The 72,089-nt window shown below is 39.8% G+C and overlaps 3 protein-coding genes across 3 annotated transcripts; 2 read left to right on the top strand and 1 right to left on the bottom strand.

Moving 5' to 3' along the window:
• Nucleotides 1–30,027: 30,027 nt before the first annotated feature.
• LOC145957287 (uncharacterized) lies at nucleotides 30,028–32,069 on the top strand. Its single transcript, XM_083073512.1, has 2 exons — nucleotides 30,028–30,960; nucleotides 31,365–32,069. Exons 1-2 carry the CDS (start codon nucleotides 30,028–30,030, stop codon nucleotides 32,067–32,069), a joined length of 1,638 nt encoding a protein of 545 aa, XP_082929638.1.
• A 17,240-nt stretch (nucleotides 32,070–49,309) lies between these two features.
• LOC109791807 (auxin-responsive protein SAUR36) lies at nucleotides 49,310–50,392 on the bottom strand. Its single transcript, XM_020351155.3, has one exon. It carries the CDS (start codon nucleotides 50,064–50,066, stop codon nucleotides 49,572–49,574), a length of 495 nt encoding a protein of 164 aa, XP_020206744.1. The 5' UTR covers nucleotides 50,067–50,392; the 3' UTR covers nucleotides 49,310–49,571.
• An 18-nt stretch (nucleotides 50,393–50,410) lies between these two features.
• LOC114915342 (uncharacterized) lies at nucleotides 50,411–54,189 on the top strand. The gene is made up of 3 exons (XM_083072468.1): nucleotides 50,411–52,414; nucleotides 52,495–52,762; nucleotides 52,855–54,189. Exons 2-3 carry the CDS (start codon nucleotides 52,655–52,657, stop codon nucleotides 53,056–53,058), a joined length of 312 nt encoding a protein of 103 aa, XP_082928594.1. The 5' UTR covers nucleotides 50,411–52,414; nucleotides 52,495–52,654; the 3' UTR covers nucleotides 53,059–54,189.
• The last annotated feature ends 17,900 nt before the right edge of the window (nucleotides 54,190–72,089 follow it).

Genomic DNA, 72,089 nt, shown 5'->3' with positions numbered 1-72,089 from the left:
CAACACGAGTGTAACTTTTATTAAATATTACATCGCTCAATAACTTTAAATTAAATGTGAATTTTGTAAATCTAATCGTTGAATTATAACTTCATATTACTTAATATGTTTATATCAAATTTTGTTAAAATTGAACAACAACTTGAAGGTAATCAAAGTGTTCACATTTTATTATATTTTGAAATATATATATTACATCAATTTTGTTTTATAAGAATGAAGTATCAAATTATCTTGGATTAATATAAAATTTTGTATATATGATCTAAGAGTAAAAAACTTTCAATTTAACGGTTAGATTTATAAAAGTTACACTTTATATAAAGTTATTGAACGATATGTAATACTTAGTAAAAGTTACACCAGTATCGTTTGAACCCTCCTCTCTCTATCTCTTTCTCTCTCTCTCTCTCTATATATATATATACATAAAGAGTAAAAAAATTATTACAAGTATATTTAATAGGTATTTTGGGATGGTGTCATTAAATAATATAAAATTAGTCAAAATTTACTTATATTTTTCAATTACAGTGTCATTTGATTTAAAGTTTGTTGACTTTTAAGTATTGATTAATTTCCATTGGAGAATTTAAATGGTCATCTTTAATAAGGTCTCCTTTTTCAATCATGATATTTTTCCACCACAGATATTCAAACCAAAGATTTTATTTAAGGAATCCAAGCCTAATTTTACTTAGACCATTATGATTTGCTAGTAGAGCTTATATTTGAAACAAACACAAATGACTTTTTTCTTTATTATATTTAAGACCAAATATAATATATTTTTAGTCAATAAATTATATTTTCCTTGATAGTATGATATTGTTCATAGTCTTGTTAGGGCGATTGTGGTGTAAAAAGAAATATTAAAAAGGGATTGAATAATATTACTCAAAAACTCCTACTTTTTTGCATTGTAGTAATAATTATGATAGATATAAAAGAGCAAATAAAGTAAAGAATGAACTCAAGAATTTATACTGGTTCATCTCAACTACCGAAATTACGTCTAGTTTATGATCCAACCAAATAAAGTTTTACTATCTTGTCAAAGATACAAGTATTCTTTAACAAGTCACTTCTAACTCAACCTTAAGTATTCTTGGAATTGTCTCTACAAGTAATTTACCCAAGTATTCTTTCCACACAAAGCCTCCCCATGCTTCAACACTTAATATTCTTTTACAGTCTAGTCTCTCCAGGTTCAAACAACAAGTATTCTTTTACAACCATACCTCTTTAGGCTTAAACCTAATAACTTAGAGTTATTATGATTTACAAAGTTGTTTCATCTTCTTATCAAGACGTGATATAACAAATTATGTACAAAGGCTTGTAGACCCCTAAAATTGTCCGGGTCGGAAATAAAGCTTGAAGACTCTCGAAGACTGAAGAAGGATCAGCCAGAAGGACTTCCAGAAGGCCCAAGGAGGGTTCTCTATAGGTCTAAGAGGTCTTAGGATAGCTAAAAATAGAAAATAGGAGGAATTGGGACCAATACGGGCTGCTTGGGGACCAGTACGGCCTGTATTGAAGTTTTGAACTTCAATACGACCGTACTGGACTCAATACGGCCGTATTGAAGATTTGTGAACTTCAATACGGCCGTATTGAGTTCAATACGGCCGTATTGAAGAACAAATTCTCAATACGGGCCGTATTGACCCCAGCGCCCGTATTGCTCCTATTTCCTATAAATATGGCGTCATTTGACGTCAATACACACTTTCACACTCAGTTTTGACTCCCTCCTTGAGTATTCTGGGGTTTTTGAGCAGTGTTCTGCCCTAGAAATCTCTCTGGGAGTCGATCCGACGAAGTTCTGGAATTCCGAGCACTTAGCTTGGAGATTCGAACCTAGTCGAAGGGAAATCCTCCGGATTTTCATAGTCAAAATTTTATAGGAGAGAGCGAGCGAGCTTGTAGAGCGAGGGAACGCCAAAAAGCTTCCCAGTTTTACTCAATATATAAAAGCACGCTTCAAGAGGTTTCTTCTTAAATCCTTCCTTTTACTGCTTTCTGTGTGCATATTTAAACTGTCATCATGTAGATAGTTAATTTATAATCGCTTATAATAAATAGGGGTAATTTAGTAATTTTACGCTATTATTTTAGAAATAATCTGTCATAGGGAACCCGAAAGGGGCGCTGTGGGGTGCTAACACCTTCCCCACGCGTAACCGACTCCCTTACCCGACTCTGGTTGTAATGGCCAAAGTTGATTTATAAAATCAATTGCCTTATCCCTTTTTCCAATGTTTTGAGTAAAACATTGGTGGCGACTCCACGAACCCTCCTTTTGCGAAAACCACTAATCCATGGAGGGTCCCGCTTGGGATTAATATGGATTGGTGAGACATTTAATAAATAAATTGGATAAGATCGACAAGGTCTCAGTTTGAGAACAAGTCGTTCTAATAATCCAATACATTTTCAAAACCAAAATAATAAGCGAGCTCGACCGTCTTCGCGACCGCCGAGGCCCGTTTGGGCCGGTGGCGACAGATGGCGAATCCACTAGGGAAGCCTCGAGAGTCAGTCCCATTTAGTGATGGATTATTTTCAAAATAATAGTCTAAAATTACTTCACTACCCCTTATTTGTATGATAACATGATTTATTATATGGCTTTAATAACTGTTGTTTGTTTAATTTCCGCAATTGTTTGAAATACAAACTGTACACAAACCTTTGCACACAACAGTTCCCTCTATACCCGGGGGCATGAGTGGTAATCCATAGGGAGTGGATGTTAGTACGGCCGGTTGATGGGTTTATAGGAGCCTATGAGACCGTTGTCGGAAAGCATCACTCAAGGTGATAACCATGAACTCGAGTCCGACAGTGCGTTGGAGCTTTCCATCGGCTTACGACAAGAGGAATTGGGTCCCTATAATGGGGGCACCTTGGGGGCCTCAGACCGGTGAGAACAGTTAGAACCACCTTGAATATGCACTTTTCTGCAGGATACCCCTACCTCGTGATTCGCTCGTGACTGTTCGTGGATGAGTGAATTGTTTGTGCATTCGTTATGTGACATTGTATGAGCATACATTTGCATTCTTTAAACAAACAACATTCCTATTTTATTAAAATAAGAATAAATAGAAATAAGGATCTTCTAGTACATGGTGTTAACATCTACCTTCATTGCATTCATATAGGTAGTTTCCCTTTTCACCCAAAAAATACAAAAAAAGATACAAAATATTCAAAAGAAAAATATGTATTTACCCAAACCAAGCAATATCATGCATCATCTTAGGAAAATCCTAAAAACATGATAATGCTTAGTTCAATAAACACAATGCATGCATATTCAACATCATCATCTCATGCATATAGATCATTGAGGGATCTAAGAATCATTCATTTCATACATCCCTCCTAGTAATTCAGTAATAAACATAAATAAAAAGAAAGGATTAAATCGATGCGTATGTTCAAAAATGGATCGCACGCCGTTCGTCATCAAGTGTAAGCCAACAACCGCGCCAAGCGAGCGCACATCAACTCCGTTGTTGGTAATCAAGACGAATAAAGGGGAAGGTCCGACACCATTAAGGATCACCGCTCCAAGACCTTTCCCCTACGAATCAAATAAGGCTGTGCCGTGGATATACGACATCCACTCTTCTGCCGACAGCGATATCTCCAACATCGCTGGACTTGGGGGCATGACTAGGAGTGGCAGGATCTACACTCCCGAAGATCTTCATGATAAAGCCCCCAAGAATAAAGAAAAAGAAGAAAAGAAAACCGAGGAAAAAGAATCCGAGGAGGAGACAGACGAGCTGTTAAAGTTTATCCGACAGAGCGAGTACTCCATCGTGGATCAACTTCATAGGACGCCAGCAAAGATTACGCTGTTGTCGTTGATCCTAAGTTCCGAACCGCATCGGCAAGCTCTGTCGAAAGTCTTGAACGAGGCATACGTGTCGCACACTATCTCCCAAGACGAGTTTGAGGGGATTGTTAGTCACATCAAGGCTAATGATCACCTCACCTTCATCGATGAAGAAATCCCCGCCGAGGGATCAAACCACAACAAGCCCTTGCACATCTCTACAAAGTGCAAGGAGTAGCACATCGTTAAAGTCTTGGTAGGTAATGGATCTTCCTTGAAAGTGATGCCAAAAAGAACGCTCAAGCAATTGGCAATCAAGGGAGTCCAAACGCGCCCGAGCAACATGATCGTTCGAGCTTTCGACGGTTCTAAAAGAGAAGTAGTGGGAGAAATCAATCTTCCAATCCAAATTGGACCCACTATCTTCAACGTCGAATTTCAAGTGATGGATATCACTCCCGCATACAGCTGTCTCCTCGGCCGACCTTGGATTCATGATGCGAAAGCTATTCCTTCTACGCTCCACCAGAAAGTCAAGTTCATAGTGGGTGACAAACTGGTGACCGAACAAGCTAAAGATGACATACTCATCAGCAAGCCATCCAACATACTTTATGTGGATGCAGCAGAGGAAGCTTTAGAAACCGCCTTCCAAGCATTGGAAATCGCCAATGTCGAAACGTTTCCCCGAGAAATGAAGAAGGTAGCCTCCATGCTCACCAAGAACGGATACTTGCCAGGACAAGGATTAGGCAAGGACTCCCAAGGAATCCCGGAGCTACCCATTATCAAGGATAAATCCGGGGAAACAAGGGTTAGGATACAACCCTAACAAAGATCAAAGAACGAAGAGGAATCAAGATCCTTCTCGACGTTCTTTAAGCCAGATCTTTAGGAAGGCCGGTTCACAAGCGTCAAGGCCGGTCGTCGTCGTCAAATGTTTTTCTCCTTCCGATAGGGATGTATAGACTCAGTGACTATTAGAGATCACTCCTCGGGGACAGCCCGACCCCCGAGCCTCGATAGGGCACATGTTTCCATTATGATTATAATAAAATCATTCTTCATTAATTCTTTATTGCTTCTTTTCTCGCTTGCAATAAAATTCTAGACCACATTATTTTAACCCTGTTTGAATAAACATGAATGAGGTTAAAATCATCTTAATAATAATAAACCCACATCATTTTTATGTGGAAGTGTGTGTGTCAACTTGGAGCACCTTTTCTTGGCCTCAATAAGTGCCATCATGGATAAAGAAATCCTAAAGAGCAAAAGACCCGCTAGGAATCCCACAAAAGGGTGACCTAGGCAAAAGTTAGGGTTACAAAATAAGACCAAAAGACCCGCTAGGAATCCCACAAAAGGGTGACCTAGGCAAAAGTTAGGGTTACAAAATAAGACCAAAAGACCCGCTAGGAATCCCACAAAAGGGTGACCTAGGCAAAAATTAGGGTTACAAAATAATGAATAAAAACAAAAACCCGCTAAGACACCACAAATGGGTGTTTTAGGCAAAAGTAAGAGCCATCAAAAAAGGAAAAACCAGAATAAATCCATGATGGTACCATCAATTGAATTCAACAAAGGGGCTCAAGAAAAGCTATCCAAGTTGTCAAAGCACAATCATTAATAACAAAGATGTGCTTAACCTCACAAGTGTTTAAACAAACAAACCTAAACACAATAAGCCTACCTTGGCCATCCATGCTTACAAAAACAATTTTTCAAAAATAAAATAATCCCCTCTAAAACACAAACTTTTGAAAATATATCCTTTCCTTCTTTTCTCTCTTGTCCCAACGATTTTTGAATAATCTAGTGGAAACATGGAGATATAGTGGTCAATAGGAGGGTTGACACATCTCTTAAAGAAAGGGAAGAATCATTTGGTCGATGACACCAAAATCAAAATACGCATCATTCCTCGGTAACAGAAATCGGCAGAGCACAGTCCGTCTGGAGGAATGGCAAAATCCAAACAGAAAAACGCATCGGTTAATTCTTTTGAAAAAAGAATCAAATAGAATTAGGTGCATCATACCGCATACATGCATACAGATGATAGGTGTACTGGAAGATCACTTATTCTCTGTTTATTGAAAAAAAAAAAAAACAAAAAACAAAAAAAAAACAAAAAAACAAAAAAACAAAAAAACAAAAAAAAAAAAAAAACAAAAAAACAAAAAATATAAACTTCAGAAAAAAACAATGCGCCTGTACCATGTTCAGTACACCCGTACTAAAATTGGGGTTATGAACAAATTTTCAACTCAACATGGGCGTACTGAAATGGATACGGCCGTATTGGCCATAAAGAAATTTTCAAAGACCTCGTCATGAGGCAATTGCATAAAATAGAAAATAGGAAAAATTGATTGTGTATGACAGCAGTCAACAAAAAGCCGAAAACGGAAAAGAGGCATGGGTACAAAAAATCCAACAAGAAAATTGTACAGAATAACTGAGCCTGGAGAGGCTCGCCGAAAGAATACTCTTTCAGAATAATTGAGCCTGGAGAGGCTTGTCGAAACAATACTCATACAGAATAACTGAGCCTGGAGAGGCTTGCCGAAAGAATACTCTCAGAATAACTGAGCCTGGAGAGGCTTGCCGAAATAATACTCTCAGAATAACTGAGCCTGGAGAGGCTTGCCGAAATAATACTCTCAGAATAACTGAGCCTGGAGAGGCTTGCCGAAAGAATACTCTCTCAAAATAATTGAGCCTGGAGAGGCTCGCCGAAATAATACTCTCTCAGAATAACTGAGACATTTCTATACAGAAAAAGCCAAAACCAACAAAAAAGGCAAAAATACAGAAATCAACAAAAATACAGAAAAAGACGAACTCAACAAAAAAGGCAAAAACACAGAAAAAGCCAAAATCAACAAAAAAGGCCAAAACACAGAAAAAGCCAAAATCGAAAAAAGGGCAAAATACAGAAAATCCAACAAATCATACAGAATAACTGAGCCTGGAGAGGCTTGCCAAAAAAAAATACTCGTACAGAATAATTGAGCCTGGAGAGGCTCGCCAAAATAATACTCTCTCAACATAACTGAGCCTGGAGAGGCTTGCCGAAATAATACTCCCGCAAAATAATTGAGCCTGGAGAGGCTTGCCGAAATAATACTCCCGCAAAATAATTGAGCCTGGAGAGGCTTGCCTAAATAATACTCCCGCAGAATAATTGAGCCTGGAGAGGCTTGCCGAAATAATACTCCTTCAGAATAATTGAGCCTGGAGAGGCTCGCCGAAATAATACTCTTTCATCATAACTAAAGCCTGGAAAGGCTTGCAGAAATAATACTCTCTCAGAATAAATGAGCCTGGAGAGGCTCGCAAAAATAATACTCCCCAGAGAAACCTCAACTCAAGCTCACGGAACGAATCCCCAGCGAGAGCTATCAAAGCAAGATCGTCAAAATCCCCAATGGAAGCGCGATCATCCAAGCAAAATATTCAGTCAAAGGACTTGAAACTTCCTCAGTGGAAGATAGCTCTCTGACTCAAGCGCTGAGTGAGGCTAAGCCTGCAGAGGCTTCCTAAATAATACTCTAGGATACATAAGATCCCCAAATCCCCAGTCGCCTACTCAAGAGGCATTCCTACAAAAAGAAAAAAATCAAAAATATCAATAATTATTCCCCAAGCGGAATCCGGCACTCAGCCGAACACTAAACATCAAGATAATTCGCCTACTCAGAGGCATCCCTGCAAAAGGAGAAAAATCAAAAAACATCAATAACTATTCCCCAAGCGGAATTTGGCACTCAGCCGAACACTGAACTTCAAATCCCCAGTCGCCTACTCAAGAGGCACCCCTTCAAAAAGAGAAAAATCATAAAAAGATCAATAATCATTCCCCAAGCGGAATCCGGCTCTCAGCCTATCATTGAATATCAAGATAATCTGCCTAACAGAAGAGGCCAATCACAACCAATGACAAAATCCCCTGGCGGATAACAGCCTACACAGAGGCAACGAAATCAGAAAACTCAAAAAGAGATACCCGAATAAGGATGAACCGGGATACTCCACCAACGTCAAAGGACGTCAGCCAAACATAAGGCATCGCTCAACTCAAAGAGAAAGAGCATCTGTGTCTACACCCCAAGGAGTCAAAAATTCCCATGGGTACCAACTAAGCAATGCAAGTTGGGACACAAGAACCTATGAATGACTGCACATCCCCTAGACGGATCCCTGCGTTGTCCAGCCCTCAGCGGCACAAAATCAGAAAAACAAACCGTCGAAGCAGCATTGTGGACTGTGGAGACAAACCATACTCAACTACCTCATTTTGAGAGGCAAGGTCTGGAGAGACGATACTCAAACAAGGTCTGGAGAGACGGTACTCGAACAAAGTCTGGAGAGACGATACTCAAACAAGGTCTGGAGAGACAGTACTCAAACAAAGTCTGGAGAGACGATACTCAAACAAAGTCTGGAGAGACGATACTCAAACAAGGTCTGGAGAGACGGTACTCAAACAAGGTCTGGAGAGACAGTACTCAAACAAAGTCTGGAGAGACAGTACTCAAACAAGGTCTGGAGAGACGATACTCAAACAAGGTCTGGAGAGACGGTACTCGAACAAAGTCTGGAGAGACGATACTCAAACAAGGTCTGGAGAGACGGTACTCAAACAAGGTCTGGAGAGACGGTACTCAAACAAGGTCTGGAGAGACGGTACTCGAACAAAGTCTGGAGAGACGGTACTCAAACAAAGTCTGGAGAGACGGTACTCAAGGTCTGGAGAGACAGTACTCAAGGTCTGGAGAGACAGTACTCAAGGTCTGGAGAGACAATACTCAAGGTCTGGAGAGACAATACTCAGCCATCAGCGTCGTCAGAGGCACGTTGGTGTTAAACTTAGCTACCGAGGTTGTCAGAAGCGCCGAGGTATGCAATAACCTGGAGAGGCTACTCAACCAATTTTCCACCGGAAGACGCTACAAGTCAGAAGGTTGGCACATCACCCGGACAATTGGGTCAACTCCTTTACTTGTCAACCGGTAAACTAAAAGGCCGTTTGACCAAGTAAAGGGGGGGGCAGCTGTAGACCCCTAAAATTGTCCGGGTCGGAAATAAAGCTTGAAGACTCTCGAAGACTGAAGAAGGATCAGCCAGAAGGACTTCCAGAAGGCCCAAGGAGGGTTCTCTATAGGTCTAAGAGGTCTTAGGATAGCTAAAAATAGAAAATAGGAGGAATTGGGACCAATACGGGCTGCTTGGGGACCAGTACGGCCTGTATTGAAGTTTTGAACTTCAATACGGCCGTACTGGACTCAATACGGCCGTATTGAAGATTTGTGAACTTCAATACGGCCGTATTGAGTTCAATACGGCCGTATTGAAGAACAAATTCTCAATACGGGCCGTATTGACCCCAGCGCCCGTATTGCTCCTATTTCCTATAAATATGGCGTCATTTGACGTCAATACACACTTTCACACTCAGTTTTGACTCCCTCCTTGAGTATTCTGGGGTTTTTGAGCAGTGTTCTGCCCTAGAAATCTCTCTGGGAGTCGATCCGACGAAGTTCTGGAATTCCGAGCACTTAGCTTGGAGATTCGAACCTAGTCGAAGGGAAATCCTCCGGATTTCCATAGTCAAAATTTTATAGGAGAGAGCGAGCGAGCTTGTAGAGCGAGGGAACGCCAAAAAGCTTCCCAGTTTTACTCAATATATAAAAGCACGCTTCAAGAGGTTTCTTCTTAAATCCTTCCTTTTACTGCTTTCTGTGTGCATATTTAAACTGTCATCATGTAGATAGTTAATTTATAATCGCTTATAATAAATAGGGGTAATTTAGTAATTTTACGCTATTATTTTAGAAATAATCTGTCATAGGGAACCCGAAAGGGGCGCTGTGGGGTGCTAACACCTTCCCCACGCGTAACCGACTCCCTTACCCGACTCTGGTTGTAATGGCCAAAGTTGATTTATAAAATCAATTGCCTTATCCCTTTTTCCAATGTTTTGAGTAAAACATTGGTGGCGACTCCACGAACCCTCCTTTTGCGAAAACCACTAATCCATGGAGGGTCCCGCTTGGGATTAATATGGATTGGTGAGACATTTAATAAATAAATTGGATAAGATCGACAAGGTCTCAGTTTGAGAACAAGTCGTTCTAATAATCCAATACATTTTCAAAACCAAAATAATAAGCGAGCTCGACCGTCTTCGCGACCGCCGAGGCCCGTTTGGGCCGGTGGCGACAAGGCTTTATATAGAAAGGAATAATGTAACTTTTACAGTGATCAATCTCTCGGTCGCTATCTTTCATTTTGAACTTCAAGCTTCCTTTTATATATCTTTGGTGAATATGACCGTTGCAAGTTCTTGAGCTTTTCTCTCATGACTTGCTTCATCTACCTACACGATTTGGTTCTAAGAGAGAAGTGTTCATTGGTGTAATAAATGTTTACTTTAAATGTTTTCATCGAATTGTTACTTCTTATTTGATAAAGGAAGTTACATATCACCTTTAGGCACCAAATAATTAAAACCATGTGTGTGTCAAGATGTTGCACTAGTGAAACAACTTTTGGCTACAACTTTTCGTGTTTGTAGAAATTTGTTTTACCTTTCTTCTAACTCAAAGCATATTTTTCTTTCCTTTTCGTAGAACGTTGGTACCAAGGAAGCATTTATAAATTTTATCTACTAAGAAATTGTTCAAACATAGTCAATTTCTTATTTAGAGATCATAAATAATAAAGAGTTGTCTTAGTGAGATCATCATCTTATACAAGGTCCATCTTACAAGGTGATTTTTGTCTTAGAGAAAGATTTGTCTTAGTCATTTTAAAACTTCATACTATTATTGAAGACTTTTATGTTTCTTAACAATAAAACGGGATCTAGGATTTTTTATTGACCTAACAACAATAAATATTAGTTGTTTCATGTATGACTACAAGCCCTACTATAAGGTGGAAATTCTACATCAGTTCATTTGGACAATCTACATGAATTCTACAACCGATGTAGATTTAGTCGATGTAGAATGTGTGGGACTTTCTACATTGGTTCCAAAATCAATGTAGAAAATGCACATAACTACATCGATTCTTGTACAAATAGGAGTTTGTTGAACACTTCTTAAATCAATTTATGAAAGAACTAATGTAGTATGTATATTTTTTAGTTTTTCTTTTTCTTTCAAATTTTGTTTTTACCCAACTTGTAAGGGAAAAAAATTAATATGGCAAAGTCACACATCCATCAACACTATAAATTAAACAACACATTTATCAACATATTACATGACAATTTCTAACAATACTGAATCTACAATTCTATCAAAATAATAAATATGAATGCCAAAGACAATAATAATAATAATAATAATAAATAAATAAATAAATAAATAATCTACACATTTTTTACTACCTATCACAAACTTGGAATTTATCTGTTATCTACTATACAAAAAACTAGGAAGATATTTAATTTGCATATTCAAAATAACTTCATAAGGAACTTTGATAATTTTCTCTACTAACATCTGTTACATGTGCAAAGCACCTCACATATTGCTTCCCATATATCTTGAAAAGTATGTATAAAACATTACATGTCAGCGTAGCTAAGAAAAGTGAGAAAATAAAGAGTAGAAAGTTAATTGGTTATGTGACACCCTTACTAACCCAACACATATATATATTGTAAAAATGTAAATAAACTAAAGAATAAAATTTTCAACGTTGGTGAAACGGTTCGCATAAAACCTTCATAATTATTCTTCAATATCCAACATAATTGAAAATAAAACTTGGAAAGTAAAACTTAAGAGTTTAAAAATTGTTATCAAAATAATAAATACAATTCCAAATCCATATAAAAATCCATGTCCTAGAAATCTTCTACCCCGATGTCGCAATATCAGACCATAGCCATAATTCAACTGTTGGCATTCTAGATGCCACTCATAGCCGAATCTTCCCCACCTAAAACATCCACAAATTGTATGGTGAGAAAAGAAAACATCTATATGTACAACACACAAGGAAAAACACAACATAATCTCATCATAACTCATTACTTAATCAAATATTCACAAGCATTTCTATATATCATAACTCTATCAATCATACATCATCTTCACGCCACAAATCGCAATCATACCAATCCATCACAAATCTTGCAATTAACATTATGTCAATTGTCACGCCACCCCTGTAGCATTGCTTGTCCAAGGTCGTCTCACTCTAGACATAAGTGATACGTGTTAATTGCCTCACTCATCCCACACTATGCCAAGGTCACACCATCCTTGTAGTATCACTTACCCAAGGCCATGCCATCCCTGGTCATATGTGTCAGGAACCACAATCACATCACATTCACAATCATCACAAATCTTACAATTAACACTATGTCAATGGTTGCGCCACCCCTGTAGCATCTCTTGCCCAAGGTCGTGTCGCTCTAGACATAAATGATACGTGTTAATTGACTCACTCATCCCACACTATGCTAAGGTCACGCCATCCTTGTAGCATCACTTACCCAAGGTCGTGTCATCCCTAGTCATATGTGCTAGGAACCACAATCACATCACATTCACAATCAATACAACATCTCATTTCATGTCAACATACTCACATCATAATTATTTGAACAATTAAGCCATAACATTAGCACATTCCAATGAATCCAATTATCAGCTAGATCATCAATTTTACCAAATAATATAACAATAACATTTATAAATCAATATAAAACTCGATTGAATTACCAATTTAATAGGATCTTAACTCAAATAGTAAAACCCCCAATTTTTCCAAAACCTTACTCACAGACACTTTTCTACAATTTCGTTCTCTTTCCTAGATCATCATTTTTACAAATTATTTACATATTCCTAATCTTAAACACATACAAAATCTCATAATACCAATAATTCTCCAAACAGAAACAATTATAAAATTATTAAAAATTCCACATGAACTCTTCTCTACCCATTCCCTCATGTAACTCTACACATAAATCTCCCCTTTTCACCCGTACCTTGATAAGAAGTAGCTGAAACTAAAGCAGGATCTAGTTGGTCTCCTCCTCTAGGTTCCCCTTGGTCTTTAGAGAATGTAGCAGGAAAAGAAGTCAGAATTGAAAGAAGTCAGAATTGAAAAGTGTGCTTTTTGGGAGTTCTAGAGCGTCTATTTATAGGCATCAGGAGTGGCCGGAACGGCCCGTTTCAAATATGGAACGGCCCGTTTCAAATATGGAACGGCCTGTTCTGGACTCTTTGTCATGTGTAAAATTTCACATCCAGAATGGCTCGTTCTAAAACCAGAACGACTCGTTCTGGGTTTATATTTTAACCTATAACGGCCATGTTTGGAAGGACCCGTTCCCAACTTTGGAACGTGCCGTTTCCAACTAGAATTATAGGCCATTTTGGTGGTTTGGAATGGCCCGTTCCAATTTAGGTACGACCCGTTCTGAGGTACCAAAAATAGGTCTTTTTAATAGTTTGGAATGACCCGTTCCAGTTTGGGAACGACCTATTCTAGGCTACTAAATCACTCATATTGAGCTTTTGGGCCTTCGTACAATCTGTGAAAATTGGGTTGTTACAATTCTCCCCTCCTTTTAGAAATTTTGTCCCTGAAATTCACCTGAAAATAAAAATAGGTAGGCTCCTCGCATCATGCTTGCTAATTCGTAAGTCATAGTCTCTCTAGTTCCCTTTCGAAAACTCTACTAGTAGGAAAATTCATATAACTTCACTACCCCACTGATGTACATCTCTATCAATCTCTCTAAAGAATATCTAATATCAATAAGGGTAAAGTGAGCCACCTTGGTGAGTTTATCCACTATAACCCAAAATGAATCAAATTTCTTAAGCATCTTAAGGCAAAACTGCAACTAAGTTCACAGATACTGAGTCTCACTTCCAAAATGGGATGTCTAAAGGCTGCAAAATTCTTAAAGACTTATAGCATACTAAACACGAGTTCACAAATTACTCTACTCCTCTCTTCACCTTAGGCCACTACGCTTCCGCTGCGCCACTCTGATACATCTTAGTAGCTCCTAAATGAATGCTAAGAGTACTTTTATGTCCCTTCTCTAAGATCATCTTCCATAATTCAGAATTACTAAGCACCCAAGTTTTGTTCTTACACCTCAAAACAACGTCGATTCCTACTCAAAAAAGGTTATTTATACTCCTACCAATGTTCTCCACTTGGTTCACTAAGAAAGGCTCTGACACCTGGGCTTCTCTAATCTCGTCCATTAGTTCACGAATCACTTTCAACTACTTAATTCAATGCATCGTCAAGGTAAGCTCAAACACCAAGCTTAAGTCTCTAATTCTTCAATCAAATCCAACCTTTAAATCATCAAAGATAATAGGTAAATGGTTATCCTACTCTAGGCATCTGTCACAATATTAGTTTTATTTCTAGGACCCTTTCCAAAGATCAAGTGCCTAAGCGCAAGTTCACTAGGTATACATACCAAACCTCTGATTTCACCACTCCATCTACACCCAAGTCAAACTCTTATCCATCACCTTATCCTATAGCCTCATATCTTGTCACCAAAATGAATCAACTAATTATGCTTCTCCAATTTTCTTCAACAATCCACTCGTTACTCAAGTCATACCTAGTTTCACACTACTAAGGGTAACCTTATAAGACAAACTTAAATTTCTAATTTGAGTCAAAAAGATCCATCTCTCTAATCATAAGGGAAGATAAATGTAAAGGTTTTTTACTCAAAGCATCAACCACCATATTGGCTTTACCCAGATAACCACTAAGAATAAAATCCTAATCCTTAAGAAATTTCAACTACCTTTTTTGTCTCATATTCAACTCCTTTGGTCAAAAGATATTTAAGGCTCTTATGATCACTAAATACCTCAAGCTTAGAATCATACAGGTAGTGTCTCCGAATCTTAGTATAAATATTACGACCGCTAACTTAAGGTCATGGGTAGGTAATTCCTCTCATGAATTTTCAATTGCCTAGAAACATAAGCTACTAGCTTTCCTTCTTACATCAACAATCCACCCAAACCCATCTTAGAAGCACAACTATATTCCACAAAATACTTACTAAAATCTAGTAGTATTAACACCAGTCAATCTTTCGTTAAGAGTTTGGAAACTACTCGCGCACTTACTATTTCACACAAAGACAACACTTTTCTTTTGTTTTTTTTATTGTACACGCTCAATGACATTCAATACACATTTTTCTTCGATACCCTACTACTTACCTTGTCTCCATTTTATTTTGATGATTACAAAGGGGGAGAAATATAGAAGAGAAATTAGAGAAATTAATCCAAAACATCTCATATACGATAAAAATTTTAAAGGATAATCAATTAAGGGGGAGTACATATACTCAGGGGGAGTGTCACGTCTCATAAATAGAACAACGACCCAAGGGAATATAACTAAAATAAAACATTTCAATTCCTCAAGTTTTTTTTTTGAAACAAGCTTGATTAATTATATTTGTCATCATCAAAAAAGGGGGAGATTGTTAAGACAGACGAAGAAACTCCCAAAAAGGTTTTTGAGTGAGACAAATATAATACATGTTGTTATCTCAAACAAGTGAGTTAGTGTTTCAGAAAGATATAGGAACAGGTAAAATGACAAAGGGGCATAAGCATCAGACGGCATAAGACAGAAGGCCAACATAAACACTCAACAACACCTTGCAAAATACAGTCTAAGGTAGCACATAAAGACTCAGACGGAAGATGATCAACGACCAAGAAGAAATGGAAAGCCTAACCATATACAAGGTTGACTAAGATGAAAGATAAGTCAAAACACTAATCAGACAAAGGTCAAAGTATTGAACTAAAAGTCGAGTACCAGACCATACAAAGAATGACACACAATCACCTGAGAAATCATGATTCAAAAGAAAATTTGAATATCGTCTACACTCACAGAAGAACACACGAAGTCATTTGAATTATTAGAAGAAAAGAAGAAAGAAGAACATGCTCAAACGTTAAATCATGCATATTTTAGAAAAAGTACATCACTTTTTCAGGCAAGGACAAAAGCTCCACAGCTATAGGGTCAAAAAAGGACAGAAGTTTCCTAGGACTCTACTACATTCAGATACAGCTATGAACTGAGCAAGATAACTTCACACATGGTCAATGAACATGAAGCCACATTTAATGCAAGAATCAGAGCATTAAATGCGAAAATCAAACTAGTCGCGAACAACTATATTTGCTTCAACAAGAAGTTGCAACGGGCATAAATCACAAGACTATATAAACCTCAACTTCAAACCTTAGACATTGGCTGTTTTTGACCAAAAAATTGTGCAGGCATAAAGAAGAGCTATATTCAGCCCATAAAAATCAGAGACCGAGCAAATAGAGTCAAATGTACCTTAGTGTAATTCTCTCTATAAAACTAAGGTAGGAAACCTTACTGAGTGTAGGAATCACTAGTGGAAAAAAGACTTTTAAAATCGGTTATTTTTAACTTTTAAAATCGGTTCCGTAACCGATTTTGAAAGAGCCGATTTTAAAAGTAAGACTTTTAAAATCGGTTAAACAACCGATTTTGAAAGTTAACTTTTCAGATCGGTTGTTTTATAATCGATCTTAAAAGTCAGGCTGTGGAAAAAAAAATTAAACAGGAACGGGTCATTCCAGTCTGTTCAAAAGGCCTAAAAAGTTAACTTTTAGTACGGGTCATTCTCCCTGCAGAACGACCCGTGCTCCTTGTAGCACGGCCCGTTCTCCATGGAGAACAGCCCGTTCTCCTTACAGAACTTCCCTTTCTCCAGGGAGAACGGGCCGTTCTCCAAGGAGTACGGCTCATTCTCCTTGTAGAACGGTCCGTTCTCTTTGCAAAACGGGCCATTCCAGGTTTGAAATTTACCCAAAATACACCTACAACGAAAATAGAGACGAGAAAAGCATGAGAAAACGAAAAGAGACACAAGAAGAACATGAGAAGATGAAAATGAAAATGAAAACGACAACGAAATTTACCTTATTGGAGACTTTAGAAAATGGGAGTGTCAGAGATTAAAAATAGGAATGGAGGGAAAGATTAAAGAGAATGAGAATGGAGGGGAATATAAAAGATTTAGGACGATACTTTTAAAATCAGTTATTTAAGAACTGATTTTGTATACTATATACAAAATCGGTTCTGAAATCTTTTAGAACCGATTTTGTATATAGTATACAAAATCGGTTCTTAAATAACCGATTTTAAAAGTAGCACTTTTAAAATCGGTCATAAAATAACCAATCTTAAAAGTGCCACTTTTAAGATCGATTTCTTTGTAACCGATCTTAAAAGTGGAACTTTTAGGATCGGTTCTTTTATAACCGATCTTAAAAGTGTTCATGTTATTTACAAAATTGCCACCGTGTCACTTTTAAGATCGGTTACCTTGTAACCGATCTTAAAACTCTGATTTTAAATCCAATTTTTGCACTAGTAAATTTTCCAATCCTCTCTGTGAGAGTTATGTATACACTCAACCAAAAATGTCTAGCCAACATTGTAAAGTCTGAAGAGGCTAGGAAAAGAATACTGGTAAAGCCCAGAGGGGCTTGTCAAAGAATACTCACTGCTAGCCATAAGTGGCTGAGAAGAATATACTAGCGTCGGTGAGTGAAGCTGACGGGGTAAGAGTGGTCGATAATACTTGGAGAACCAGAAGTGGTTTAAGAATACTAGCGTTGGTAAGTGAAGCCGACGGGCCAGGAGTGGTCGAGAATACTTGGAGAACTAGAACTGGTTTAAGAATACTAGCGTTGGTGAGTTAAGCTGACGGGCCAGGAGTGGTCGAGAATACTCAAGGCCAGGAGTGGTCGAGAATACTCAAGGTCTGGAGTGGTCAAGAATACTCAAGTCCAGGAGCGGACGATAATACTCAATTTTCTTCATTTCATATCTAGTGGAACCCTTCAAGTTGAAGGAGATTGGACGTAGGTCTGTTGAGCGAACCAGTATAAAATGATTGCATCCTTTTATTTACTTAGACGCAAATCTTCCTTACTAATGAAACATTTGTGAAAGACTTCATCAAGTGTTTATATACCTTTAAAACAACTTTTAGATGAAGACACTAACTTTGCTTGACAAACTTATTACACTGAAAGTTTCATCTGCTACTTATCCTTAAACGAAACTATCTTGAAAAGGAAAATGTAAGAACTTCAATTAATATTTTTACGACACATTTTCCCTAGTGGATGATAAACCCTTCAGACGCATTGATCGTATGTTAAGTAAACTCTGGACAACCGTCTGATATTCAATAGTGTAGTGGACGAAGAGCACTACTCTTGCGAAAAAAGTTTTAAAATACCTTTGTTCACAGACACACATATTCAACCCCCCTCTTCTATGTGTTTTTTCGCTAACCTCATGGGCTACCAAAAATAGGTCTTTTTGAACGGCCCGTTCCAGTTTAGGAACGACCCGTTCTAGGCTACTAAATCACTCGTATTGGACTTTTAGGCCTTCATACCATCTGTGAAAATCGGGCTGTTACAAGTTGTTCTTACCGGAAATATGCTGTAAAGCTGATCCGCCAGGTAAGATAGGTGAGCCTCCTTCACGGGTATGCTGGTGCTCCAAGATGGGGGTGGTACCTGCAAAAGAGACTCCGATGCTAAAGTTAGTGTTTGTGGGAGTATGAATCTCGTATAAGTAATGCACGTACCTTAGTGTGAATTAGGGTTGCTTTGGGCCTTGGGCATGAGATAACGGACCTCGTCTGGGGTGAGATCCTCGGGAATCGGTTATGATTCACTTAAATGCCGAGCTGATGCCATACGTTGCGCGTCCGAGGTCGGTTTGCATTGTGGTACCGAGCTCGAAGCTCGGTTACGCGGTACGGATAGTACACTAGCCCCCGAGCTCTGAAGACCGTAGGTCGAGGAGTTAAGACCGAGCTCACTGGGGGGAGGTGACCTCTCGCGTACGTTTTCTCGTTGTGGTGCCATGTGTCGCGACTGTTCATTTCCCGGGAACGTGCAAGTGGCACGTTTATGGGAGTTGACGGTTATGTAATGATGGTCTTGCAATTAATTATGTTGTCAGGCATGTCCCTTGGCTGACACGTGGCATGACCGTTTTGAATTTTGGAAGGGCCTTTTTCTCTCCCTCGCGCCTCTTCCCCTTTTCACTTTTCTCATTTTTCACTCTTCTAGTTTCCTTGTGCACGTTGTCTCCTCCGCCTGCCTGTTCATCTTCCACTCTTGATTTCTTCCGTTTCTGCCATCGTTTCCGGTAACCCCATCATTGTTAGGATTATTATCTGACAAGGAGTACCAGGTACTTCCTTTCTACTATTTTGTTTTCTCTTGTACCCAAATCTTCTTTGAGCCTTCTCGTTTCTTTGATGGATGGTGGAAACGGTGCCGGTTCTTCTACGCCTGCCAGGGGTAAGGCACGCGGCAAGGCGGTGGCACTTGGAAGGCCGCTGCCGAGAAGAAGGATGTGTCTCCGCCTAAGGACCTGGAGCCGGGTATCCCTGGATACAACTGGGTCAAGCGTGAGATGGCGGGGGTTCAAAGCGTCTTTCGAACCTTTCTTAAGGTGAATGAGATCTCAAGGTCGTGTAGGGTTTGTGACCCTTCTATCTCCCGAATGATCCGGCTTGAGCCCTGTCAGGCCGGTGAGGGCGTGTACATGGGGAGGTCTTCCGACCCTCCTCATTTCTATATGTACCATTGTTTTTTTTAGGGATTTGGGTGTCTGTCTTCCCTTTACTCAATTCAAGTGTGATTTCTTGAACTATGTCAACTCGGCTTCTTGCCAGTTGCACCCCAATAGTTGGGGTTTTTTGAGGGCTTTTCAAGTCTTGTGTACAGTTTTGGGGATAGAGGTGTCTCTTCCCGTTTTCCTTCATTTTTATCAATTGAAGTTAGGCGTTCCGCCTTATGGTATATCATCTTTGAGTGGGAGTAGGGATGGGGGTTTGTTTACTCTCTACTCCCAGTCGTATAAAAATTTCAAACGAGAGTTTTTCTGGGTTGCTCTTGTGAACGTCGACCCCTCGAAAGATGGGGCGTTTTATTTCGGGGGGCTGCCAAGATTTCCTTTCTATTGGTGCCCCCGACCTTCTAGGTTTCACGAAGTGGGCCAATTGAAGCTGACTTCTTTGGAGGCAGTTGCCATTGAGAATCTCGCCGCGCTTCCTCGTCCGCTGGATTGCAAGCTCGTTCTGTCGCTTGCGAACTCGGCGTTCAGGGAGAGGGGTTTGGAGAGTGAGTATTTGGTTTTTTGGTGGTTTGGGGTTTGTGTAAATTTCACTTGCTGATGTGTTTTATCTCGCGAATGCAGGCATCATGGGGAAAAACCTGTGGCGTGAGCTGAAGCATCGCTACAACGTCACCGAGCTCGAGGTCCCCGAGCCTCAAGAGGAGGATGTTCCCTCTCTGAAGGTCAGCCGAAAGAGGAAGAGGAGATCGAAGGAGGTTGGGGGGACCTCTACCCCTCCGGACGCCGAGGAGGTGACCTCCAAGGCTGCTGATGTTGGTGCAGTGGACCTTACCGAGAGTCCACCGCCCAAGGGGGCCCCTCTGGTGGCTTTTGAAGAGGTGGTTCAGGTTGCCGAGGTGGCGGTTCCGGTAGCCAAGCATGTTGTTCCTGCTTTGTGGTAAGTAGTGTTCCCTGACTTTCGTGGCTTTTTGACATAGGGCTGGTTTTCGCAGGTGAGGTCGGAGGTTCCTATTGCGGACCTTCCAGATGCTGAGCAGGGGACGCTGGCTTCTGCCTCTGTTGAGGCTCGTGAAGGGGGTCCGAGTCGTGAGGTTCCCCCGTCCACCGCTGCAGCTTCGGTGCCGCCGTCTGGCTCGTCACAGGGGGCTTCCCGGAGCCGATACCTAACCCATCGCTTCGGGAAGGGCCTTTCAAAGGTGCGGCTGGACCATGTGAGCGCCTCGGCTGACCTGGACTCGCTGTGGAGCGCGGGGGTGACTGCCGAGAAGTTATTTCCTCAGGGCTCGTTGAGCTCTGAGGACTAGGGGTTGATAGACGAGGCTGGCCCCGAGGATAGTTTCGACGCTGCCCAAGTCCTTCTGCAGAGGGCTATGGGCATCCTGGGTCACTCGAATCCTAGGTGGGCTAAGCAGCAAGAGGACCTGGCCAAGCAACAAGAGGACCTGCCCAAGCTGAGGGGCCGGCTTCAACCCTGGAAGGATGCAAATAAGATCCTGAGGGAGGAGAACAAAGCTCTTAGTGCTGCCCTTGGTGAGGCGACAGGAGGCCGAGCTTCGATCTGCGCGGGGCGACCTTGCACGGGTCCAAAAGTCTCTTGAGATCGCCTTGCGATCCAACGAGGCTTATGTTTCCCAGGTGTGGGAGCTGCAGGAGCTCGTCGCCTTCTCTCGGGGTCGCACCCACTCTTTGGAGGATGAGGTGACGTCTTCTCGTGGCCAAGTGCGGGCTTTGGAGGATGTTGTGACCTCTCTTAAAGGAGAGTTGGCGGCAGCGGCTGAGGAGCGCCTTCGTACCGAGGTCATTCTTGGTGGCCGGGAGGACGAGATTGCCACCTTGAGGGCGGAGCTTGTGTAATGTGCAGACACTTAGAGAGTTACAAACGTCCAATGTAGAAACAAATGCACTGAGAGACTTAGAGATTGAGAGAGATTATTAGTTTCCGTAAACAGGGAGCGCGGGAATGAAAAATGGAGTGCGCGTTTGATTTTAGGGGCATATTTACGTCCGGTGAGTGTTGGTGTGACGTAAATTTACGTCGGACTAGGGGGGGCCGACGTAAATTTACGTCGGACAATGAGAGCTCCGACGTTAATGGGATAATTTACGTCGGACCCCCCTTTGTCCGACGTAAATTAGTTCCCATTATTTACCATTCTACCACCGCGTTTTTATAACATCGGTGGTGCCTTTTTCCGACGTCATTTAGGTGACGTAAAAGCCTCTTTTTGCACTAGTGGGTATAGACTATTGTCTGTACTTGTATGATTGATTTTTGAACTCTAGCTTACCCTTCTATTTTCCATGTGGTGGAACTGCAATGATCATACTTGGTATGGGAGCAGGTCAGGGCTAGCTTGAAGTTGAGGTGACCGCTATGAGACGGGGAGTTTGGATCCTCGTGTTAGAGTTACCACCTTGGGTAACAGTTTTGTGCTTGACCGGCACTAGGAGATAACAGTTTTGGATAACTGTATAAATACTTAATATTTAAAAACTTAATTATTCTTATATATTTTTCATGTTTTTGTATTTATAAATTATCCAATTTTATTATTTGTCTTAGTTCACTGTTTTTAGTGCGATTCCACTAAGTGTAGGGACCACGGCGGGTCGTTACAGTATACTTCTCCGTTTAAGATTGAATATGATCTCTAACCCTCTCATGTAACCTTTTAATAAACTCTGCCCTAGATGAGCCTTCTTTATGAATGAAAGAAGCCACATGAGGGAGAGGTAAGAGATCCAAAGGATTTAGAGGATTAAACCCATATACAATTTCAAAGGGAGACATTTTTGTGGTTTTGTGCACTACCCTATTGTTGGGAAACTCTACATGAGGTAGGTATTCATCCCATGACTTTTTATTACCTTTAAGGATTGCTCTTAACATATGATGGAATAACACTAAGGCCAAGAAGACCAAGAGGTGATATATTGAAGGAGGCAAGAGGAATGGGTTAGTGTTGAAAAACTGATGGAAGAGCATGGGCTAAAGGCCCAACCACTAGAGCAATGGCCAGGAGGTTACTTGAAGATTTGACTGCTTCAGAGCTTAGTGGGCCCAATGGGCTTGGTGGGCCTAGGGTGCTTCTCACTTGGACTATGATTGAATGAACACCATGTTTGAATGTATTTTCTTAGCATAGGAATTTACTTTGTTGTTGGTCTTGTATTTTGACCATAGATTAGGGTTTAGGTGTATTGGGCTTAATTTTGGGCTTCTTGGACTTTGGGCTTTTGATACCCAATATTGGGCTCATTCTCCTTCTTGTATTTTTTCCTATTCATTGTATTCACTAGACCATTGTATTTTGGTCATTAGATTAGGGTTTAAGGAGGATTAGTAGTTCATTTGAGTTAGGACAAATTAGGTTAAATTTAGGATGGATTTAAGTTGCATTTAGGTCACACTTTTGGAACCACCTTGGCTTCACAAGTGTGACACCGAAATGCAACCCTAAATACATACTAAATTCAACTTAATTTGCATTTAGCTACACATGACCGGTTATGCACATGTGACACAAGGTTTGAATTCAAATTTGAATTTGAATTCAAACCTTGGCGCCAACATGTGACCTATCATGTGGCGCCAAGTGGCTTCCCAAAATTCGGTGACCTATATGATCCCTCCTAAAACAATTTGTATTCACTTTGATTCATATTGAAATTTGAGAGCCATTGGCCGAGTTTCTACCTCAAAGTCTTCTAGCTTCTCACCTCAAAACCCTAGGAGAGTTCCATTCTTTCCTTCTCTTTGAAGTGAGTAGTCCATTGTTTCTTGAGCTTGGATACTTCCCTCCATAGCTTAGGAACCTCAAGTCCGAGAATCACTCTTCCTCAAGTGTACATCTTAGTGGAATCCAATCTCTTTGAAGAAGATCCTAGCATTGGCGAATTCAAGGAGGAGAGCATCGTCCACTTCTCCTAGTCTTCTCCATCAAAAACCATAGGAGGAGTAAGCCTACTTTTGGGCCTTAGCTCTGAAAGTTTTTATAGCATTTATTTTTATTCCTATTTTTGCCCGTCTTTACTTTCCTATTTTACCCTTGTATTTTGGGGTATCTTAGTCATAGGATTTATTTTCTTTTGTATTTCCCATTTTACCTGTATTATGGGGTGTTTTAGATCATAGGTTTTTAATTTTGGGCTAAGGTATTTAATTAGGGAGCTAGACACATTTTTGGTGGTGTTTGGACCTATTTTTGGACTTAGAAAGGCTTAGGCCCAAGTGGAGGGCAAAGGTTCCATGGTCTTATCATGCACCTAGATGTAGCCTAACTAAACCCAAAGATTCCATCCTTGGCCACCAAGTTGCATCTAGGGTTAATTTGGGTTTCATTTGGTGTGCATTTGGCACCCTAAATGCAACCCTAGATGTCTTCCACTCCTATAAATACCCTAGGCACCACACCTTGTAAATACTTTGGAAATTGAATATAAAGAGAGCATTTTTGCCTTTATATCATCCTTAGTCACCCTTGGCTAAATCCGGCCACCACCCATCCTATCTCCACCTTGAGAGCAAAACCCTAGAAGTGGCCTTCATCTACCTTGAAGTGAGCCAAACCCTAGAGTGCCCTCTCAATCCTTTCATCAAACACTTCGCCCATACTCTCCATTTTCGTCCATTCCACCTTATTCCTTCTCTAAATCACACATCACCCTTGGAGGACTTGATCCTTGGAGTAGGCGTCCTCTCCCTTGCTCATCATCTCAAGTTCATGCAAGCTAGGATGCCATCAAGTGGTATCTAGAGCCTTGGTTCTTCAAGGGTAACAATTTCTTTATCTCTAAAAAAAATATTCGGTCATGTCATGTCTTCCTTACATGTCTCCTAAGTGTGCCTAAATGAATCATCGTCATTGCCCTATTTTGATGATCCATAAATCTCTTCTCATGTGTTGATTCATACCATATGTTCTTTGTGAATCATCTTGGAATTTTAGGCTTTCTTATTTAGGTTCTTGCCTTTTTCTTTAAATATTTGAGTTGCTGGAAATTTTGGGCTGCATGATATACATTAATGTTTTTATTTTTTTAATCCATCCGGTTTTGTCATGAGCTTGTCTCTTTGAACTACCTTGAAAAAAAATTTCCAAGTTTTATGCTTAACCATTGAAATGATAAAAAAAAATATGACATGCATGCCATGTGTTTGATGAATTGGTCGTGACTTATATGTGCTTTAGAGAAGTCAATCATGCATGCTAATTAGTTCTAGCATGTTCTACATTCCTAAAATATCATGTGTGATTACATTCTTTGCACATCTTTGCCTTGAAATTTTGGCCAAATTTGAAGTGTCTCCTAGTGCAATTGTATGCCTATATATTGTTTGATATTTTGAGCATGAGAGTGAATTTTATGTGCACATTTTACTGCTGGACATTTGCACATTAAAAATTTTAAAATTCACTCAAGTTGTTGTCTCATTAAGCCATCACAAAATATTATAAAGAATACTCCTAAAATTATTGCTAAACCATTTATTGGACACAAGTGTAAAACCCAAGCAAAGTAAGGATTATAATTCAAAAAAAAAAAAAAAGTGGCTGGACTTTGAACATCAAAACCGAGACTTGGACAAGCAAAAAAAAGAACAAAAGAAACAAAAACAAGAAAAAAGGAACCTTGATAGACTTGTGGACTTGAGACAAAAATTTTCCTACCTTGGCAATGGAGTTATTCTTGGACCTTTGAACAAATTAGTGTATGGCTGTATGAAACATTAAATCAAACATATTAAGTCCATCATTCCATTTTAAGCCTACTTGCTAAATTCTATTCTAGTGCCATTCTAGGAATTATTCTCTTGTGTGCTTACCTTTCTTTAATGTACCTTAATTTTAGTTTTTTGAGTCTTTCTTCTATTCTTAAGTTTGTCTCATCAATCTCTACTTGAGTTTAGCCTTTTTAATTGTGCCTTTTTAGTTTTTATTCCTTGGCCTCTTGTACTCTTGGTTTGGTTTATTCTTGGCTTAGGTGAGGAAAGCTTCTAAACACCACACATTCTCTTGGTGGATTGAGTGGAGGGGCTGTCCGAATTGGTGTCCAAGGTGCTTTGGAGGATCCAAAAACCACTAAGAGAGAAAACACCAAGGGGAGGACTAACTTGGGTGTTCATTGTGAAGGAAAGCAAGTTGGAGACTTGAAGACTTAATTTTTCTTCTAAAATTTTTTTTTTCTCTTATGCAATTTTTGGCCACTTGTATTTTTGGCCTTTGTTTTCATTGATTTTGGTTTGTAATTGACCTCTTTAAACCAAGTATTTTTTAGGGTAATTTGAGTAGTGCTTGTGGGAGTGGCTTGAATACCACCAAGGTCACTTCAAGCTCCCACCCTAGGGAATCCGACTAACACATGCAAGGCACAATTGGCTGATTAGGGCTGTATTACCTAATTTGGTAAGATTAGGAGAGGCCCACTACTAACAAGGCCCACTTGTAATAGTATAAATAGGTCACTTATATCGAGGTACGTCACTGTTCATTAATTACCCTAGAATATCGTGCTTGTCCTAACTTGAGCGTCGGAGTGCCTTTTGCAGGTACCTCCCCCCTCTGAAGAGTCCGTTGGAAGCATCCGTTCGGCCCTTCTCATTAAGAAGACTACGAGTGTACCCTCAGGCAGGTACATTTTGGCGCCCACGGTGGGGCTCGAACCCACAACCACAAGGTTAAGAGCCTTCAGACCTCACACTTCTGTCGCTACCCTAGGCATTCATGTTCCGGTCGGTCGACCGATGCCGCCAATGCCGGCTGGCGCCCACCGACATCCATTTACGCCAAATATTATGCAATCTACACTTCTTGACCATTGGAAGTCCTTGCCCCTTGACAAGTACGATGGCACCACCGACCCCGATGAACACGTAGACGTGTTCTTAACTCAAGTTACTCTAAGCACAACCGATGATGTCGCCTTGTGCCGAATCTTCCCAACATCGTTAAAAGGGCGAGCGCTGAGCTGGTTTACTCGACTTCCAGCTAACTTGATTGACTCGCTCAGCACGTTAGCTTCCCAGTTCACCATCTAATTCGCTACAAGTCGGCCTCACCAGTTGACCTCTTTGGCGCTGGTCAGCATCCGTCAGGAGAAAAAGGAGTCCCTTCGGGCGTTCATAAGCCGATTCAACAAAGCGGCGCTTGAAATCCGAGACTTGAACCCTGCAGTGGCTCTACATCACCTTACCATCGCCTTGAAACCGGGGCCTTTTGCCAACAGCATTTGTAAGAAACCCCTTACCGACATGGATGATTTGCGTCGGCGAGCCGACAAGTACATGCAGATGGAAGAATTAGCCGAGTTCCGTAACCAGGCCCGAGCGGAGGTGTCGGCAAAGCCTGAAAAGCCGGCTGAAAACAATTTTTGAAGCCGTCCGAAAGAACTGGTACCCCGCGAGGGGCCCCCTCGTGGCCCGAAGTATTCCCAGTATACACCACTCAACACCAGCTGGTCGGCAATACTAGAACAAGCACTCGCTTCGGAAGTACTAGCCGTCCCAAAACGAGCGTCGACCCCTCCCCGGGCCGATACGACCAAATCTTGCAGGTATCACCATAATCGCGGACATTCAACTGACGAATGTTCGGCCCTGAAATACAAAATTGAAGACTTAATCAAGCAGGGGCAACTGCAAGGCTTCATAGACCGTCCGACCTCATCCCGACACGCTGACCGGTCTCGACGGCATGATCAGCTCGAGCAAAGGAGAACAGGAACGCACTCATACAGGGAACGTAGTCGGTCGAGAGATAGGCGAGAGGAAGTGATGGAATAACACTAAGGTCGAGAAGACCAAGAGGTGATATATTAAAGGAGGCAAGAGGAATGGGTTAGTGAGGCCACTTTTGGACCTTACCTCCTATGTTCTTTTTAATCATAGAATTTATTTTACTTGTATTTCCAATTTTACCCTTGTATTTTGGGGTGTTTAGGACTTAGAATTTATTTTCCCTTGTATTTCCCTTTTTACCCTTGTATTATGGGGTGCTCTAGATGATTAGGGTTTTTAATTTTGGGCTAGGGTGTTAACTAGAAGGGTGACGCATTTTTTTGGTGTTCATTGGATCTATTTTTGGTGTTAGAAAGGCTTAGGCCCAAGTGGAGGGCAAAGGTTGCATGGTCTTATCATGCACCTAGATATAGCCAATCTAAACCCAAAGATTCCATCCTTGGCCACCAAGTTGCATCTAGGGTTCATTTGCATTTCATTTGGAATGCATTTGCCTACTCCAAATGCAACCCTAGATGCCTCCCCTCCTATAAATACCCAACACCCCACACCTTGTAAATACTTTGGATATTGAATATAAAGAGAGCCTTTAGTGCCTTTATATCTTTCCTTAGTCACCCTTGGCTATTTTCGGCCAAACCCTACCATCTCCACCTTGAGAGAAACAACCCTAGAAGTGGCCTTCATCATCATGAAGTGAGCCAACCCTAGAGTACCATTCTCAAGCATTTCCTCAAACACCTTCTACCCAACCTTCATTTTCGTCCATTCCATCATCATCCACCCTAAAACCTTGGTCCACCTTTGAAGAACTTGATCCTTGGAGAAGGCGTCCTCCTCCTTGCTCATCATCTCAAGTTCATGCAAGTAAGGATGCCATCAGGAAGAGCCTTTGGCGCAACCTAGGCGGGTCATCAACACCATAGCTGGTGGATTCGCTGGCGGGGGCTCATCCTCATCGGCCCAACGAAGACACCTGCGAGCCGTTCAGCACGTGCATGCAGTAGAAACAGCTCGTTGCCGCCTTCCTACCATCACTTTCACCGAGGCCGACTTCAAAGGCATCAACCCGGACCAAGATGATCCGATGGTAATCAGTGTTGAAATTCACAACTGTATTGTACGTAAAACATTGGTTGATCAAGGAAGTTCAGCCGACATCCTATATTGGAACACGTTCAAGCAGTTGGGTATTCCAGAATCCAAGCTAATTCCTTATGATGAACCTCTGGTTGGGTTCTCAGGCGAACGAGTCAAGACAAAGGGATATATCAATTTGTCAACCCAGCTTGGGTTTGAAGGAGCCGAATATCGTGACATCTCGGTCAAATATGTGGTAGTTCATGCCAGCACATCTTATAATATTCTACTCGGCCGGCCGTCCCTGAATCAGCATGGGGCGGTTGTATCCACCCCTCATTTAGCCATGAAGTTCCCGGCCGAGTCAGGACGAGTCATCACGGTCCATGCTGATCAGAAGACTGCGCGAGAGTGCTACTTTGCCAGCTTGCGATTACCAAGAGTGAAGGACGAAGCGCCTAAGGAGCCGAGAGGCGTCCACTCGGTGTCACAGCAATTGGCCATGGACCTCGACCCCCGGATCGATCAAGAAGAGAGGGTAGAACCTATTGAAGATAAGCAATCGATTCAAGTTGGAGCTTCGGACTCCCAACTTACTTACCTAGGGACCGTCCTCTCTGAACAAGAAAAGAGTGCTATCGGACAAGTAATTCTTGACAACAAAGACTTGTTTGCATGGCATCCCTCCGACATGCCTGGCATTGACCCGAATTTCCTTTGCCACAAGCTTTCAATTAGCAAAGAGGCAAAGCCGATTGCACAACGGCGTCGAAAGGTCGGAGAAGAGAGGAAAGCCGCAATTGAAGTTGAAGTATCAAAACTTCTAGATGCTCGGTTCATCCAAGAAGTGCACTATACGACATGGCTGGCCAATGTTGTCATGGTTCGGAAACCGAATGGAAAGTGGCGTATGTGTACTGATTACACAAACTTGAACAAAGCCTGTCCGAAAGACGCCTACCCATTGTCGAATATTGACCGACTCGTTGATGGAGCGTCGGGTCACAAATTCTTGTCTTTCTTGGATGCATACTCGGGATACAACCAGATCCGTATGCATCCCCAAGACGAAGAAAAAACGGCATTCATTACCGAAACGACCAACTACTGCTATCGGGTCATGCCGTTTGGGTTGAAAAACGTCGGAGCCACGTATCAGCGTTTGATGAATAAAATTTTTCATGAACAGATTGGTCGAAGTATGGAAGTGTATGTTGACGACATGGTCGTCAAATCAAGCGACATTTCCACGCACGTGCGTGACCTGGCTGATGTCTTCCAAGTGCTTCGGCAACATCAGATGAGACTTAATCCCGAAAAATGCGTGTTCGGGGTCTTAGGTGGAAAATTTATGGGGTTCATGTTGTCCAACCGAGGCATTGAAGCAAACCCCGACAAATGCCAAACCATTCTGGATATGAAAAGTCCAGGTACTCTGAAAGAGGTTCAGAAGTTGGCAGGCTGACTCACCTCACTCTCTCGGTTCCTTCCTTGCCTAGCCGAGATAGCTAAACCTATCCTTCTCCTACTGAAGAAGACGGAGCGGTTCAGATGGACCCCGGAGTGTGAAGCATCATTCCAACAATTCAAGGAACGTCTGAGTACACCTCCGATCCTTTCCAAACCAGTTGCCAACCTCGGCATGGTTGTGTATTTAGCTGTCTCCGGCACTTCAATCAGTGCCGTCCTGATTCAAGAGAAGCAAGACGAACAACAACCGGTGTATTTCATCAGTCAGACACTACAGGATGCCGAACGACGCTACCAGTTGATAGAAAAAGTAGCCTTAGGGCTCATCTACACCGCCCGCCGGCTCAGGCAGTATTTCCAAAGTCACAAGATAGTTGTCCGAACTGATTGTCCAATTGCAAAATTCCTAAGAAAACCAGAGATTACTGGCCGGATGATGGCATGGTCGGTCGAGCTTTCAGAGTTCGACGTATCTTTCGAGCCAAGAGGCCCCATCAAGTCACAGCATTTAGCCGACTTTGTCAACGAGCTCACTCCTCCAGGTCGTTTTGAAGACAAACCATGGACCATGCATGTCGATGGATCCTCTAATGCCCAAGGAAGTGGGGCAGGTATAATTCTGGCTAGTCCCTCAGGCATCACCATAGAACAATCCCTCCGCTTCGGCTTCCGAGCATCTAACAACCAAGCGGAATATGAAGCCTTGCTGGCTGGGATGCGGTTAGCAACCGAGATGGGCGTCAAAAAAGTTAAATGCTGGACCAACTCAAAAATCGTGGCCGAACAGGTCAATGATAACTTTCAGGTCAAAGACTGTAATCTGTTGCAATACTACCACCTCTTCCAAAAACTGAAAGACGACTTCACTGAGGTTCAGATACGACACGTTCTACGAAGTAACAATGAACGAGCTGATCAATTAGCTCGGCTCGCCAGCAGCTGGAAACCAGGACAATTGCGCACAACCATTCACCTGGAGATTCCTTCCCCAAGTGTGACAGTGGAGTGCATGACAACTGACACTCAGACATCAACCTGGATGACGGCCATCCAGAGCTTTATTGTCCGAGGGGAATTACCAACTGATCCGATAGAAGCCACAAAGGTATGAACACAAGCGGCTCGGTACTCTATAGTAGCCGACGAGCTCTACAGGCGAGGATTCTGCACCCCGTTGCTCAAATGCGTCGACAACCTACAAGCCGATTATGTTATGCGGGAAGTCCATGAAGGTATTTGTGGTTCTCATTCCGGGGGGCGAACCTTGGCAGCCAAGGTCCTGCGTGCCGGATACTATTGGCCAACTTTGAAAGGAGATTGTGCTGAGTTTGTTAAAAAATGTGTACAATGTCAAAAGCATGGAAACCTCATCCATGCTTCGGCTGCCGAGTTGCACAGTATCAGCTCCCCGTGGCCGTTTGCTCTGTGGGGGATAGACGTGCTCGGTCCGTTCCTTGTAGCAAAAGGCCAGGTTAAATTCCTTATCGCGCGGTAGATTACTTTACAAAGTGGATAGAAGCCGAGCCGCTCACCTGCATCTCCGCAGCCAACATTCAGAAGTTTGTTTGGAAAAATCTGGTTACCCGCTTCGGCATCCCGTATGCCATTGTGTCGGACAATGGTCTTCAATTCACTGATAAGAAGTTCAACATTTTCCTTGAAAACCTTGGCATTCGGCACCGATTCACATCAGTGGAGCATCCTCAGTCAAATGGGCAGGCCGAAGCAGCCAACAAGGTTATACTCATTGAGCTCAAGAAGAGACTCGGTTCGGCAAAAGGAGCATGGGCCGAAGAGCTACCACAAGTCCTTTGGGCATATCGATGCACCCCCCAATCAACCACCAAGGAGACGCCTTTTCGCCTAACATACGGTGCGGATGCGATGATCCCAGTTGAAGTAGGGGAACCGTCCTTCAGGCGACAACACTTCCATGAGGAGTCTAATGATGACTCACTCCAAGCCGAATTGGATGTTCTGGATGAAATACGAACGAACGCGCAGATAGTGGCCGAGGCATGTAAACAACGCATGACCCGACGCTTTAATTCCAATCTAAAGCCGAGGACATTTCATGAGGGTGATCTCGTGTGGAGAGCAACCGGGTCGGCAAGGCACAACTCTTCTGAAGGAAAGCTGGTAGCCAATTGGGATGGCCCATTCCGGATACGACATGCCCTCCACAATGGGGCTTACAAGTTAGAAGAACTGTAGGGCAAGATCATACCAAGAACTTGGAACTCCACTCATCTGAAGACATATTACAGCTAAACTTGTATTTACATTTCAACTACGTGTAAAATGATGCACTCTTTTCCTTGAACCGATCTTTTTTCCTCTTATAAAATTGTGAAAAGGGGTTTTTGGTCGGCAAGGTTTTTAACGAGGCATCAGTCCATTAATGAAAAAGCATTCTCAGTATTCAAGCTTGTCAACATTATTGCGTCCTTATGTTAAAATTTTACAAGTCTTCCCTCCCGAGATGTTTCTCGGCCAAGGATGTGACTTTCACTGATTTTACAAGTCTTCCCTCCCGAGATGTCTCTCGGCCAAGGATGTGACTTTCACTGATTTTACAAGTCTTCCCTCCCGATATGTCTCTCGGCCAAGGATGTGACTTTCAGTAATTATTTTCAAGTCTTCCCTCCTGAGATGTCTCTCGGCCAAGGATGTGGCTTTAATTATTTTTTCAAGTCTTCCCGAGATGTCTCTCGGCCAAGGATGTGGCTTTAATTATTATTCCTTCCCGAGATGTCTCTCGGACAAGGAAGCGACTTGCATCACTTGCGTTTTTATGAAGACCAACAGTTACATCAATGTGTAACGACAAAAGTAAATTCATTAAAAGGCACTACCGGCCAAGCGTACATTTAAAAAGGGCACTATCGACCCATTAATACATGAAAGAAAAGCTCAAGATCTTACTTTCGGTTCCCCCTGAACTGGACCATCCTCAGGCGCAACCTCCTCGTACACCGTTTCCTCCTCATTTGGCCCAGTTGGCCGCGCCGGGGCTTCTTCATGGGCTGGCTGGCCGGCTGGAATACAAGCCAGGTCCACCAACTTCCCTTGGTAGAAATCCTTGGTCATGTCCAAGTGGAAGTCGGGGGGAAAGTCCCCAAAGTAGCTGGCTTGCCGAGCCGCCTGAGCAAAGCCCGGCTGAAGCTGAGTGAGGACTTTGTTGCGTACTTTCTCCTTGTAAGCCCCGAAGGCGACTTTCTCAGCATCCAGCTCCTTCCCTAGAACGGCAACCTTCTCAGTCTCATTCTTCAGCGCAAGTTCGAGACGCTGAACCTTCAAGGCAAGGTCGTCGGCGATTCGCCCCCGGAGGTCCATTTCGGCCTGCAATTTGTTGTTGGCCGTTTGGGCATTAGTCAGCGCCGCCAGCGTCTCTCGAAGAGACTTCTCTTGCTCGGCAAGCTGCTGACGCAATCCATCGGCCTCGCCGTTCGGCTCCATGACGATGCTTTGCGCCATGGCCACGGCGTGTACTTGGAACTCACAAAAGAAGCTCCATTTCTGAGCCGCAGTCATACGGCTCAACATCCCTTGACCTGCCTCGGAAGTCAAGTCTTGACTCAGAAAATCCTGAGCATTAACATTGCCGGCTAAGAAACTTGGCGCAGCCAAGCCTTCTGGCACAGGAGTACCGGCCACTCGGCGCTGCTTGGTCCGACGGCTCTCTTCTTCGGCTCTTGAGTCAGGCCTTCTTTTTTCAGGCTGAGGCCGAGTGGGCTTCTTCGGCCTGACAGTTGGTCCCGCCCCGCCACCTTGGACAGTTGGCTGATTCCCACGCGCGCCGGGCGGGGCCTTGTTCCTAGTGGTCGTAGCCACTTGGTTCCGGATCAACGTATGGATGTCCAGATCGTCATCTCCATGATCCGTCATTATACCTGCACATCATTAGTCAAAATCAATGATAACGCAAGAATTTAAACAAGTAAGAAAGGTACCATACCAATCAGTTCTTCAACTACGTTGGCCGATTCAAACAATCGGACCAGAGGACGGCATGGTAAAGGCCGAGGCAACTTCTCCAAAAAATTCAAGCTAGACCTCTCCTCCGGGGACATGCAAGACTTGGACACGTGTCATACTTCCTTGGCTTCCGAGTCCAGTACAACAGAAAAAGAGAGTTTCCTTCGGCATTAAAGAAATATTTATTTCCTGTCTCTGGCCGAATCATCACCTTCATGGACCCCTTTTTGAATTTCTTATAAGAAGTGGTAAAGGGGTCCAGCAAGCAATCACGGTACCGAATCAACGACAACCATTTGGCCTTTTTAGTAGGCTGAGACGATTAAAAATATAAGAATAGGTGTGGGGTAGGCTGGAGGCCGAGAGCCAGGCACAGCTGTCTAAACCCTTGCATGGCGGCCCAGGTGTTGGGATGAAGTTGACTCGGTGCCACGTTAAGAAGCCGAAGTATACCCATGAAATAATCATCAAAAGGAAGGGATATCTTCAAGTCCTGAAACATATAATCGTATACGTAAAAGAAATCGTATTTGGACGACCCTCAGCTCAAGTACACGAAATCTGGGTTTGGCCCCCCATCACCTCGGCACGGCTGGAAGAAAATGGCAGAGGGTTCCTCATCCTCGGGAAAATTTAAAAATTTCACAGCCGATACAAAGTTCACAAGAGACTTTTTGTCAGTATATCGAGAGTACACGTTACCAACCTCGTCGTGCACCCACGAATACCCAGGGGTCGATATAGGAGCAAAAGTCCTTGACGATCCACCTCCCCGGCTTGGATGATCATCGGATGCTATAGCAGAAGAAGAAGCACTCCCACTCTGCGATCGGGAGGACCTTGAAGCGGACTCGACATGATCTTCCCCGTTCGAAGCCGATGCCGACACGACGTCTCGGTCCGGTGTCGATCTCAACCTAGATTCCCCTTCGTCCCCGGAGGAGTTAATATGAACAACATTTAAATTTGCCATGACGTACCTGATTGTTGAACTTGACCTATCGTTGTCGAAAAATATTTGCGCACCAACTCAGATGACTTCGGCTCGGAGCAAGCAACAAATGCGTATCTTTGGGAACCCTCTCCACGTACCTATTTATAGACGCCCAGGGCCAGTACTTCAAGAGTCACACCTCATCGCGTATCGTTGGATCATTTAGATCCAACGGTTCATGATGCGCAACTTTTCACATGCCCCATCAGTACCTAATGGTTATAACCTTTGGAATTCCAACAACTTTTACAAATTTTCATCTTATATTACATAACTCCTCGCACACGTCATTAAGGCCTAGTAGTTACAACTCTTCACGTTCCCATGATTAATATCCAACGGTTACAACCCCTCACATTCCACACCCAAACTTAACTGCCACAACTGCAAAGTCACTTTTACCCTTTACGTCGTCATACGCCTCAAGGCTGGGGGGCTTGTGTACCGGGAGGACCTTATCGGTCACGTGGACCAACACGTGCCGTTTCGTTAGATACCCATGCAAACTAGACTACCCAGTCTTGACGATTACCATCGGCACGGTCTGTAACCGAAAGCCGAAGGCACTGGCATACTAGTGTCGGCTCGGCGCAAGGCCGACACGAGTGGAATCATAATAAGTATCTAGTGTATCGGTTCAGCCAAATGCCGGCCGAATAGAACAACATCCAATATGTATCGGCCCGGCCAACGGCCGCGGCGATCAACATAGCCTTACCCTATGGCCGAGCTATGTAGTCACTTTTGAATTAATTGAATGAGATTTCTTCACTTGAAACCTCTCCCTCCGAAAGTCACCTTGGTCACCTTCTCTACCCTCCTTGAGTGCTTCTCTTTGTAGAGCTAGGTCACCTTTCTTCCTTGGAACTTAGCTAGAAGCAAGCTTCGGCCACCTTGAGTCTCCTTGGAGCTCCAATCCTTGACGCCTCTTCCAAGGATCCGTGGAGACTTGAAGTTCCTCCTATGTGCATCCAAGTGGAAGCACATCAAATGGGTTAGTTTTGAAAACTATAAAATGAGTGGGACTACTTTTGGGCCTTAGCTCCTAAGTTTTTATTAATATAAGATTTATTCCTATTTTTGCCCTTGTCTTTAATTTCCAATTTTACCCTTGTATTTTGGGTACCTAGACATAGGATTTATTTTTCTTGTATTTCCTATTTTACCCTTGTATTTTGGGGTGTCTTAGTCATATTTTTACTTGTATTTCCCATTTTACCCTTGTATTATGGGGTGTCTTAGATTATAGGATTTTATTTTATAGCTAGAGTATTTTATTAAGGTTGGAAACTAGGCCTAGGCATGTTTTTTTGTGGCATTGGATTTATTTTTGGACTTGGCAAGGCTTAGGCCTAAGTGGAGGGCACCTAGGTTGCATGGTTTTATCATGCACCTAGATGTAGCTTAACCAAACCCAAAGATTTCATACTTGGCCACCAAGTAGCATCTAGGGTTAATTTAGGTTTCATTTGAAGTGCATTTGGATTGCATTACTTGGCCATGCACTCTCAAATGTAACCCTAAATGCATCCTCCCTTCTATAAATACCCTAGGCTAGCCTCCTTGTAAATACTTTGGAAATTAATATAGAGTGAGCCTTTTGTGCCTTTATATTTTCCTTAGTCTCTCTTGGTCATTTTTGGCCAAGAACCCTACCTATCTCCACCTTGAGTAAAAACCCTAGGAGTGACCTTCATCTACCTTAGAGTGAGCCAAACCCTAGAGTACCTCTCAAGAATTCCATCAAACACCTTATATCCAACCTCCATTTTCATCTTTTCCTCCATCAAAGACGTCAATCTTGAAGAACTTGATCCAAGGATTCAAGGCTTCCTTCACATTGGTCATCATCTCTCCACCAATGCTAGTTAGTCCACACATTGTTCCTCATTTTAGAATGCCATAGATGAAGGATAACACACCAAAGAAGATTAAATCAAAGAGGCCAATCAAATAGACAAACTAGAATTAAAGGCATTCAAAAGAAATGGCAAGCACTCAAAAGAATTTTCCTAGGATTGGTTCTAGAATAAATGAACAAAACTAAAATGAACTCAATGGAGATTGGAAACAATAGTTGCTCAAATTTCTAGCTACCAATTCAAATGAACCGAATGCTTCAAAAGAATTTAAACTCCTTTCGGGTTTTTTTTTTTTTTTTTTATAAAACAAATGATTCTTTGAAATTTCTTTTGTATTTTTTTCATCACTTTTGTATATTCTTAGGAGTTTCCTTTTTCTTCTTTTGAAATTCAAATGGAATTCTCGGCCATGTGACTAGCCTAGGCACTTGGCAATTTGAAATTTGAATTGCAAGATGTAATGCAAATTGCCTTAAAATGACATGAAATGTATCATGATTTTATTGTTTCAAATGTTCACTCCATGTGCCACGATCTAGACAAATTATTTTCATATTTAAAATTCAAATTTGAATTCAAATTTCCAACAACTATCAATACAATTTAAACAAAAGGATTTCTAGATTTTAAAGAAAATTTTTGATGACCAAATGACATAATGGAAACCTAACTCTATAAGAGAATTACTAATGATCTAATAGTAATTCATGAACTCAAATGATTCAAAATTAAAAGCACCAAAGCACAATTTAAATTCGGTCAAAAATAGATTGCATAACATACATCACACAATTTTTGGATCAACAAGCATATGCTAGGAATTATTAGACATGTAAGGACTAAACATGACTTTAAAGACAAAACCGGATAGATTCAAAAATCAAAAACTGAAATAGATCATGTGACCGAATCAAATTAAAAATCAAGAAGACCCAACCAATATAAGACGCACAAGCACATGAAACCTAAGGCACATTTGAATTATGATTCATATGAAGCAAAATATGAATCAAATGAATGCTCCGGAAAATGAAACTAGATCTATCAATTAGATGGAACAAAAATTAGATCTAGCCAGCAAAATACTCTAGACATGTAAGCGAATTGATGTAGACAAAGAAGATGAATTCACCGAAAAGGAATAGTGAACTTATCTTAGGAAAACCATGCTCATGATACAACTTGATGGAGTCTTGGATTGCTTGAACTCCATGAGGTTCCGAGATGGAACTACTTGGAGATGGTTGATGTTTCTTCAAGTTACACCTTCAATCCCTTTCTTCTCTTGAGGTTAGACACGCCAATGATGAAGAATCACCTTTTAAGAAGCTCCAATGGTGAAGAAGCACTAAGGAGTGCTCGGTTACTCCTTGAAGAAGTAGAAGATGGAGGCTCCAAGGCACAAAGGTAGAAACCTTTGTGAAGGAACTAGGGAGAACTTGTTCTCCACGGTATTGAGACTTTGAGAAGAGAGAATTCTTTTAGAAATTATGATTTCATTCATCCAAAGTGAGGGAAAATGAAAGGTTTACAAATTTATAGAAGTAGGTAGCTTATGGAGCAAGCTAACCTTAACCATGGTTCAAGTGAATCATGGTTTGGTTGTCTTGACCATCCAAGCTAGTTAAGAGGCTTGTGGAGCAAGCTTCTCACTTAGCTTGCTTGGGAAGAAAGCTAAGGAGAAGCTTCTAGCACAAGCTTCTCAAAGCTTCCAAGTGTGAAAGGAATTCCGACCATGGATGGGAGCTAGGCGGCCTTGGTCATTTTGACTCCATGAATTATTTTCAAAAATGTTTGATTTGGTTTAGTTAGGTTCATCCAATGATGATGAAACCTAGCTAAACAAATCTATGAAAAATTAGGAGCAAAATGAGTCCAATATGCAAAATTTTGCCTAGGCCCAATGTTGGCCCAATTACTAGTCACACCCTCAAGTATTACTAAATGCCACCCACTTTTACTACTGAAAAAATAGAAAATGAGTGTATCAACAAAACAGGTTAAATGGAGTCAAACTCTCTAAGTAACCCACCCTAGAATCAATATACAATGACTAATAAAAGAAACTAGAGTGCCTCACAAGTACAAAAGCAAAAATAAACCTATACAAGAGAATTATGTACAAGATATTTACAACTAGAACTATGCCTTCTCTTCATGATAGAGTGGTCCAAATTGAAGAGTACCTTGGGCTTGGAAAGCCCACTAGTCTTCAAGGTGGTCATAGCTCTAGTGATTGGGCCCTTGGCCCATGGTCCATCATCCCATTCCTCTTGGTTCCTTCAATGTATCACCTCTTGGATTCCTTGGCCTTGGCCATAGTCTATCATCCCCTCCCTCTTGAAAGGGATTTGACCTCAAATCTCGAGGGTCTTCTTGATGATCGGCCACACCTACAAATATATAATATAATTCATTAGAGGTGATATTCTCAACAAATAAATGTGAAAGGTATATCCTAGAAGGAATCCTTTCATGGAACCTAAAGAAATCAATGATACTAAACCTACTAATATAATGAATAGGATCCTCACCTAAACATAGACTAGATATATTACTAAATCCTAAAAATGTGCTAAAACTAAAACTATAGCACACTAAAGACTTAATCCTAAAAACTAGAACATCTTGCCTAAAGTACCCTATGTGGTAACCTAGGCATTTCCTAGAAAATAAGGAAAATACTACTAAGAAGTTTCCTAAAAAATTTTGGATTATATTATTTGTTGGATAGTTATGAAAAGAATTTGTCACAACAAACCTTGAAGGTTCATATGTTATATCCAACAAATAATATATTCCATAAATTTGGTTCATTATTAACACAACTAAGGTAGGAAAAGTCCTACACAAAGGAAGGCTATCTACCTTGGGTAACACCAAGGAAGTAGCATGAGAAGTAGAACTAAGTGAAGTCCACTTCTCCTTCACCAAATCTTGAAGTTGAGATTCTTTTTCTTTAAAAATAATGGATTTGTGAATCTCTTCTTCAAGACTAGTGGCAGTGTGAGGGTAAGAGTTAAGGTCTTTATGAATAAAGAGAATATTTTTCATAGGTTTTCTAGTGATAAAGCAATTATCTTTAGTCATAACTCCCTTAGAGGATATTTCTTTCTCTTTACTCTTCCCTACTTTCTCACTTTTTCTTTTGATTTTCATTTGTGCTTGATCCTCAGCCACTTGTTAAGGTGAGAGAGGATAAAGCACAAATTTATTTTCCTTATGAGTGAAGGTGATTTCACTAGTAAGACCATTATGTATAGTTTTCTTTTCAAATTGCCATGGTCTTCCTAACAAAATATGACAAGCTTCCATTAGTACTATATCACATAAAGCTTGGTCCTCATACTTCCCAATGGAAAGCTTAACCTTCACTTGTTGGTCAACTACTATGTCGCCATCCTTATTAAGCCATTGCAAATGATAAGGTTGAGGATGTGGCATAGTAATTAAACTCAAATTGTTAACCAACTATTGCACCATGATCCACTATCAACAATGAGAGAACAAACATTATTTAAAACATTACATCTTGTATGAAAGATGTTCTCTCTTTGTGATAGAGTACCACTAGGTTGATTATGAAGGATTCTCCTAAGCATTAGGAGCTCTCCTTCCTAAGGATAAACCGGCTCTACTTTGGACTTTTGAAGCTTTGTTTCAACCTCACTCTCACTTGAAGAGGAGGTAATAGTTTCTTCTTGACTACTATAAGTGTCATGCCCCCTTAAGACCATGACTTTCTTTGTAGGGCATTGAGAAGCAATGTGGCCTCTCCCTAGACACTTGAAACATTTTATATCACTAGTCTTTGTGCTAGTGTGTGGAGTGATGAGATCTTTATCCTTATCTATTTTTTTCTCTTTATTTTTAGCCAATTCCTTGGAGGGTTCATAAATAATTTTCTTTTCAAAAGATTTTTCCTCCTCTATGTAATCTTTCTTAAGAGATCTAGAGTGGGAGCTTTCTCTTTTAGAAGAAGGTTTTCTCAATAGTTGTTGTTCTACCCTTACACAAAGTTGGACCAAGTCATTTAGGTCCTTGTAGGGTAGTAGCTCCACTTGGTCTCTAATCTCTAAGTTAAGACCACTTAGGAATCTGGCTACTGTGGTGGCTTCCTCCTCTCTAATACATGCCCTCATCATATATAGCTCCATTTGTTGCCTATATTGTTCAATAGTCATATCTTTTTGTTGGAGCCTTTGGAGCTTATTCATAAGCTCCCTACCATAATAAGAAGGAATGTGTCTCCTCCTCAATGCACTCCTAAGATCATTCAAGTATTGAATAGGAGGATCATTGTGGAGATGCCTCTCTCTTTCCAAAGAGGTCCACTAATACATTGCATGCCCTTGAAAGCTAAGGGTTGCAAGTGACACTTTTCTCTCTTCACTTACCCTATGGCAAGCAAATAGTTGCTCTACCTTCATCTCCCAATCAAGGTAGGCTTCCACATCATCCTTCCCAAAAAATTGAGGGAGATCCACCTTGGATTCCCTAGGTTTAATAGTTCTTCTAGGGGAAGGTTAATAATGGTCACCTACAATGAGGCTTTCATTGGGAGAAGAATATTGTGTGTGGGAGCTCTTACTTCTCCTCTTTTGTTTTCTCATGCTTTCTTTAAGTTTTTCCTCTTCTTGTTTAAGAAGTCTCAATTCTTCTTCAAGCTAAGCAAGTTGGCCTTCCCTTTCAAGTTTTTCCTTTTCTCTTTGAAAGGCCTCTTGCTTTCTCCATAGTTTAAGTGATTTAAGCTCTTTAGTAAGGTAAGAAAGACTTTTTTGAGAGCCATCACTTTCACTAGGATTAGAATCTAGAGACATTTTAAACAACAAGAATTTTCACACAAAAATAGCTTTTAAAGAAAATATTTTTTTTTTAAGTGCTAGACTTGGCACTTAGAGGTCTAAGAGTACAAATTGAACTTTGGAGGGAGGTGAGCTACTATCGAGCCACTTAATAACCAAGCCTCTTCAAGTAGAAATCTCTAAACCCCTTTGTACCTTGTCTTGCAAAAAACTTTTCACAAATATATTTTCAAAAAGAAAATAACACACAAGTGCCTAGAGTGTACAATTAATCAATGCTTGAAAACATAAAGTGCTTGAAAACATAAATGGCATGAAAACATAAATTGCTTGAAAAATTAAATTGCTGAAAACATAAAATTTCTTAAAACATAAATTGCATGAAAACCTAAATTGCAAGCAAACTTAAAGACAAGAAAACATAAACTAGGCTTTTCAAAGCAATTAAACCTAGGTGTGAGAGCTTGGAAAGTACTAAAGACTTCCAAGGACCACTCTCACAAGCACTAAACGTTTTTTTCTCTACTTGAAAACACTAAGGAGAGATGGAGATACACCAAAGGCACTCCAAGACACTCCCAATAAAGGCCTTGTACAAAAATGAGAAGTTTAAAAATTTACAAGAGATGAAATGTAAATTAACACCAAATAAAATGCAAATTTACACCAAATGAAATGTAAATTTACACTCAAATGAAATGTAAATTCACACTAAATGAAATGAAGTGGCTGCACCAAATTTTAGAAAACAAAATTCAGCCACTAAATTAGTGACAAATTTAGAGACGGATTTATCAAGGAAAATTTTGTGACAAAAAAATTTCCGTCTCTAAACTAGTCACTAGTTTTCACAAAAATTTTCTAAAACTTTTGTTGCTCCTTTATGTCCAATTTCAGCCACCAATCCTTGCAGCCCTCACAAGTGTGTCACTACTCTCTTAGGAATAACCTTGATGTTGGTTATTCCTAGGTGTTTGGACTTCCAAAGCCTTCCTCCAATGGAGAAGCAAGCTTCCTAGGCCACCATAAAACCTTCCAATGTTGGCTTCCTTTGTAACTTGGCCTTCCAATCCTTCAAGAAGCACTCAACACACATTAAGTTGCTGGAATATTTATGCTAAAACTGAAAAGGAACAATTAGGAGAAGCTACACCAAATGGTGGAAAGAGATGAGACAAGACTAGAAAGAATTCCAATAAAATTCAAAGAAAGGCTAGCACACAAAGGAAATCCTATCAATGGCACTAGAGTAGATTAAAAAATAAAATCTAAGATTACAACACAAAATAAGACTCAAAAGCAAGCAATGTGTGGCTGGACAGAAAATTAATAAGGCAAACATACACAAAATCCGAGAGCTAGTCTTACTAGTTTAACTCCTTTTGGCTTTTTCTATTGTTATTTTTTTGTTCTTCTTTTTGCAAATTCTCTTTCACTTCTTTTTCTTTTAAAACACAGGAGTACTAATTCCTTTTATACATATATAAGTCTCAGATTTAATGAAGTAAAATTTCTGCCAAAAATTTCACAAAACAAGAGGTATACTAGTGAAATTTTTTTTCTAGTGCTTCACAATTTTGTTCAACTTTTTAGGTCACTTTCAAGCACTCCATTCTTTGGTTTTTCTAAATATTTTTTGAAAACTAATACCTCTATTTTGCCTCTGTTTTAATGGAGTAAAAAGATGAAAAAGTTTCAGCCACAACAAAACAATTCAAGGAAACCTAATAGGAAGAGTGTTTAACAATTTTCTTGACAAACTTTTTTAATGTGACATAAAAGAAACCTAACTCTATGAAATTTGCTAGAACTAATAGCAAATTAAGAACTCAAAGATGTAAATCAAAAGCACATGTGTTCAGGTTCAAGATTATAAAACAAAAAACCGCACCAAATTTAGACACAAAACAACACAAAAATTAAGGTTTAACAAGCTAGTCTAGGATTCAATGACATGAAAAGGACTACACATGACTTTAGACAAAACATATGATTCAAAAATAAAAACACATGCTATTCATTACTATAATCCAATCACGGATTCAGATTCAAGGAATAGGCAAGACTCAAGCAAAAATAAAAAGCACAAGCACAAGAACCTAAAGCACAAAACCAGATTGATTCAAGAGTAATGAAAACTAGATTGATTCAAGAGTAATGGAACAAGCAATAACATGAATCAATCAATTCTCATGTAACATTATGGATCCATCAAAATATGTATTAGGCATAGATCCATACAGCAAACACAAATTTAGATATAGACAAGGAAGGAACAACACGAATTCAAGGAATAAAAATTAGAACACATAACCTCAAGAGCACCAAGGCTCTGATACCAAAAATGATGGAACTACTTGGAGATGGTTGATGTTTATTCAAGTTACACCTTCAATACCTTTCTTCTCTTGAGGTTAGACATGCCAATGATGAAGAATCACCTTTGAAGAAGCTCCAATGGTGAAGAAGCACTAAGGAGTGCTTGGTTACTCCTTGAAGAAGTAGAAGATGGAGGCTCCAAGGCACAAAGGTGGAAACCTTTGTGAAAGAACTAGGGAGAACTTGTTCTCCACGGTTTTGAGACTTTGAGAAGAGAAAATTCTTTTAGAAATTTTGATTTCATTCATCCAAAGTGAGGGAAAATGAAAGGTTTACAAATTTATAGAAGTAGGTAGCTTATGGAGCAAGCTAACCTTAACCATGGTTTGGCTGTCTTGACCATCCAAGCTAGTTAAGAGGCTTGTGGAGCACGCTTCTCACTTAGCTTGCTTGGGAAGCAAGCTAAGGAGAAGCTTGTAGCACAAGCTTCTCAAAGCTTCCAAGTGTGAAAGCAATTCCGGCCATGGATGGGAGCTAGGCGGCCTTGGTCATTTTGACTCCATGAATTATTTTCAAAAATGTTTGATTTGGTTTAGTTAGGTTCATCCAATGATGATCAAACCTAGTTAAATCAAATCTATGAAAAATTAGGAGCTAAATGAGTCCAATATGCAAAATTTTGCCTAGACCCAATTCTGGCCCAATTACTAGTCACACCTTCAAGCATTGCTAAATGCCACCCACTTTTACTACTGAAAAAATAGAAAATGAGTATATCAACAAAGGAGGTTAAATGGAGTTAAACTCTCCAAGTAACCCACCCTAGAATCAATATACAATGACTAATAAATGAAACTAGAGTGCCTCACAAATACAAAGACAAAAATAAATCTATACAAGAGAATTATGTACAAGATATTTATAACTAGAACTATGCCTTTTCTTCATTATAGAGTGGTCCAAATTGAAGAGTACCTTGGGCTTGGAAAGCCCACTGGTCTTCAAGGTGTCCACTAGTCTTCAAGGTGGCCATAGCTCTAGTGATTGGGCCCTTGGCCTATGGTCCATCATCCCATTCCTCTTGGTTCCTTCAATGTATCACTTCTTGGATTCCTTGGCCTTGTCCATAGTCTATCATTCCGGAACACTTCTTCTTGAATTTTCCTTGAGAAGCTTCAAGGATTGAATCTGGTCAAGAAAAAATGAAATGAGGTTCAAGGTGAACCAAGCTTCTTACATAGAAGAAGCTCAAACCTAGGACTACAAATAGGATAGCTCAAGGCGAATTGGAGAAGGGATTCTCCTTGGTGACTTTGGCTAGAGAGAATTTGGTTCTAAAAGATGAATAAATTCTCATTCAATTATCCAAAGTGTTGAGATTACATTGCCAAAGGAAATTTATAGGCCTAGAAAGTGTGTGGAACATGCTAGCCTTAACCTAAGGTTAAAATAAATCATGGTATGGTTTAGGTTAACCTTAGGCGCCAAAATTTGAATTCAAATTAAAATTTTAGGGTCGGCCGTGTGCTAGGTTCATGTGCATCTAGTTTGGTGTGCATTTGAGTGGCATTTGAGTCATGCCATGTGTGCCACTCCCTTGGTCTGTTACATGGGTCAAATGTCATCTAAATGCAAACTAAATTACATGTAAATATGTTAACACATGTGCTTAACTAAACCTAATTCTAAAATGACCAAAAATTACAAGACCCAAAATCATGCTACTTGGCCAAAATACAAGGCCCGCAAACAAGAATTTCAAGCCCAATGGGCGAAATCTATTCTACATGGGCTTTAGTGCACAACCCAACTAAAGAGCACTATGGGATTTTCGCATTATAATATATTTTTTTGTTTTTAATTATAACATTATATAAAGGGATGCAAACGCTTATAACTATCATTTGGTTTCCACTTTTATTATGACATTTTTACCCTTAATAATATTACATATTAAATGATTAATACAAGTAATTATGTCATTTTTTTTAAGTAACTACTCACTCTTATTCCTTTTAACAGCATATTATCTAAGTAACTGCACTCATTGTTCGCACTTTCACATACCTGTCTTTCTTGCTTCCTCTCTTTTTTGTTAAAGTGACTTCATATCCTTGCATAATATATCCTCCATTTTACGGTGCATCCTTTCTCATGGTAGTCGAGATTCGAGAGAAAGGGAATTTTTCCTCCCCCACCAGCCACTTTATTTCATTATTTTCTTCTCGCAACAAACCCCTCACACCTTTCTTTTTCTTCTTCTCTCTGTCATATCCTGTTATCGTCTTTGTATCTTTGTTTTCCCTTCAATCCTCTTAGGCCCATTTCCTTCAAACCTTTCTACTTTTTTTTTTTTCATTTTTCAATCCACTTTAATTGCCCACAATAAACATTTCACCAATTTTATACATTACGACCATCATTGTTTGTTGGGTTTTGACGTAGAATGAGAACGAATAGAGGGGTTAAGAACATGGGAAGGATTCCAAAGATTGGCGTTTCACAATTGCATATAAGGATTGGCACTTTCTCACTTCCGCTCAAATTCCTCAGTCACGTTTTTTTAGGTTGATTCTCTTTTCTCAATTCTATTTTTTCGTGCTTATTAAAAAAATTCTACATTAAATTATGTAAATTTAGTCATTTTTTACAATGATTTTTTTTGTTTATTTTTACAGTAAATTTAAATTTATTCAACTTTTTAAAAATTCAAATTTAAGATATCTCTATTTCCCAAATTCATTTTTTTCCTTTAAAATTATAAAAATTCATTTTTAAACTTATTATCTTAATAGATTTAAAATTTTAAATATATAATCATATTTTATTAAAAATTCAAATTTTTAATATGCCTAATTTTGAATTTTAAATTTTATTTAATTTTTAATAGTTTTAAAATTACAAAAAAAATATTTTAAAACTTATAAATATTTGGTCACTTTCTTTCAAAATTTTATCCAATTTTACCCCTTATTATTATTGATATTGATGGTTACTTTCTTTCAAAATAATAACTGTAAGGTGGTTACTTTCTTTCAAAATAATAATCACACAAATAACCGTCGTTAAGTATGTTATTTTCAAAAAAATTATAAACCAAATCCATTCTCACTCTATTATGAGTCCCAATCCAACGTTTTGTAAGATAGTGTTTTTTTTTCTCACCCAAATTTTCATTCAACGCTATCACCAAATCACACAATTATCGTATCTAACTAGGTTGCACATGATTCTTTTGACAACATCACTCCCTATACTTTCAAGCTAGAAACAAAACATATTCTTTGTCCTAAAAAAAGTCAAAACGTGTTGTTAAAATTGACTTACCCGCTTGAATCCTGGTTCCATGACTCATTGCCAATGATATCAATCATTGTCATCAATATTGTGTTTTGATCGATGAAGGCCATTAGTACCTTTGATCTTATGTTTTCCCATTCATAGTTTCCAGGTTAGTATTCTTTTATAACTTTTATCTATAACTTCTATAACTTAAGATTTTACCCTTATTGATGATTACTTTCTTTTAAAATAATAACTACACAATATATTTATAATTTTATCTATTTTTATCTACCTCCTTTGCACAATTTTTTTTCCATTCTCCCTCTCTACATTTTTCTCATCCCAATCAATTCTCAACTTCCGCTTTATTCCAAACTCATCCTTACTCTATTCTGTTATGAATCACATTTGCAAGCAAGTTGTATTATATTTTAAGTCATTGTCTTTAATGTTGGATATAGTGACACATGGTGTAGAAGAATAATACTCTGACCCCGATAAGGACACCATTAAGAAGCATGATTGTGGTTATGACGATTAGTACACCCTTGATGATCATGACTTACATGAGGATGAAGAAATGACTTAATACTCACAAGTCCATCAAACAAAAAGTATGTTTTTTTTTTTTTTACATCATTTGCAATTAGATATGCTATAAATTAGAATAGAAGGAGTGTAATTTTGTTTTTTTTCTCTCAATGATGATATCGCATCAATGCTATTAGTTACACAAAATGACATGTAAGATGTTACAAGTTATTCAATTTAAAAGTAATAGAAAAAATTACTTTTAAAAGTTTTAAAATTTACAAAAACATAAATAAATTTAACTATATTTGGAGGACATCCATTGCATTGAATTCATTTCAAGTTTAGTCAATAGTAAATTTAAATGTATTTTTCTTTCATTTTATGTGTAATCAATTTTTTAAATGTCCATATTTAAAATATGTTTGTTTCTTATTTTGATTTTTATTTTCTAAGTTATAGATTTAATATTTTTAAAATTTTATTTGAAAAATTATTATTTTAATATATTTAAAATTTTAAATATATTTATAAATATCTAATATAATTTCAGTAGATATTATAAATTAAAAAATGTTACAATTCAACCATGAAACATAAAATTTGATTTATGTTACCCAAATAATATAATCACTATGTTTGATAACTTAAATGTGTATCTTAAATTTATTCTATTTTATCAATAAAACTGGGTTTACTAAATTAAATATGTTTCTCAACTTTAATCATTTTTTTTTCAAGAAATTATGTTAATTTTATTAGTTATGTTTTTAATATCACATATTTATTTTGTAATGTTCAACTCTTTTGTATTAACTAAACTTTGAAAAATGGTGAAAAAATAATTGTTATCAAAAAAATTAGAAAGATAATATAATAATATGGTTGTGAAGATATTTTATATGTGTCAATTTAATAGATATAAAAATATAATTTTAACATTTCTTCATTTAAATCAATTCTAACTCATATTTTTCTCAATATTAAGACACTTGAAAATGCAAGATTGAGTAATACCTGTTATATTGACAACTTTCATGAAAAATAAAATATCTCTATTTTTTAGGTTATGATTATTTCTTTCATAAAATAAAATAAATTACATGAAATTTTAAATATCTCATATTGATACATGACATTGTATTATTTATTTTTGTAGTTTTTTAAAGTCAAAGAAATTATGGATGATTTACTATATAAAAAATTGAAATTTATTCTTGAAAGGTATGACATTATTTAATTTAATTATTTACTAATTCTGATATATGTTTTAGTTATGTTAATGTTAACTAAAAATAATAGCAGAATGACATTTAATTTCTATCATAAATTACAGGAAACCTAAAAATCGTCCTAAAGTGGAATCTTTATTTGGTCTTCCTATTAAGAAAATTTTATGATCGTAAAATATCATATTGTGTAAAATTATTTATATGTTTATTTGCAAACAAATAAATTTATTTCATAGATAAGTTATTTTAAATTTTACGATAATATACATATAGAGGTACGAAGTGCCTCGACCCCTTTAATAAATATAATTATTTTTCTTTTGAATTCATTTTTTTTTCTCAATATATCCCATGTCGATCATAAATCATTTTTATTTGCTTGAAGAAAGTGTAGTATTAAAACTTCGGGCTTCCAACCTAAAATTAATAAAGTTTGACTAATACGTGGTAGAAAAAATATATATCACTATTCATTGAAAAACAAATTCTTTCTGCACTTAATTTACACACCATTATCAAAAGCTAAACAGGAAAGCTAAAGAATATACATCAAGAAACAAAAATTGGTAAAAAGAAAAGCTAAACAGCAAACACCGTTATCGAGAAATATTTCTTTTTTTGGGTAAAATATATATAAACAAAAAATAAAAAACAATTTTCTCATTTGTTGAGTTACAAGATGGGCAATCAGGAGCACCTCAGCATGAGGATTAGCGCCAGGCAATTATTTTGTGACGAGTGGTCCGGCGAGATCCAGAAGCGATTCGGGTCTTGACCCGTTCGAACTCCGTGACCCGACACGGGATGGTGATTCCACCTTCGTGGTGGAACCCAAACTCCTCCTCTCTTTCCTTCAGCAACTCCCCAAACAAAGGGTGGTTGAAGTATATCACCGGCACCATAACACGGTGCAACTCGCCATCCTTCTGCCCCACGTACACCGCCAGGTGTCCCTTCGGCACACTTGGATCCGGTTCTGACCCTAATTGGGCATAACCCGATTCGGCTGTCACTTTCAAGATCGACTTCGCACCTGCCGTCAACTTGCGGCCCCACCTCCGGAGCTTCGCCATGGGTGACTTAGAGGACCAACCCAGGCGACGGTATCCGGGTCGGGTCGAGTTCCGGATCCGGATCTTTCTTAAGACCCATTTGGAGACCCGGATGAGGCGCGTCCTGAGGTTGAATCCGCGAATCTTGGACATGCGCCTTTGGGGGAGTGAAAGAGAAAGGTGTGTATGGGAATGGAAGTGAAGGGGAGGAGGCGCTAGCGTGCGGTGGGGTTCATGAGAAGGGCCATGGGTCTGCCGTGGACATGGCAAGGCGAAACTGGGTGAGGCAAATCTCTGAGAGCGATGAGGGGAGGTTTGACATGGCTTTCACACGTTGTTGACTTTCATTGCGGAACATTAAATTGCGCCATGGGATCCAAACCTGAGTACGAGGACGAGGAAATGAAAGAACCGGTTTCCAGGTTGTTTCTGCTTAGGAAGTGACCAACGCGTTAGGCTTGGTTATTGCGATTTTTTATGTGGCGCAAAATATTCCTAGCTTTCGGAAGTAGCTAGAGAGAGTCCTGATATATAAATAAATATATATAAGAGAGGTTATAATTATACTGGTGTAATTTTTACCAAGTGTTATACTATTCAATAATTTTATATTAAATGTGAATTTTGTAAATTTAACTGTTAGATTGAAAGTTCTTATAACTTTATATGTGTATATTAAATTTTGTTAAAATTGAACAATAATTTGAAGGTGATCAAAGTGTTCATATTTCAGTATATTTTGAAATGAATATGTTCTTACCGAGGATCTGAGGTAGAATTGATCCACTGGGTAAGGTCGGTGAGCCTCCTTCGCTGGTAAGCTTGATGTTCCAAGATGGGGGTGGTACCTGCAAAAGAGACTTCGATGCTAAAGTTAGGATTTGTATGAGTATATGTCTCGTATAAGTAATGCACGTACCTTAGTGTGAATTAGGGTTGCGTTGGGCCTTGGCCCTGAGATCAGTTATGATCTAATTAGACAGAGGATCTCGTCTGGATCGAGATCTCCTGAGATCAGTTATGATCTGGTTGGATTGCGGATCTCGTCTAGGCCGAGATCTCCAAATGCGTGTTTTGAGGTCACTCCACGCCGTGATGCCGAGCTCGAGCTCGGCATGGCGGTACGGGTAGTACACTAGCCCCCCGAGCTCCAAAGACCGTGGGTCGAGGAGTTTAAGACCGAGCTCGTCAGGGAGCAGTGACCTTTCGCGTACGCTTGCCTGTCAAGGTGCCATGTGTCGTATATGTCGCTTCATTCTTGAGAACGTGTGGGGGCGCGTTAACGAGGAGTGACAGTTATGTAATGATGGTCGTGCTTGCCATAGTGGGGCTCATTAAATGAGTTGTCAGTTATGCTTTCTCTTTCCGACACGTGGCATGACCGTTTGAATTTAGGGGGCCCTTTTTTCTCTTTCTCTCGCGCCTCTTCATTCACTTTACTCTTTTTGTTTCTTCTTCTTCCTTAGCTCCTTGCGCACGCTGCTCCCTCGGCTTTCGTTCTTGCTATTCCCGTTCTCGTTTCCGGTAACCCCGTTGTCGTTAGGGTTATTTTCTGAGGGAGAGTACCAGTTACTTCCTTTCTGTAATCTTCTTTCTCCTTCTTGTCAAATCTTCTTTCTTTCTTGATGGCTGGAGAGGGTGGTCCTGGATCCGCCGCGCCTGCCAAGGGCAAGGGTAAGGCGCGGGGCAAGGCAGCGGCTATCGGAACGGCCGCCGCCGAGAAGAAGAAGGTGGAGAGCCCGCCTAAGGACCTCGTTCCAGGCATTCCTGGGTACGATTGGGTTCGGCGTGAGATGGGTGGAGGCCAAAGTGTGTTCCGATCTTTCCTTGAGGTCAATGCGATTTGGAAATTGCATAGAATTTGTGACCCTTCCATCTCCCGAATGATCCGGCTTGAGCCTTGTCGGGCCGGAGAGGGCATGTACACGGGGAAGTCTACTGACCCTCCCCATTTCTATGTCTACCAATGTTTCTTTAGGGACTTAGGTGTCTGCCTTCCTTTCACTCAATTCGAGTGCGATTTTTTGAATTTTATCAACTCGGCTCCTTGCTAGTTGCACCCAAATAGTTGGGGTTTTTTGAGGGCTTTTCAAGTCCTGTGTTCGGCTCTAGGGATAGAGGTGTCCCTTCCCGTCTTTCTTCATTTTTACTAGTTGAAGATAGGCGTTCCGCCTTATGGCATACTGTCCTTGAGTGGGAGTAGGGATGGGGGTTTATTCACTCTCTACTCCCAGTCATACAAAAATTTTAGACAGGAGTTTTTCCGGGTTACCCTTGTGGATGTCGACCCATTGGAGGATGGGGCGTTCTACTTCGGCAGGTTGCCGAGGTTCCCCTTCTACTGGTGCCCAAACTGTTTAGGTTTCATGGGGTGGGCCAATTGAAATTGACGGCTTCGGAGGCGGCCGCTGTTGAAAACCTTGCCGCGCTTCCTCGCCCGCTGGATTGCAAGCTCGTCTTGTCACTTGCGAATTCGGCGTACAAGGAGAGGGGCCTGGAGAGTGAGTATCTCGTCCTCTTTAGATTGTTAGGGTTTGTGAAACCTTCTTTTGCTAATGTGTTTTATTCGTTGTGTTTGCAGGCATAATGGGCAAAAGTAAGTGGCGTGAGCTGAAGCACCGCTACAACGTTGCCGAGCTCGAGGTTCCCGAGCCTCAAGAGGAGGAGATTTCCCCCTGAAGATCAACCGAAAAAGAAAGAGGGGTGAGAAAGAGGTCGGGGGGACCTCTGCCGCTCGTGGCATGGAAGAGGTGACCTCCAAGGCTGTTGATGCCGACGCAGTCGACCTGACTGGGAGTCCTCCGCTCGGGGAGGCTCCTCAAATGGCTGCTATGGAGACGACCGCCGAGGTATGTGTCTTGCCTTGTGGCTTCTCTTTTCCTTTTTATGTTGCGTTCTGGTTGAGCTTTGTTTTAAGTTGCTACTATTTTCTTTTTTGTAGGCGAGCAAGGCTGTCGAGGTCCTGGAGACTCCGAGCTCTGAGGAGCCAGGAGCGGGTGTCTTCGGTGCAGAGCAGGGGACGTCTGCTGCCACTTCTGCTACCACCAAGGTTCGGGGCGAGGGGCCAAGTTCTGAGGTCCCAACATCTACGCCCGCAGCTTCTGCGCCGTCGTCAGGTCCATCACAGGGGGCCTCTCGGAGTTGATACATTGCCCCCCGCTTTGGGAAGGACCGCTCTGATGTGCAATTGGACCATGTGAGTGCCTCGGCTGACATGGATTCGCTATGGAGCGCGGGCGTGACCGCCGAGAAGTTCTTTCCCAAGGGTTCGCTATGCTCGGAGGATTAGGAGATGATCGAAGAGGTTGGGCCCGTGGAAAGCTTTGACGTTGCTCAGGTCCTTCTGCAGAGGGCTATGGCCATTGTGGACAACTGGAAGCATAGGTGGTCCAAGCAGCAGGAGGACCTGGTTAGACTGAGGGGCCGAGTTCAACCCATGTGATAGACTATGGCCAAGGTCAAGGAATCCAAGAGGTGATATACTGAAAGAACCAAGAGGAATGAGATGATATTAAAGACCTTTTTCATATATTTTGTAAATAGTCTCTTGTATAGGTTATTTTTGCCTTTGTATTTGTGAGGCACTTTACTTGCTTATCTTAGTGTTTGTGTATTGATTTTGAGGTAGGTTACTTGGAGAGTTTAACTCCATTTAACCTCCCTAGTTGATACTTTCATTTTGTATTTTTTCAGTAGGGAAAAGGGGGGTGACATTTAACAATGCTTGAGGGTGTGCTTAGAAATTGGGCCTGAGTTGGGCCTAGGCAAAATTTTACATATTGGACTCATTTTGCTCCTAATTTTTCATAGATTTGATTTAGCTAGGTCTCATCATCATATGATGAACCTAACTAAACCAAATCAAATATTTTCAAAATAATTCATGGAGCAATTTTGGTTCAAGGCCGCCTAGCTTACTAGTTCTCACTTGTCCGAAATTTCTAAGTTTCCTTCTTGAGTTTTGAAGCTTGTCTTGCAAGCTTCTAAACTCAAGTAAGGTTAGCTCACCTTACCATGGTTCTTAAGTGAACCATGGTCAAGGTTAGCTTCTCCTACAAGCTAGCTAAACCGTGGGAGTTTAAGTTAACCCTACCATGGTTCCTAGTGAACCATGGTTAAGGTTAGCTTCTCCTACAAGCTACCTTCCCCTATATATTTGATTTTCCTACTCTTGTACTCACTTTTGAAGATTTATGAGAATAGATATCAGATTTCTCTCTCACTCAAGAGTCCCTAGAACCGTGGAGAAATCTCTCTCTAAGGTTTCCCTCAAGGTTCATTCAAACCTTGCCTTGGTTCATCAAGCTTCTACGTCAAGCTTGAAGTAACCGAATCCCTATCAAGACTTCTTCTCCATTGAAGAATACTTTAAAGGAGATTTCAGAGATTTTCAAGTGTCAACCTCAAGAGGCATTCGGTCCAAGCATGGAGCTATTGAAGAAATCACAATCTACTTCAACTAGTTCCATCATTTTTGGTATCAGAGCCTAGTGCTCTTGAGGTTTTTGTTTCCAAACTTTTCTACTTGAATCCGTGTTGTATCTTCCTCCTATTACATGTCTAAATTTTTGTTTGCTGCAAGGATCTAGTTCTAATAATTTTTTTGATGGATCCTATATGTCATATGTGAACTAAATTGATTCATATTATTGCTTGTTCCTTTGAATCCGTGAATCAATTGTTTTGTGCTTTAGGTACTCTTGTTCTTGTGCGTTTTTAATTTTTGCTTGAGTCTCTCCATTCTATAACATGTGTCTGTGATTGGAAAACATTCATATTGCATAGATTTTATTTTTGAATCACTTGTTTTGTCCTAGAAAGTCATGTGTAGTCCTTTGTATGTTAAAACTTCCTAGACTAGCTTGTTTGACCTAATTTTGTTTTGTGTCTTTGTATCTGAAAATTTGTGTGTCTTTTCTTATTAAATCTGTACCTTACTACATGTGCTTTTGTTTTACATAATTGAGTTCCTAATTTGCTATTAGTTCTAGCAAATTTCCTAGAGTTAGGTTTCTATTATGTCTTAATAAAAGTTTTGTCAAGAAAAGTTCATAAACACTTTCCTATTAGGTTTTCTTGAGTCTTGTGTTGTGGCTGAAACCTTGTGCAAATTTTTGAGCCTTAAAACAGAGACAAAACAGAGGTGTGAGTGTCTTAAATGCATGAGAAAAACAAAAGAATGAGTGCTTAAAAGTTTGACCTAAAAACAATACAAAATAGTGAAGCACTAGTTAAAAAAAAATGCATGAAAACACCTCTTGTTTTGTGTAAAATTTTTGCTGCAGTATTTTTACATTAAATCCGAGACTTCTAAGTGTTTAAAAGGCATTGAAACTCCTGAACATCAAAAGAAAAATAAGAGAAAAATATTTTGCAAAAGAAAAAGAAAGAAATAGCAAAAGAAAAAGCCAAAAAGGAGTGAAAATTTGTGATGTATAGCTCTCGGATTTAGTAATATTTTGGCATCTATATTTTGTGACCAGCCACATCAATTGTGTCTTATTTTTGTTGTTAATCTTAGCTTTTGTTTTGTAATCCATTCTAGTGCCTTTCCTAGGTTATTCTTTGTGTGCTAGCTTTCAAAATTTGCCTTAATTTTTGCTTGTCAAATTTGTGGAGTTCTTTCTAGTCTTGTCTCATTTTCTTCTACCATTTGGTGTAGCCATTCTAAATTGTTCCTTTTCAGTTTTAGAACTAATATTCTAGTCTTGAAGGTGGTTGAGTGCTTCTTAAAAGGTGTAGGAGGCCAAGGCAAAGGACATCCACTTGAAAGCTTTGGTGGTTGCTTAGGGAGTTTGTTCTCTCTTGGTGGCTAGGCTCTTGAAAACACCTAGAAGTGACTAATATCAAGGTTGCTTCTAAAGAGAGGAGTGAAACACCTTGTGAGGCTGCAGTTGGTGGCTGAATTGGAGCAAGAAGGAGTAAAGCTAATTGTCAAAAAATTTTGTGAAAAATTAGAACTAAATTTAGTGACGGAATTTTTGGTTTCTAAAACTAGTTTTTCCTTACAAAATCCGTCTCTAAATTTGTTTCTAAATTAGTGGCTAATTTGTTTTCCTTGAAATTAAGTGCAGCCACTAATTTCATTTGAAAGTGAATTTACATTTCATTTGGAGTGTGAATTTGCATTTCATTTGAAGCAAATTTGAATTTCATTTTCCTTGTAATTTTTGTCTTCTAAACTTTTGTACAAGGCCTTTATTAAGGAGTGTCTTGGAGTGCCTTTGGTGTATCTCCATCTCTCCTTAAGAATTTTCATAGTAATTTCCGTGTAGTACTTGTGAGAGTGGTCCTTGAAGGTCTTTGGTGCCTTTCAAGCTCTCACTTAGGTTTAATTGCTTTCAACGCCTAGTTTATGTTTTCAAGTCATTTATGTTTTAAGCCATTTATGTTTTAAGTCATTTAAGTTTTCAAGCAATTTATGTTTTCTTGCTCTTTATGTTTTCAAGCATAATATAAATTGTACACATAGGCACTTGATTGTTATTTTTCTTTAAGAAAAGTTCTTTGTGAAAATTGTTTTGTGCAGGACAAAAGTACAAGGGGGTTTAGAGATTTTTACTTGAAGAGGCTTGGTTATTAAGTGGCTCTTTAGTAGCTCACCTCCCTCCAAAGTTCAATTTGTACTCTTAGATCTCCAAGTGCCAAGTCTAAGCACTTCAAAAAAATTTATTTTCATAAAAACTATTTTTGTGTGAAAAAAAATCTCTTGAATTAAAATGTCTCAAAATTCCTCCAATAGTGAAAGTGATGGCTCTCCAAAAAGTCTTTCTTACATCACTAAAGAGCTTAAATCACTTAAACTATGGAAAAATAAAGAGTCCATTCAAAGAGAGAAGGAAAGAATTGAAAGAGAAGGACAACTTGCTTATCTTGAGGAAGAATTGAGAATTTTAAGGCAAGAGTAAGAAAAATTGAAAGAAGATATGAAGAAACATAGAAAAAAGAGTAGGAGCTCACATTCCCAATACACATCCCCTAATGAAAGCATGAATCAAGGGGATCACTACCAACATACTCCTAGGAGGACCACAAGGCCAAGGGAAGTCAAAGTTGATCTTCCCCAATTTTTTGGCAAAGATGATGTGGAGTTATACCTAGATTGGGAAATGAAGGTTGAGCAACCTTCATTTTGTATTTTTTCAGTAGGGAAAAGGGGGTAACATTTAACCTCCCTAGTTGATACTTTCATTTTGTATTTTTTCAGTAGGGAAAAGGGGGGTGACATTTAGCAATGCTTGAGGGTGTGATTAGAAATTGGGCCTGAGTTGGGCCTAGGCAAAATTTTACATATTGGACTCATTTTGCTCCTAATTTTTCATAGATTTGATTTAGCAAGGTATCATCATCATATGATGAACCTAACTAAACCAAATCAAATATTTTCAAAATAATTCATGGAGCAATTTTGGTTCAAGGCTGCCTAGCTTACTAGTTCTCACTTGGCCGAAATTTCTAAGTTTCCTTCTTGAGTTTTGAAGCTTGTCTTGCAAGCTTCTAAACTCAAGTAAGGTTAGCTCACCTTACCATGGTTCTTAAGTGAACCATGGTCAAGGTTAGCTTCTCCTACAAGCTAGCTAAACCGTGGGAGTTTAAGTTAACCCTACCATGGTTCCTAGTGAACCATGGTTAAGGTTAGCTTCTCCTACAAGCTACCTTCCCCTATATATTTGATTTTCCTACTCTTGTACTCACTTTTGAAGATTTATGAGAATAGAAATCAGATTTCTCTCTCACTCAAGAGTCCTTAGAACCGTGGAGAACTCTCTCTCTAAGGTTTCCTTCAAGGTTCATTCAAACCTTGCCTTGGTTCATCAAGCTTCTACTTCAAGCTTGAAGTAACCGAATCCCTATCAAGACTTCTTCTCCATTGAAGAACACTTCAAAGGAGATTTCAGAGATTTTCAAGTGTCAACCTCAAGAGGCATTCGGTCCAAGCATGGAGCTATTGAAGAAATCACAATCTACTTCAACTAGTTCCATCACCTTGAGGGACGAAAACAAGGTCTTGAAGGAGGAGAACAAGGTTCTTAGTGCCGCCCTCGGTGAAGCGAAGTTGTAGGGTGCTAAGCTTCGAGCTGCGAGGGGAGACTTGGCGAGGGTCCAAAAGTCGCTGGAGATCGCCCTGCGCTCCAACGAGAATTACGCCTCCCAGGTGAACGAGCTGCAGGGGCTCGCTGCCTCGTCTCGAGGTCAGGTGCGTTTCTTGGAAGACGAGGTGACGTCTTCCCGTGGTCGAGTTCTCTCTTTGGAGGATGAGGTGACTTCCCTGAAGAGCAAGCTGGTGGCGGCAGTTGAGAAGCGCCTCTGCGATGAGGTCATCGTTGGTGGCAAAGAAGAGGAGGTCGCCGCAATGAGAGTGGAGTTGGCGAAGCAGGAGGCGGAGAGGGCGGTGCTGGAGAAGAAGCTGGAGGAAACCGAACGGTCTATCGTGGTTGAGCATAAGCAGGGTTTCCTCAAGGAAGCTCACTAGGCGAGGCTTCTTGCCCCGGGGTTCGACTTCTCTACCATGCACATGGAGAAAGTAGTTCGCTTTGGGAAGCTGGTAAAGGAGGATGACCTCAAGGACATCTCTAGTGAGAATGTGATGGAACTAGTTGAAGGAGATTGATGTTCCTTCAATGATTCCATGCTTGGACCGTGATGCTTCTTGAGGTTAACTCCTTGAGAACTCTGGATTCACCTTTGAAGAAGCTTCAAAGGAGGTGAAGTTCATGAAGAGGTTCGGTCACTTCCTAAAACTTGTGAAGGAAGCTTGAGGAACCATGCAAAGTTTGAAGAACTTTGCTAGAAAACCTAGAGAGAAATGTTCTCACGGTTTTAGAGACTCTTGATTGAGAGAGAAAATTCAGATTTCATTTCTCAAATTTGTCAAAAGTGATTACAAATGAGGTAATTACAAATATATAGGGTAGAGGTAGCTTCTAGGAGAAGCTAACCTTAACCATGGTTCACTAGGAACCATGGTAAGGTAGGCTTAACTCCCACGGTTTAGCTAGCTTGTAGGAGAAGCTAACCTTGACCATGGTTCACTTAAGAACCATGGTAAGGTAGGCTTAACCTCCCTTGGTTTAGAATCTTGCAAGGCAAGCTTCAAAAACCAAGAGGTGAAGCTTGAAAAATTCGGCCAAGAAGAACACTTTGAGCTAGGCGGCCTTGGTCTCAAATGGCTCCATGATTTAATTTGAAAATCCTTGATTTGGTTTAGTTAGGTTCATCATATGATGATAAAACCTAGCTAAATCAAATCTATGAAAAATTAGGAGCAAAATGAGTCCAATATGCAAAATTTTACCTAGGCCCAACTCAGGCCCAATTTCTAAGCACACCCTCAAGCATTGCTAATTGTCACCCCCTTTTCCCTACTGAAAAAATACAAAATGACTGTATCAACTAGGGAGGTTAAATGGAGTTAAACTCTCCAAGTAACCTACCTCAAAATCAATATACAAACACTAGGAAAAGCAAATATAGTGCCTCACAAAATACAAAGGCAAAAATAACCTATACAAAAAACTATGTATAAACTGTACAATATAAACAAGTAGAACTAGGCCTTCTCTTCATGATAGAGCATTCCAAGTGAAAATTACCTTAGGCTTGACAAGCCCACTAGTCTTCACAAGGTCCAACTCTTCCTGTATTCTTCTAGCCATAGCTCTGGTAACTGGACCCTTGGTCCATGGTCTATCATCCCCTCCTTCTTGAGAAGGATTCGTCCTCAAATCTGTAGGGTCATCTTCCTCATCATAACCTGCAAAGGGAATAAGATCACTCATATTAAAAGTGTTGCTTACTCCATAATCACTAGGAAGATCTAACCTGTAAGCATTATCATTGATTCTTTGAAGGACTTGGAAAGGACCATCTCCTCTTGGGTTGAGTTTAGACTTCCTTTGAGAAGGAAACCTTTCCTTTCTCAAATGAAGCCAAACCCAATCCCCTTCCTCAAAAATGAGGGTTTTCTTTCCCTTGCTTCTATCTAAAGCAGTTCTCTCATTTTGTTGTTGTATATGAGTTTTAACCTTCTCATGCAATTTCTTAACAAATTCAGCCCTAGATACCCCTTCTTTATGAAAGTAATGAGAAGAATCTGGTAGGGGTATTAGGTCTAAAGGAGTAAGAGGGTTAAAACCATACACTACCTCAAAAGGTGAGATTTTGGTAGTCTTATGGACTACCCTGTTGTAAGAAAATTCAATGTGGGGCAAGTACTCATCCCAAGACTTATAGTTACCCTTAAAGACTGCCCTTAACATTGTAGATAGGGATCTATTAACTACTTCTGTTTGCCCATCAGTTTGTGGGTGACAAGTAGTAGAGAAAAGCAATTTAGTTCCTAGCCTACTCCAAAGAGTTTTCCAGAAATGACTAAGGAACTTAGTATCCCTATCTGAGACAATAGTTTTGGGTAGACCATGAAGTCTAACCACTTCCTTGAAGAAGAGTCTCGCTATGTTGCTTGCATCATCTATTTGTAGCAGGGTATAAAGTGGGCCATTTTACTAAATCTGTCCACTACCACGAAAATCGAATCCATGCCTTTCTAGGTCTTGGGCAAGCCCAAAAATAAAGTCCATACTAATATCAACCCATGGAGAGTTAGCAACAGACAAGGGTGTATAGATGCCATGAGGCATTACTTTAGACTTTGCTTGTAAACAAGCTATACATCTAGAGAAAAACCTCTCAACATCCCTTCTCATATGGGGCCAAAAGAATTTTTCTTTTAAAAAGCTTAGAGTCTTTTCAACTCCAAAGTGCCCCATGAGACCACCCTCATGACTTTCTCTAACAAGGAGTTTTCTTATAGATCCTTGGGGTATACAAATTCTTCCTTCTTTATACAAATACCCCTCAGAAATATAGAAACCTCCTTAAGGCTTTGCTAAACATTGGATATAATTTTCTTTGAATTCGAGATCATTAGTATACAATTCCTTAATGTGATTAAATCCCAAGATTTGAGATCCAAGGGAGACTAACAAAGTGTGTCTCCTAGAAAGGGCATCAGCCACAACATTATTCTTCCCTTTCTTGTATTTAATCACATATGGGAATTGTTCTAAGAACTCTACCCACTTAGCATGCCTTTTATTTAGTTTGCCTTGGCCCCTGAAATATTTAAGTGACTCATGGTCACTATGAATGACAAACTCTTTGGGAATAAGGTAGTGTTCCCAAGTTTGAAGGGCCCTAACCAAAGCATAGAGCTCTTTGTCATAGGTAGGATAGTTAAGAGAGGCACCCTTGAGTTTTTCACTGAAATATGCAATACGGTGCCCACCCTGTAACAAAACCGCTCCTATGCCAACTCCAGAGGCATCACATTCTAACTCAAAAGTTTTTGAAAAATCAGGTAGAGCTAGAAGTGGTGCATGGGTAAGCTTATGCTTTAAGGTTGTGAAGGCATTTTCTTGTTTCTCTCCCCATATAAATTCCACATTTTTCTTGACTAAGTCATTTAATAGGGAGGCAAGTGTGGAGAAATTAGGAACAAACCTCCTATAGAAGCTTGCCAATCCATGGAAGCTCCTAATATCTCCAACACTTTTGGGAGTGGGCCATTCTTGGATGGCCTTGATTTTCTCGGGGTCCACATGAACCCCCTTTTTGCTAATGATAAACCCTAAGAAAACAACACTATCTACACAAAATGTACATTTTTCTAGATTACCAAAAAGTTGGTTTTTCCTAAGAATATTGAAAACTTGCCTTAAGTGTCCTATGTGATCACTTAGGCTCCTACTATATATGAGAATGTCATCAAAATAAACTACCACAAACTTACCTATACAATCCCTAAGGACATGATTCATGAGACGCATGAATGTACTAGGAGCATTGGTGAGCCCAAAGGGCATCACTAACCACTCATATAATCCAAACTTGGTCTTGAAAGCAGTTTTCCATTCATCTCCTTCTTTGATTCTAATTTGATTGTATCCGCTTTTAAGATCAACTTTAGAAAATATGATGGCTCCATGAAGTTCATCTAACATGTCATCAAGCCTAGGAATGGGATGTCTATACTTCACAATGATGTTGTTGATGGCTCTACTATCACAAAACATTCTCCACTTGCCAGCTTTCTTTGGAACCAACAACACTGGAACAGCACAAGGACTTAATCTCTTTCGAACCCAACCCTTCTCCAACAACTCTTGGACCTGAGACTCAATTTCTTTTGTTTCTTGGGGATTGGTCCTATAGGCAGGCCTATTAGGTAGGCTAGCTCCAGGCACCAGATCAATTTGATGTTCTATTCCTCTAGAAGGAGGAAGGCCCACTGGACCCTCGGGAGGAAATAGATCTTCAAATTCTTTTAAAAGTACTTTTACCCCCTTAGGTAAAGTCTCATGTCCACTAGATGTGGCAATGCAAGAAAGAGTTCCTTTACAGAGAAGGATATAAGAGGGTTGTTGAATCAAGAGGGTTTGTTTGGAAATTACATTCTCTTGAGTAACAACCTCTAGGGAGGGAACTCTTTTCTTCCTAGATTCCTCTCTATCCTTAGTTTTCACGGACTTTTTTTTTTCTCTCTCTATTTTCCTCCTTTTTTTAAATCTTTTTTCTCTATCTCTTTTGAGTTTCATTTGTGCTTGATCCTCAGCCACCTATTGAGGAGAAAGAGGATGAAGCACAAATTTCTTTTCCTTATGAGTAAAGGTGATCTCGTTAGTAAGGCCATTGTGCATGGTTTTCTTATTAAATTGCTATGGCCTTCCTAATAAGATATGACAAGCTTCCATTGGTACTACATCACATAGCACCTCATCTTCATAGTTCCCAATAGAAAGCTTGACCTTTACTTGTTGGTCAACTGCTAGGTCACCATCCTCATTAATCCAATGGAGTTGATAAGGTTTAGGATGAGGACTAGTAGTTAAACCCAACTTCTCAACCAGCCTAGTGCTACAACAGTTGCACCAAGAACCACTATCAGCAATGAGAGAACATGCATTGTTTGAAACTTTGCATCTAGTGTGAAAGATGTTCTCCCTTTGTGATAGAGTATCACTAGGTTGGTTGTTGAGGAGTCTCCTAATCATTAAGAGCTCCCCTTCATAAGGAAAAGTAGACTCTACACCTTTTCTTGCTCACTTGCTTCTTCCTCACTATTACTAGAGGAAGTAGTAGCCTCATCTTGACTACTATAAATGTCATGCCCCCTCATGATCATGACCTTCTTTGTGGGGCATTGGGAGGCAATGTGACCCCTCCCTAAACATTTAAAGCACTTAATGTCACTAGTCCTAGAACTAGTGTGTGTAGTGTCCTTTCCCTTTCCCTTATCTTTTTATGTAGCTTGATTCTCGGAGGGTTCAAAAGTTTTCTTCTTTTCAAAAGTCTTTCCCTCCTTCTTGGAATCTTTCTTTAGAAATGAAGAGTGGGAGCTATCTTTTTTGTAAGATTTTCTCATTCTTTGTTGTTCTACCCTTACACAAAGTTGGACCAAGTCATTTAGGTCCCTGTAGGGTAGTAGCTCCACTTGGTCTCTTATTTCTAAATTAAGACCACTTAAGAATCTAGCTACAGTTGTGACTTCCTCTTCCCTAATGCATGCCCTCATCATTAAAAGCTCCATTTGTTGCCTGTACTGTTCTACAGACAAATCCCTTTGTTGGAGCCTTTGGAGCTTATTCATAAGCTCCCTTCCATAATAGGTGGGAATGTGCCTCCTTCTCATTGCACTTTTAAGATCATTCCAATATTGAATTGGAGGATCATTGTGGAGGCGTCTCTCTCTTTCTAGGGCTGTCTACCAATACATGGCATGCCCTTGGAAGCTAAGGGTAGCCAGAGGGACTTTTCTCTCTTCACTCACCCTATGGCAAGCAAAGAGTTGCTCAACCTTCATTTCCCAATCTAGGTATAACTCCACATCATCTTTGCCAAAGAATTGTGGGAGGTCAACTTTGACTTCCCTTGGCCTAGTGGTTCTCCTAGGAGTATGTTGGTAGTGATCCCCTTGATTCATGCTTTCATTAGGGGTTGTGTATTGGGAATGTGAGCTCCTACTCTTTTTCCTATGTTTCTTCATATCTTCTTTCAATTTTTCTTCCTCTTGCCTTAAAATTCTGAATTCTTCCTCAAGATAAGCAAGTTGTCCTTCTCTTTCAATTCTTTCCTTCTCTCTTTGAATGGACTCTTGCTTTTTCCATAGTTTAAGTGATTTGAGCTCTTTAGTGATGTAAGAAAGACTTTTTGGAGAGCCATCACTTTCACTATTGGAGGAATTTTGAGACATTTTAATTCAAGAGATTTTTCCAAACAAAAATAATTTTTATGAAAATAATATTTTTTTTTGAAGTGCTTTAGACTTGGCACTTGGAGGTCTAAGAGTACAAATTGAACTTTGGAGGGAGGTGAGCTACTAAAGAGCCACTTAATAACCAAGCCTCTTCAAGTAAAAAATCTCTAAACCCCCTTGTACTTTTGCCTTGCACAAATCAATTTTCACAAAATTCTTTTCTCAAAGAAAAATAACAAACAAGTGCCTATGTGTACAATTATATGATGCTTGAAATCATAAAGAGCAAGAAAACATAAATTGCTTGAAAACTTAAATGACTGAAAACATAAATTGCTTAAAACATAAAGTGCTTGAAAACTTAAAGACAAGAAAACATAAACTAGGCGTGGTAAGCAATTTAATCCTAGGTGAGAGCTTGAAAGGCACCAAAGACCTTCAAGGACCACTCTCACAAGTGCTACACGAGATTACTTATAAGAACTCTTAAGGAGAGATGGAGATACACCAAAGGCACTCCAAGACACTCCTTAATAAAGGCCTTGTACAAAAATTTAGAAAACAAAATTTACAAGGAAAATGAAATTCAAATTTGCTTTAAATGAAATGTAAATTCACACTCCAAATGAAATGTAAATTTACTTTCAAATGAAATTAGTGGCTGCACTTAGTTTCAAGGAAAACAAATTAGCCACTAATTAGAAACAAATTTTAGTGACGGATTTTGTAAGGAAAAACAAGTTTTAGAAACCAAAATTTTCATCACTGAAATTAGTCACTAAAATTCACAAAAATTTTCACAATTAGCTTTGTTCCTTCTTGCTCCAATTCAGCCACCAAACTGCAACCTCACAAGGTGTTTTCACTCCTCTTTAGAAGAAACTTTGATTTTAGTCACTTCTAGGTGTTTTGAAGAGCCTAGCCACCAAGAAAGAAGAAACTCCCTAAGCAACCACCAAAGCCTTCAAGTGGATGTCCTTTGCCTTGGCCTCCTACACCTTTTAAGAAGCACTCAACCACCTTCAAGACTAGAATATTAGTGTAAAACTGAAAAGGAACAATTTAGAATAGCTACACCAATTGGTAGAAAATAATGAGACAAGACTAGAAAGAATTCCACAAAATTTGACAAGCAACAATTAAGGATAATTTGGAAAGCTAGCACACACAAGGATAACCTATGAATGGCACTAGAATGGATTACAAAATCAAAAGCTAAGATTATAAACAAAAATAAGACAAAAATGATGTGGCTGGACCAACAAATAATGAAAGCAATTATACACCAAAATCGAGAGCTATGTTTGATAGATTTTCACTCCTTTGGCTTTTTCTTATGCTATTTTCTTTCTTTTTCTTTTGCAAAATATTTTTCACTTGTTTTTCTTTTAATGTTCAGGATTTTTAATGCCTTTTGAACAATGATATGTCTCGAATTTAATGTAAAAATACTGCAGCAAAATTTTCACACAAAACAAGAGGTGTTCACAAGCATGTTTTCACTAGTGCTTCACAATTTTGTAGTATTTTTAGGTCAAATTTTTAAGCACTTTTTTCTTTGTTTTTATCATGAAATTAGGACACTCACACCTCTGTTTTGTCTCTGTTTTAATGCTTATAAAATTGTATTAGGTTTCAGCCACCACAAGACTCAAGGAAAAACCTAATAGGAAAGTGTTTAACAATTTTATTTGACAAAACTTTTAACAAGACATAATAGAAACCTAACTCTAGGAAATTTTCTAGAACTAATAGCAAATTAGGAACTCAATGATGCAAAAAAAAAGCACATATAGTAACGTACAGATTTAATAAGAAAAGACACCAAAGTTTTTGGATACAAAAACACAAAACAAAATTAGGTCAAACAAGCTAGTCTAGGAAGTTTTAACATACAAAGGACTACACATGACTTTTTAAGACAAAACAAGAGATTCAAAAACAAAAACTATGCTCAATGAATGCTTTCCAATCATGGACACATGTTATAGAATGGAGAGACTCAATCAAAATACAAAACGCACAAGCAAGGAACCTAAGCGCACCAAAACAAATTAATTCAAGAATTAGGAACAAGCAAAAATATGAATCAATTATTTTCATGTGACAAATAGGATCCATCAAGATATGAACAAAATTAGATCCATACAGAAAACACACATTAAGACATAGAAAAGGAAGATTAGACAACACGGATTCAAGTAGAAAAAGTTTGGAAACAAAACCTCAAGAGCACTAGGCTCTGATACCAAAAATGATGGAACTAGTTGAAGGAGATTGATGTTCCTTCAATGATTCCATGCTTGGACCGCGATGCTTCTTGAGGTTAACTCCTTGAGAACTCTGGATTCACCTTTGAAGAAGCTTCAAAGGAGGTGAAGTTCATGAAGAGGTTCGGTCACTTCCTAAAACTTGTGAAGGAAGCTTGAGGAACCATGCAAAGTTTGAAGAACTTTGCTAGAAAACCTAGAGAGAAATGTTCTCACGGTTTTAGAGACTCTTGATTGAGAGAGAAAATTCAGATTTCATTTCTCAAATTTGTCAAAAGTGATTACAAATGAGGTAATTACAAATATATAGGGTAGAGGTAGCTTCTAGGAGAAGCTAACCTTAACCATGGTTCACTAGGAACCATGGTAAGGTAGGCTTAACTCCCACGATTTAGCTAGCTTGTAGGAGAAGCTAACCTTGACCATGGTTCACTTAAGAACCATGGTAAGGTAGGCTTAACCTCCCTTGGTTTAGAAGCTTGCAAGGCAAGCTTCAAAAACCAAGAGGTGAAGCTTGAAAAATTCGGCCAAGAAGAACACTTTGAGCTAGGCGGCCTTGGTCTCAAATGGCTCCATGATTTAATTTGAAAATCCTTGATTTGGTTTAGTTAGGTTCATCATATGATGATGAAACCTAGCTAAATCAAATCTATGAAAAATTAGGAGCAAAATGAGTCCAATATGCAAAATTTTGCCTAGGCCCAACTCAGGCCCAATTTCTCAGCACACCCTCAAGCATTGCTAATTGTCACCCCCCTTTTCCCTACTGAAAAAATACAAAATGACTGTATCAAATAGAGAGGTTAAATGGAGTTAAACTCTCCAAGTAACCTACCTCAAAATCAATATACAAACACTAGGAAAAGCAAATAAAGTGCCTCACAAATACAAAGGTAAAAATAACCTATACAAAAGACTATGTATAAACTGTACAATATAAACAAGTAGAACTAGGCCTTCTCTTCATGATAGAGCATTCCAAGTGAAAATTACCTTGGGCTTGACAAGCCCACTAGTCTTCACAAGGTCCAACTCTTCCTGTATTCTTCTAGCCATAGCTCTGGTAACTGGACCCTTGGTCCATGGTCTATCAGAATGTCTCTGCGTAGGCTAAATTTGTAATAGCCTAGTTAAATTTTTTTTGCTTTATTTTCTTGTTGAATTCAAGTGTGGAACTTTGAAACATTGCTGTATATATGTGTATTTTTTGTCTATTTGCCATTGCGCTTTTCTTTGCCTTTGCGTTGATTTTTTCTGTTTGTGCATTTTGAGACACACGTTCAATGTTAGTTGTGTACTTTTGTACTTTGTGATACCTGACCTTAATCATGCCGTGGTTCGAATTCGACCTTGGCTTTTCGCTAAGTAACTTTTTGTGAAGGTTCGGACTCGACCTTAATCATGCCGGGGTTCGAATTCGACCTCGGATTTTCGTTAAGTAATTTTTTGTGAAGGTTCGAACTTGACCTCGAGCTAATCATACCGGGGTTTGAATTCGACCTCGGATTTTCGTTAATCAACTCTTGTGAAGGTTCGAACTCGACCTTAGTCATGCCAGGGTTCGAATTCGACCTCAGATTTTCGTTAAGTATTTTTTTGTGAAGGTTCGAACTCGACCTTAATCATGCCGGGGTTCGAATTCGACCTCAGATTTTCGTTAATCAACTCTTGTGAAGGTTCGAACTCGACCTTAATCATGCCGGGGTTCGAATTCGACCTCAGATTTTTGTTAAGCAAATCTTTGTGGAGGTTCGAACTCGACCTCGAGCTAATCATACCGGGGTTCGAATTCGACCTCAGATTTTTGTTAAGCAAGTCTTTGTGAAGGTTTGAACTCGACCTTGAATGAGAGAGAAATAAGTTGGTTCGAACTCGACCTCTATTTAGCATAAAACATAAAATAATGCGGAACTAAGAAAATATGAGTTGAACATAATGAGTCATTTTATTGATTGTGTAAGTGTGCCTCGTTAAAAACCCTCTTAGCCAAAACCCATTTTTCTATTTTTTGGGATAAAAGACTAAGGCGGGAAAAGAGTGCACAGCTCATTCGTACAAATTTATATGAAATAGAACTTGAGATGCGTAACATTCCAAGTTCGCGGTATGGGTTTTCCGCTGAGCTCTTCTAGTCGGTACGCTCCATTTTCCAAGTCTTCTGTAACTCGGAATGGGCCACCCCAAGTGGGTGCAAGCTTCCCATCTGACGTGTCTTTCCGTACTTCACCTAGCAATCGCCATACCAAGTCGCCAACTCGGAAAGAGCGAGGTCGCACCCGGGTTGCGTTCGTTCCGTAGGTCAGCTTATAAGGTGTTTCTTGCGTGGTTGACTGGGGGGTGCAATGATACTGATATGAACCCAGAGGGATGGATTCGTTTTACAGATCTATCTAGGTTTGAAACCTCATAATTAATAAATTAAAATAAAAAAATATGGATTGAAATTAGATGCTAGAAATGGAGGGAAGGAAACGGTAAAGGAATGGAGGAAGAATCACTCTTCCAAGGAAGGCTTCACACAAAGAATTGTGGATGATCCTTTGATATGCCCAAATTCTTGAATCACTCAAGAACAATTGGAGAATCACTCTCACTTAGTTTTTTTATTATTAAAACTCAAATTCTTGTCTATTTTTTATTCATCCCAATGGGCAGCTTATATAGCTTACAACCAACACCTTTCACTTACATTAGTGGGCAATTAATGGACTCCACTAAGCCTATCAATTATGACCACTAATGACAAAACATTAAAAAAAATCACTTTAGTGGGCAATTGTTGAACTCCACTAAGCCTAACAATTATGACCACTAATGACAAAACATTAAAAACACATGCTAAATTCGTGCACCCTTTGGTATGCCTCATGGCTGATTCATCCCAAAGGTTTTGGACCTTATTTAACTAAAAACAACTTGCCTAATAACTAGCCCAATAAGTGGTGCAGCCCAAACAAGAGTTGGCAGCCACTTTAACAAGAGTTTTAGGCCTTTATTTACTAATTACAAGTACTAAAAACACCCACTAAGAAAACCCTAGTCATTGGTCCTCCAAGTCCTTTGAGTGCTCCCATCAGATTCACATCATACCCTCCTTCTTTGAGGAGATTCGTCCCGAATCTTAAAACTTTATTTATTTCCTAATTTATTTAATTCAGTAACTACTGCCGAAACACAAATGCTTCCTCCTGGGTCGAAGACATCTCGCTTGTATCCATCTCTAGCTTCACCTGTTGGTAAGTTATTAATCATCAACGAAACAAATAAAACCTCTTCAAACTCATAACCACAAACATACTCAATGAATAGGAATTGAATCCCATTCAAGTGGCAGCTTTGGAAAATAGTAACTTCAAACAATAAATCAACTTTATCTTCCAGGTCCAAGGTCTCTTGAATTTTATTTTGAGAGGTGGGCAGAATGTATAAAGGTGCATTAGGAATGATGTTGACATGCTTCTTCAAACAAGAAAACTTGTGTTCCTGTTCCTGTATATTTGACACATCAAAAGAAGAAAATGTAACGTTAGAGTTGTCATATTCCTCTCTATGTATCTCATCTTCTTCTCTCATTTTCTCTTCTCTTTCTTTTGCTATCTTTATTTTCAATTTCAGTTGATCCTCATGTACAGCGTCGGATGATAGACATATCAACTTAATCCTTCGTCCACCATGCACAAAAGAAATAGAAGGTCGTTCAGGATTTATAATTTTATTGTACAACCATGGCCTCCCTAATAACATATGGCATGTCTCCATGGGGGCAATATCACAAAGAACTTCATCTTCATATTTTCCAATAGAGAATTTAATCATTGCTTGTCCATTTGTAGTGGGCAGACATAATTTCTCAACCGCCCTGCTGCTCACAACATTTTTGAAATTGAATTCATCTACTGCGACCAAAAACAGAGAGTCGTCAACCAAACATCTTGTATAGTAAATTTCCATTTCCATTCAAACCCAGAGCCGAAGCTCTGATACCAAATGATATGAACCCAAAGGGATGGATTCGTTTTACGGATCTATCTAGGTTTGAAACCTCATAATTAATAAATTAAAATAAAAAAATATGGATTGAAATTAGATGCTAGAAATGGAGGGAAGGAAACGGTAAAGGAATGGAGGAAGAATCACTCTTCCAAGGAAGGCTTCACACAAAGAATTGTGGATGATCCTTTGATATGCCCAAATTCTTGAATCACTCAAGAACAATTGGAGAATCACTCTCACTTAGTTTTTTTATTATTAAAACTCAAATTCTTGTCTATTTTTTATTCATCCCAATGGGCAGCTTATATAGCTTACAACCAACACCTTTCACTTACATTAGTGGGCAATTAATGGACTCCACTAAGCCTATCAATTATGACCACTAATGACAAAACATTAAAAAAAATCACTTTAGTGGGCAATTGTTGAACTCCACTAAGCCTAACAATTATGACCACTAATGACAAAACATTAAAAACACATGCTAAATTCGTGCACCCTTTGGTATGCCTCATGGCTGATTCATCCCAAAGGTTTTGGACCTTATTTAACTAAAAACAACTTGCCTAATAACTAGCCCAATAAGTGGTGCAGCCCAAACAAGAGTTGGCAGCCACTTTAACAAGAGTTTTAGGCCTTTATTTACTAATTACAAGTACTAAAAACACCCACTAAGAAAACCCTAGTCATTGGTCCTCCAAGTCCTTTGAGTGCTCCCATCAGATTCACATCAGATACGCCTACAGGATGCTGGGGAGCTCATCGGCCCACTATCCTTTGGCATTCCCGAGCCGCTTCTTAAGTTCCCGGAGAATGACCTTGTTGGCTGCTTCGGCTTAGCCATTGGTCTGGGGGTGTTCCACCGAGGTTGGGAGATGCTTGATGCCGAGCTCACGGAGGAAGTCCTCGAATCCCTATGTGATGAATTGTTGGCCGTTGTCAATAACGAGGGTGTGAGGGATTCTGAATCTGCAAATAATATTCCTCCAGGTGAACCTTTGCACATTTTCAGTGGTGATTTTGGAGAGTGGGCATGCCTCGATCCACTTGGTGAAGTAGTCGATCGCCACTAGGAGGAACTTGAGCTGACCTTTCGCAGGGGGGAATGACCCGAGGATGTCCATTCCCCATTGGGAGAAAGGCCATGCCGACATCATATCGTGGAGAGCTTCGGGCGGTTGCCGGTGTGTGTTGCCAAACTGCTGGCATTCTTTGCATTTTTATACGTAGTCCTGGCAATCCGATTTCAGAGTGGGCTAGTAGTATCCAACTCGGAGTATTCTGGTCTCCATTGAGCGTGCTCCAGAATGCATGCAACATATGCCCCGATGAATTTTTTCAATGACATAGGCTGCTTGTGGTGTGGTCAAACACTTGAGCAGTGGGATTGAAATGCCGCGCTTGAATAGCTCATCCCCGATGATGACGAACTTAGCCAATCTCATCCTCATCTTCCGAGCTTCGTCCTTATCTTCGGGCAAGATTCCTTCTTTCAAGTAAGTCGAGATGCCTGTCATCCACCCGTGGTCCTCGCTGTCAGTAACGTTGATGACTTTATCGTCCAAGTTGGGTGAGTGCAAAGTCTCCTGGATGATAGTTCGGTGTTGTTCAGGCCTTTTGGTGCTGGTGAGCTTTGATAGGAGGTCAGCTCGGGCATTT

This window comes from Cajanus cajan, chromosome 4 (genome assembly GCF_000230855.2).
Source record: "Cajanus cajan strain Asha chromosome 4, NIPB_CcT2T_4, whole genome shotgun sequence".
Taxonomy (NCBI): domain Eukaryota; kingdom Viridiplantae; phylum Streptophyta; class Magnoliopsida; order Fabales; family Fabaceae; genus Cajanus; species Cajanus cajan.
This window is presented reverse-complemented; position numbering and strand designations above follow the sequence as displayed.

Bases quoted from the DNA above. Each gene is read 5' to 3' on its own strand.
- LOC145957287 (XM_083073512.1), top strand. From the start codon at position 30,028: ATGGTTGTGTATTTAGCTGTCTCCGGCACTTCAATCAGTGCCGTCCTG. The intron at 30,961-31,364 runs GTATGAACACAA...TACTTTACAAAG, and splicing joins ATCCGATAGAAGCCACAAAG to TGGATAGAAGCCGAGCCGCT.
- LOC109791807 (XM_020351155.3), bottom strand. From the start codon at position 50,066: ATGTCCAAGATTCGCGGATTCAACCTCAGGACGCGCCTCATCCGGGTC.
- LOC114915342 (XM_083072468.1), top strand. From the start codon at position 52,655: ATGGAAGAGGTGACCTCCAAGGCTGTTGATGCCGACGCAGTCGACCTG. The intron at 52,763-52,854 runs GTATGTGTCTTG...TCTTTTTTGTAG, and splicing joins CTATGGAGACGACCGCCGAG to GCGAGCAAGGCTGTCGAGGT.